This window comes from Pyrus communis, chromosome 2, assembly GCF_963583255.1.
Source record: "Pyrus communis chromosome 2, drPyrComm1.1, whole genome shotgun sequence".
NCBI classification, from domain to species: Eukaryota; Viridiplantae; Streptophyta; class Magnoliopsida; order Rosales; family Rosaceae; genus Pyrus; species Pyrus communis.
The window spans coordinates 32,566,298-32,637,259 of NC_084804.1; the positions used below are offsets into that span (position 1 = coordinate 32,566,298).

At 37.2% G+C, this 70,962-nt stretch overlaps 5 protein-coding genes across 13 annotated transcripts in view; 3 read left to right on the forward strand and 2 right to left on the reverse strand.

Moving 5' to 3' along the window:
• Positions 1-9,517: 9,517 nt before the first annotated feature.
• LOC137725951 (probable S-adenosylmethionine carrier 2, chloroplastic) lies at positions 9,518-15,533 on the forward strand. Of its 2 annotated transcripts, XM_068464797.1 has the most exons (12): positions 9,518-9,662; positions 10,065-10,163; positions 10,628-10,710; positions 11,372-11,448; positions 12,388-12,478; positions 12,590-12,643; positions 12,724-12,819; positions 13,075-13,164; positions 13,596-13,647; positions 14,216-14,277; positions 14,366-14,446; positions 15,067-15,533. In XM_068464797.1, the coding sequence occupies exons 1-12, from the start codon at positions 9,629-9,631 to the stop codon at positions 15,178-15,180; spliced, it is 933 nt and encodes a 310-aa protein (XP_068320898.1). In that variant the 5' UTR covers positions 9,518-9,628; the 3' UTR covers positions 15,181-15,533. The 2 variants fall into 2 exon arrangements, with proteins under 2 accessions (XP_068320898.1, XP_068320899.1); XM_068464798.1 differs by lacking the exon at positions 9,518-9,662 and having other exon boundaries at positions 10,077-10,163; positions 10,599-10,710.
• Positions 15,534-16,875: 1,342 nt separating this feature from the next.
• Positions 16,876-20,169, forward strand: LOC137726357 (tryptophan aminotransferase-related protein 4-like). The gene is made up of 5 exons (XM_068465275.1): positions 16,876-17,173; positions 17,354-17,648; positions 18,092-18,381; positions 19,071-19,351; positions 19,600-20,169. Exons 1-5 carry the CDS (start codon positions 16,884-16,886, stop codon positions 19,872-19,874), a joined length of 1,431 nt encoding a protein of 476 aa, XP_068321376.1. The 5' UTR covers positions 16,876-16,883; the 3' UTR covers positions 19,875-20,169.
• A 3,516-nt stretch (positions 20,170-23,685) lies between these two features.
• On the reverse strand, positions 23,686-32,430 carry LOC137726997 (carboxypeptidase SOL1). 2 transcript variants are annotated; one of them, XM_068465950.1, is made up of 15 exons: positions 32,197-32,430; positions 31,800-31,866; positions 31,602-31,697; positions 31,357-31,387; positions 31,182-31,238; positions 29,964-30,059; positions 29,002-29,124; positions 28,463-28,567; positions 27,793-27,839; positions 27,310-27,435; positions 27,126-27,228; positions 25,946-26,008; positions 25,672-25,755; positions 25,194-25,257; positions 23,687-24,650 (listed from the first exon to the last, which is right to left on the reverse strand). In XM_068465950.1, exons 1-15 carry the CDS (start codon positions 32,294-32,296, stop codon positions 24,358-24,360), a joined length of 1,455 nt encoding a protein of 484 aa, XP_068322051.1. In that variant the 5' UTR covers positions 32,297-32,430; the 3' UTR covers positions 23,687-24,357. The 2 variants fall into 2 exon arrangements, with proteins under 2 accessions (XP_068322052.1, XP_068322051.1); XM_068465951.1 differs by lacking the exon at positions 31,800-31,866 and having other exon boundaries at positions 23,686-24,650.
• A 24,666-nt stretch (positions 32,431-57,096) lies between these two features.
• Positions 57,097-68,747, forward strand: LOC137725828 (protein GIGANTEA-like). 2 transcript variants are annotated; one of them, XM_068464625.1, is made up of 16 exons: positions 57,097-57,326; positions 57,705-57,799; positions 57,930-58,121; positions 60,314-60,385; positions 60,466-60,520; positions 60,632-60,774; positions 60,932-61,203; positions 62,292-62,347; positions 62,626-62,866; positions 62,982-63,132; positions 64,628-64,837; positions 65,003-66,544; positions 66,753-66,821; positions 67,145-67,363; positions 68,119-68,211; positions 68,334-68,747. In XM_068464625.1, the coding sequence occupies exons 3-16, from the start codon at positions 58,035-58,037 to the stop codon at positions 68,631-68,633; spliced, it is 3,510 nt and encodes a 1,169-aa protein (XP_068320726.1). In that variant the 5' UTR covers positions 57,097-57,326; positions 57,705-57,799; positions 57,930-58,034; the 3' UTR covers positions 68,634-68,747. The 2 variants fall into 2 exon arrangements, with proteins under 2 accessions (XP_068320726.1, XP_068320725.1); XM_068464624.1 differs by having other exon boundaries at positions 57,098-57,326; positions 57,705-58,121.
• Positions 68,748-69,380: 633 nt separating this feature from the next.
• Positions 69,381-70,962, reverse strand: part of LOC137725829 (UDP-rhamnose/UDP-galactose transporter 6-like) — a 3,692-nt gene continuing 2,110 nt past the window's right edge. For all 6 annotated transcript variants that reach the window (XM_068464629.1, XM_068464626.1, XM_068464630.1 and 3 more), the window contains exons 3-6: positions 70,701-70,885; positions 70,412-70,612; positions 70,154-70,315; positions 69,381-69,757 (exon numbers count right to left, since the gene is read on the reverse strand). In XM_068464629.1, coding sequence (XP_068320730.1) covers positions 69,428-69,757; positions 70,154-70,315; positions 70,412-70,612; positions 70,701-70,885 — 878 coding nt within the window. In that variant the 3' untranslated portion in view covers positions 69,381-69,427. The remainder of the gene's footprint in view (positions 69,758-70,153; positions 70,316-70,411; positions 70,613-70,700; positions 70,886-70,962) is intronic.

The following is a 70,962-nucleotide window of genomic DNA, read 5'->3' on the forward strand; positions in this document are numbered from 1 at the left end:
TGTAAGTACTTCTTCCTTTCTGGAGTGTATTTGTTGAGGTCCTCCATATCAAATTTATTTAAAACCTCTCTTGCTCCTTATCCCCTTCTTTCTTCATTTGCAAACGCATTCGGGCCACTTCTTCTTGGCAAGCGATATGGGTTTTGCTCAAATTTTCAATTCCGGTAGCAATGTGTCAACTCATCGGATTTTGGAACTTCCCTTTTCTCTTTGCTGCCTTTTGCTTATCTCTTCCCGAAGGCCTTGTAAAGGAAGAAGTTGGGGTCATTTGTTCGACACCTTCATTGACACCTTCATCCGCACCTTCATTGAAATCATTTGGGGCCGGGGCTTCACTATGAAATAATCTTCCCCATTATTAGTCCACATCGGTTCCCCACCTCGGACAATCCTTGAGGATGTTCCAAGCATGATGCAACTTAAAAGCTTGATTTTTGGTGTAGTTCTTGTCTTGTAAATTGCCAACAATTAGTTGAAAAATACTATTATGTCCATGAACAATAAAATATCAACAAAAAAAAAACTCACAATTTCTGAGAAGCTCATTCCACTAAGCATGTCAACTGTGGCTCTTTCCAAGCTTTCCTTCCACAAAGTGCACACTTTTTTTATTATCTTCCACCGATCATAAACACCACCAGCTTTGTAACACCCTGAAAAATTTAAAGATATGAATTAGATAATATAATTATGAATATGTGGAGAAAATCGAAAATAAATCGATTTACGGTTATGAAGATAGAATTGGGAAATTATTATAATTCACGTAATTGTATTATTGAGATTTTATATTAATTTTCAAGAAATTATATTAATTTATTTGAGATCAGTTTTAAATTAAACTGGTTACGAAGTTGAGGTTTGGAAGTTAATCATTTAAAATTCGTAGACCATTCGAGGTCACAATTTATATATTTGAATTAAGCTCGATCGCACGAACGCATGGGTGCAAACTGTTCGTGAAATAGAGTTATAACAAAGAAGTTATTTACGATTGAAGTTAGGGATAAAATGGTCATTTAATCAATTTCTGGAAGGCTCCAGATTTGCTGGAGCAAGGATCTGAGAAGCCACGTGTGTGGCTGTGATGGAAAGGGAATGAGAGAAAGGGAGAGTCACGGGCCAATCAGAATGGGGGAAAAATGAGGGAAATGAGGGAGAGAAGAGGGAAGAGGGTGCGGGTGCGGGTGTTTTCCCGACCAGACCCGACGAGAAGGATCGACGTCCTTCGTGGTGTTTCATGGCGAAATTGCCACCACCCATTACTTGGAAACACTTACCCTACTTCCCCTCTCTCAATTCTACTAAAAAACATAAAGGTTTTGGAGGTGGTTTGGGGACGAAACACCAGTGGGTGTTGTGGCCACCCTTGTCTGAATTCCACCAATTGTGAAATGTTTCCCTAATTACCACCATTACTAGACTTCCCTGGAGGCCTAGAACAAAGCCCAGACAACTGTAGGGGCGGCAGAGCACCGAAGGTGATGATTCGAGGTCACACATGTATAAGGTTTCCGGCGGGTTTGGGCCAAATTGAACTTGTCCTCAGGTATAAAGTTTGCTGTACTCTTTGAGATCTTCATTTTTGTAATTTTTGAGAATTTTTAGAAATAGTTAAATTTTCCAGTGAGCCGAGGCGGTCGACCACCACTCGCGGTAGCGGGTGTGGCGGCACACGGCGAGGGAGCCGACATTGTTTTTTTATACAAATTTCGTTATTCTAATTATACTTTTGAGACCTAACTGCTGTGGTTTGAATATTAATACGATTGGGGTATATGTTGGATTAAATGAATATATTTGATTTTGGTTTAATTTTTGGAATTGTGAACTACGAATGGCTTGATCCCTGTTTAGAGTATGTAGACAGTCTAACAAGACGTTAGATGCAGCCATACAATAAGTGAGATTCAATAAACAAGACAAAGCTTTGCTTGAGAAATTGAACTAAGGAGTTTAGAATTTTATTATAAAAGGAAATCTTATGTTTTGTATATATAAATTCTAGTTACAATTTGGAAATAAATCAAACAGGAAAATTGATTTGGTCCTATCATTGGAATTATTTCCCGAAAATAAATATTTCGGGGCCCGGGGCGTGACAAAATGGTATCAAAGCAAATGATCCTATTCTACGAGATGCATTATTCTTGAGTCTTGTTGGTGTGAATTATGACATGCATTGTGGTTGCATTAATTCATAGTTTTAGGAATAAAGTGGCATTCATGTTTTATATGTGAAATGCATATATAAATTGTATGATGTTTGTGGTGCAATTTCCTTGGTAAATATGAAGGTTTCGTTAATAGGAATTGTGATTTGCGGTTATAATGCATTATTTCTAAGTTCTTTGAGTAATGAGAAAGTTATGTGAAATATATATGTGTTGAGAATTATCATGAAGTGAAATGAATTGGATTGACATTATGTTATGTAGTATGAGATATTATTGAATTGTGGGTGTGAATTATGACTTGTATTGACATTGCATGATTTCATAAGTTCTATGAGTATGACGGAAATTACGTGAAATGCATATATTGTGAATTATGATGCTTTGAATTGAATTGAATGGGAGTAGGAAAATTTTAAAATATCATATTCATGTTATAGTTTTGAAGATGAGCATTTGATTAAAGTTTTGGATTAATCTTGAGCTGAATCAATATTAGGCTATGCATTATGAAAATGTTGAATGTTAAGGTGATTGTAAGATGGTGATAAGTAGATGGAGAATTTGTATTATACCTGGCACTTGAGAAATTGAATTGGGTAAAAAGGCCCATGGATATGAAGGTGGATATGTGAGATTGGGCGAGAAAGGCCCGTGAATGTGAAGTGGGGTGAAAAAAAAAAGGCCTGTGAATGTGAACTTGGGTGAGAAAGGCCTGTGAATGTGAAGTTGGGCGGAAAAAACCCTTAGATATGAAAAAAAAAAAAAAAAAAAAAAGAAGAAAAGAAAAAGGAAGTGTGATGTGTTTTGGCCAGGTATAATACAATATTTTCCAGCCTACTAGTCACTGATTGAAATAAAAGAAAAGAAAATGATGGCGAAATCATTGTTCTGTCAATGTTAAGTGTGAATAGAAATTTGAAAACCTTATGACCAACGATAATTATGATTGGAAATTTTAAATATTTATGGAAGATATGGTGATTTACTGAATGGGAATAAACTGTGGTTGTGTGTTATCTACTATAATTAGAGTGGTGGGTAGACATGAATGAAACTATGAAATGAAATTTTGAGTTTGTTTAATATAAATGATTTCTCAGTTGAGTTTTTTTTCGTTTAATGACAAGAATTGGCGAGAAAAGTTTATAATTGTAATTTTGATTGGTTTGGGTTGCCATTAATGAATTATGGCGCGTAATTTTGATATTTTGTTAGCCACGATAGTCATGACTCGGAATTTGACATTTGATTTGTCAATGTGAGAGAAAACAATTGGACCACCAGTAGTTTAAAAGAGATTCATTGATGCTTCATTTTCTGCACAATTTGTTGTCTCTTGACATACCAAAGTGTGTTTGGTGGTGTCATGACAAACTTGGGTGTGTTATGTGGTTTCATGACAAATTTGGGTGTATGGAAACCCATAAGCCTTATGTTCATTTACTTCTTTTTATTTTCTTACCAATATAAGAGAAAAGAAAGAAAAGAAAAGATAAGGTTTTTAAAATTTTGCCTTGAGTAATTGAGTAAATTGCTGAAACGAAGGAAATCAAGGAATGAGATTTTGATTTCATACCATGGTAATGAAAATTGCGGATCTTTATTTTAGTGGCAAGTAATCATGGTTGGAATTCCAAAGATTTTGGTTGGAACCTTGCTAATTGATTTGTCAATTTTAGTGGTTTGGTTTGACATTTTGATATTTACTTAGCCACTGACGATCACAGCTAGAATTGATGGGGAAGTCTGTAATTATAATCTCGAAGGGTTTTGTGATAGCCTGTCCTGAACTTTTCGTATCGTAGGGGTGAAATGACGGTTTTGCCCCTAGTATGGTTTTTTTCGTTGTGTGATTGTTTTTGAGTTTTGATTGGTGGAGTTTGGACCACACACACACCCCCACACTCACCCTCATCCTTATCCTTGTCCCGAGTCCCTCTCTCTCTCCCTTTCCTATTTTCTTGTACGGACAACACCCAAAACCCTTGAAATCTTCACAGATCGAGGAAACAAACTACATATTCGTGCTCGTGAGGTCCTTAGAAGTTCAACCATACCCATTTTAGGTAAGGATACCTTCGTTTTCACGTCGAACTCGGGATCCCCCGATTTGGTCAATGTTCATGCACACGTTAATTCTTGTGTTTTTGGGAATTTCAAGCTTGTAGGAAGCTTGGTGAGGTCCTTAGGAGGCTCGGGGTGGTTCGTTTGAAGGTTTTGGACGTCGGGATCATGAGTTGCAGGTTTGGCCGGAGTTGGTGGTGTTTTCCCAGCGAGATTCGGTTGGTTTTGGTGCTTGAAAGTGGTATGGATTTGTTCCTCTTGTTGTAAGCTTTATTTTGGTACCAATTTTGTGAAATTTGGTTGAAAAACGAGTGAGATACAAAGTTTTGAAAATTTCTCGGTTTTCCGACGCCGCCGGAGAAGACGACAGAATATTCCGTCAATTTGGACAGAATATTCCTAACGACGTTAACGGAATATTCGTGACGGCGTTAACTGACGCCGTCAGTGTGCCAGGCACGCGTCTGCGCGTGGGCGACGGGTGGGGGCGCATGCGGCGTCGAAAAATTATTCTAAAAATATGGAGATGTTCGTGAGGTTGAGTAGATCACGTTGGTGTATCCATACACCCCATTTGAGCATTGTATGAGAAGTTATTTCGTATTGTTGGTTATGTGCTTTAAAATTTACGTATTTATAGTTGATTCGCATATAGGTGAGACCTATCCCGAGGACGAGCGCGATCACTCGAGGCAAGGGGCTTACGACCCTTCTACATACCAGTGAGTGGGCTTTTGGTTTTCCATATATACCTATATACTTATGTTTTTCCCAGAAAGTGAAATGAAATGTTTATACGTTTATATGCCATGCTTTATGTTTGCATATTTAATTATGCATTATTAGTTTCATATATATGTGTGTGTTGGTGTTGCGGACGCACAGGTAAGTGTCAGGTAAGTTATGGTTTATGTTTGTGTTCAGTAGTGATTTGAGATGCATAGAGACTCATAACTTGCACCTCCAATGTTAGTGCTCCCGCCCAGAGTTGGGCACAGTCCTTCACGTGATGTTCACCTCCCGCACCACACGCTCATCTTAGATCCAAGTTAGGTGCACAATCCTGTCGTACAGACCACTTTAGGTGGTTCCGACTCGTAGGTGACCCGCAATTATTCGCCCAGCCTTCACGTGATCGTAGCACTTGAGCGTACTTATTATACACCCAGTCCTGTCGTACAGACCACTTTAGGTGGTTCCGACTCGTGTGCAGGTATAGTTAGTGAGTTGGAGATTTGAGCTCTAGATTCAGCCGTACAGGTCACATTAGGTGACTCCGGTTGACCGATTACATGGCATTGTTTGACATTACCTGAGCACTTGCATTCTATTTATAGGCATTTGACATGGCATATTTCTGAGCATGACTTATATATATATATATATATATATATATATATATGTATGTATGTATTCTATTTTCTGGGAAGTATACAGGTTTTATGGCGAGGGGTTAGAACTTTGTTTATGAAATGGTTTTTGAAAAGCTTTGTTTTTGCCCACTCATGCTTTCTGTTTTGCGCCCCTCCAGGTTCTAGTTTGGCTAGCGCTTTTGGTGGCTCCCCAGAGGATTTTCCCGGCTTATCTGACAAATTATCACCAGTGTAGGACCACCTTTGGGTGTGTTTATTTAGTGTTGTTTCTCCCAGACTGCACTAGGTCTTCCGTGCTCTGAACTTTGTTTCTCGCACTTACGCTTGCACATGTATGTTATTTACCTTGTGTAGAGCTAGGTTTTTATTTATTCGTACTTTTATTATTATTTATTAGCTTCTGCATGCACTGTGCACATGATTACGTCACTTCCACGTGACGCCCAACATGCCCTGACCTCAGTCGGGGTGTGTCAGGTTTGGTTACCACAGTTTTGAATTTTCATTGTTGAATTGGTTATTGCGAACCAATTTAATAACGAGCACTTATCCTAGTGGCTATGTGATAAATAAAGTTTAGTATGTTTGGCCAATAGAGTGTAACCTATTTAAAATTTCTCTTTTAATTGATGAAATGTGAATGGTATTTTGAAGGTGCGAGTCACTTATTTATTATATCTGTGGTTGTACTTTGAGAAAAAAAAAAACAATTGAAAGAAAGATTTAAAGGGCTTAAATTTTTACTATGAGCAATTTAGTTAATCATAGAAATGGAAGGAACTATAGAATGAGAATTTATATTAGTGGTGTTGCAAATTTGGTTTTAATCTTCTTTCCATTAACCAGTGAGTGTGATTGGAAATTTCCAATGAATTTGGTTGAAATTTTTGATGTTTGGTTTGCCAATTATAAAGCTTTGGCTTGAAATTTTGAGATTTTACTAGGTTACTAATGGATGATTTAGAATTTTGATATTTAATTGGCCGAGAATAGTTATGGCTGTAAATTTAGAATAATTATGCTACCAATATCGAGTATTTTCTGATGTTGGTATCGTCAGTGATGGTAGCTAAAAATTTAGAAGAAGGATTGGGGTAACGGCTGTGTATAGCCAATGAAGGCCATGAAAAATTTTGGGTTAATGTGGATATTTATTTTGCCAATGGGTGTGGTTAGGATTTTTTATATGTATTTTGCCAATGAATGTGTTTGGGAATATGAGAATGTGAGTAATAATCACGATTATAATTCGATGTTTCACCTATATTTGTAACTTGAATAAAATTGGAGATGCATGTTATAAGTTTATTTCACTATAAAAGAAATGGTGGAAGTAGTGTTAGTTCCTTCTCGTAACTTGACGGTTGAAATCTCGAAGACGAGATTTATTTTAACAGGGGGTGAATGTAACACCCTGAAAATTTTAAAGATATGAATTAGATAATATAATTATGAATATGTGGAGAAAATCGAAAATAAATCGATTTACAGTTATGAAGATAGAATTGGGAAATTATTATAATTCACGTAATTGTATTATTGAGATTTTATATTAATTTTCAAGAAATTATATTAATTTATTTGAGATCAGTTTTAAATTAAACTGGTTACAAAATTGAGGTTTGGAAGTTAATTATTTAAAATTCGTAGACCATTCGAGGTCACAATTTATATTTTTGAATTGAGCTCGATCTCACGAACGCGTGGGCGCAAACCGTTCGTGAAACGGAGTTATAACAAAGAAGTTATTAACGATTAAAGTTAGGGATAAAATGGTCATTTAATCAATTTCTGGAAGGCTCCAGATTTGCTGGAGCAAGGATCTGAGAAGCCACATGTGTGGCTGTGATGGAAAGGGAAGGAGAGAAAAGGAGAGTCATGGGCCAATCAGAATGGGGGAAAAAAAGAAGGGAAAGAAGGGAGAGAATGGGGAAAGAGGGTGCGAGTGTTTTCCCTACCCGACCCAACGAGAAGAACCGACATCCTTCGTGGTGTTTCACGGCGAAATTGCCACACCCATTACTTGGAAACACACCCTACCTCCCCTCTCTCAATTCTACTAAAAAACATAAAGGTTTTGGAGGTGGTTTGGGGATGAAACACCAGTGGGTGTTGTGGCCACCCTTGTCCGAATTCCACCAATTGTGAAATGTTTCCCTCCAATTACCACCATTACTAGACTTCCTGAAGGCCTAGAACAAAGCCCAAACAACTGTAGGGGCGGCAGAGCATCGAAGGTGATGATTCGAGGTCACACATGTATAGGGTTTTCGGCGGGTTTGGGCCAAATTGGACTTGTCCTTAGGTATAAAGTTTGTTTTACTCTTTGAGATCTTCATTTATGTAATTTTTGAGAATTTTTAGAAATAGTTGAATTTTTCAGCGTGCCTGGGCGGCCGACCGCCACCCGCAGCAGCGGGTACGGCGGCGCACGGCCAAGGAGCCGACATTGTGTTTTTATGCGAATTTCGTTATTCTAATTATGCTTTTGAGACCTAACTAATGTGGTTTGAATATTAATACGATTGTGGTATATGTTGGATTAAATGAATATATTTGGTTTTGGTTTAATTTTTGGAATTGTAAACTACGAATGGCTTGATCCCTGTTTAGAGTACGTAGGCAGTCTAACAAGACGTTAGATGCAGCCATAAAATAAATGAGATTCAATAAACGAGACAAAGCTTTACTTGAGAAATCGAACTAAGTAAGGAGTTTAGAATTTTATTATAAAAGGAAATCTCATGTTTTGTATATATAAATTCTAGTTACAATTTGGAAATAAATCAAACAGAAAAATTGATTTGGGCCTATCATTGGAACTATTTCCCGAAAATAAATATTTCGGGGCCCAAGGCGTGACAAACTTCCCTTCGACCGGTGTTGGAGTTTTCATGGAACTTATCAACAATTTTACCCCACAAAACCTTTCTATTTTGATTTATGCCGACAGCACCACCTTCGTTAATAGAAATTCATGCTAAACATAAAGCAATATCTTCGTCAAAGGTTCAATTATGACCTCTAACATGCTCTTTTGCCATCTTGAAAAATTTGGAAATGAGAAGAAATGGTAGAAAAAAAATTGGAAGAATTGTAGGAGAAATGTGAGTTTTGTGTAGATGTTTAAACAAATATATAGGTATTTATAGAGTTTTTGGGTGAATTTTGAGTTAAATAATTTTTTAAAATTATTTTAGCCGTTGGATTTAAATTTGGACTATAAGATCTTTTTTTTTTTTACCGTTAGATTTGATTATATTCTATCTAAGCCGTTGAATTCAATAATTATATAAATAAATAAAAAATTGAACGTGGACTGTTGGATTAACCAACAACCCTTTTAAAATCAGCCTTTGGATCGAAAACAGTAGCCCAACGGCTACCGACATGATGTGACAGCCAGGGAACACACCCACGTGGGTGGGGTCTCGTTGGGCTGGTGTCTGGCGCGTTGGGGCGAGTTGGGTTGGTGTCTAGGCTTCACAGCCCATGGTGCACTCGCAGCGGTTGGGGTCCACTCCAATTTGTGGGCTAAACTTGGGCTGGTATTTGGGCGTGGGATGAGTTTTAGATTTGAGGTTAGTTTTAGGCCACGGGTTGGGTTTTTTTTTTTTTTTCGTGTTTTTTGGGGGATGGACAAGGATTGTCTGCCCTTTCACTTCCGGTGCCCTCCTATTTTGTGTGGTCACTGTTAAGCCACGTTAATATTTTATATTATTTTTTTATAAAGATAATAAGACAAAAATGAATAGTAATATAAAATGTTAATGTGGGCTTAACCGTGACCACACAAACAGAAGAGCATCAAAAATGGGAGGCAAACAATCCTTGTCCATAGGTTATAGCCGAGGATTGAAGTGAGTCTAGCAGTGACATAGTTTGTAAATTTAGTTTAAAAATTTGATGCTCTAAATTACCCTTTCCAAAATTTCTCTGCTCAGTCGGAATACAAACTGAAAGCCCCGCACAGTTTTGGATTTGGACCTTGCGAAAAATCTTCGAACGGCGACGATGCAAGCCAAAACTTCTCAATCACATTCACCCGGTACTTCTCTTTTGATTGTCTTCTCTCTCGATCTCAATTTCGTTCCATTTACTCTTTTTCCCAGGTCCCCTGTTTGATCGCAGGCACTGAGAATTCTGTACCAAAATATACATGGATGATCTCTTTCCTTTCCCTTTTTTCCCAACTCTATTTTCTCGGCAGCCAAACCGGGGTTAACTTAGTTTTGTAGTTCTGTTTAATTACCCAAAGCTATTGATAATCTTATTAAACATCGTAAATTAACTTTGTAATTTCACTTATGAGTGAGAAAAACTTTGTTTTGGATTTTAATTTTCTAGGGCTTCTTTTAGCTGTAATATGATTTCCATCTTTCTTCCAGTGCAATGTATGTCATATTAGTATGTATTTAATGCTTATAATTGTTCTTTACGAGTGTGGTAGCCGTCAGGATGGGTAGCTCTGAGAAGGTGCCAAATGGCTGCTTGACAACAGCCAGTGCTGGAGATGATACGCCATTCGATCTTTTACGCGATTTTTACGGTAAGCATTACAACTTATTGATTGCTCTTGTGCTAATTTAGATGCATATAGTGAATATTGTTTTTTCGAACTTTCAGTCATGTGTTGGTTATGTGTGAAATGTGGTTCCAATTATTAGTTAATGGTTCTGAGAGGCATTATATCAATCCATCGTTTTCGAAAACAAGTGCCAAGTGGAGTGAACTTTTATGAAATGCGAAAGCAGATGCCTTGCAATGTTGAACCTTGTAAAAAAAACCAACCTCCCTGAAGCTATTGATCAAGTGAAAATGGAAAAGGCGAGCATAAACTGTGGTCTCCTTCGATTTCATCTAACAGAGTTTCTTTATATATTTTTTAACTAATGCTGCACTGGAAAATGATTATTTCTTCCAATTGTGTACCATACTATTGTGAGCAATTATTTGTATGAATATTTACAAGGAGAGAAGTTAGTTTCTTTGGCTTTGTTATGAGCATTGCAGATGGTGTCATAGCTGGCGGTGCTGCTGGTGTTTTTGTAGAAGCAGCTTTATACCCTATTGACACAATAAAAACTCGATTACAGGCATGTAAGCTATACTGAATATCTTTCTTAATTATCTTCTGGGTTCTGTTTGGAATGTCTTGTAGGCGAAAGGAAATATTTATTCATATTATATATTTAGGTTGCTTGTCTTGACAAGTGGAAGAATCATCGCCTTCATTTATGTATTAATAGGGAGTCACTGTTAGGTGCTACCATGCTCATTTTGGCTAAATTGTCTGACATTTAAGTGACTAATTCCCACTACATGATGCCTTCATTTATATATTTATAGGGAGTCACTTCTAGGTGCTACTATGCTGATCTTTATTCGCTAAGTTATCTAACACGGGAGTGACTAATTCCCAACATATGTGGTTACAAAGTCTTGGTCCATGTTCAATGACCTTCACGAGTATTACTTTGTATATGTTCTTAATCAACTGGTTCAGTATTTTTTGGGTCATAGTTATACTTTGCGCAACAAACTCTATATTATTACATATGGTTTCACAAATTTCCATTTGTAGAATGAATAGTGATTTTCTAGAATTGCGTAGTTCGTTATCAAAAAGTGAACTATTGTGGCTTTTCATTAATGTAACTATCTGTGTATTTTTGGTTATGGAATGGTCTTCATTCCTACATAATACTTGCCTATTCTCTAAATCGTTATTTTTTCTTTCCTTGCATTCACTTTTAGGTTGCCCATGCTGGAGGGCAAATTATGTTGAAGGGTCTATATTCAGGATTGGCTGGAAACCTTGCTGGTGTCTTACCGTAAGTACATATTTTTCTTAAAAAGAAGAAAAAAAAACTTGGGTAGGAAGTACAGTTCAATATCAGATAGATAGGCGTTTGCTGAAAATTTACATGCTGATTGCTTACTTTGGTGTTTTTCCTGTTCCATATGCCTTTGTGATCATTTATGTCAAACCTGACTTTTGGGCCTAAGCTGTCTGAAACGTTAACCAAGATATATTACGAAACCTTACATGCATTAGTATAGTGCATCCAATTTTCCCCATTTGAGGATGCATTTGAATTTGGAGACCAGCTGTTTTCGTTTTCTTTTGATACATAATTTATCTGACTTTAAAACCTATTGAAAAGTGTTTTTTTTTTTTTTTTTTTTTTTTTAACAAACGATATTATCACCTATTGAAAAGTGTTAAAACCATTCTTTCCTAACTTTAGTGAACAGTTATGATATTGTTTCCCTCTTTGCAGGGTACGTACTTGTATTTTTTATTTTATTTTTGTTTATTTCTCATTTTCAAGCATTTCCCTTTGAGAACTGTCTGTGTCCGGCAAATAGGTAATAAAGGGTTAGTCTAGTTTACATGTTTATGTAGTCCTATACTATAGCATTGCGTTTGGAACACGACTTCTGTCAAGTTTTTCTCAATCGGCACTACATAGGAATAGCATTGTAATTGGAAATGATTAGACATGAGGAGTTGGTGCAACTTCTGTCAAGATACATGATATCATTCTTGTAGTTTGAACAAGATCTCGTAGTTTTATCTGCAAACAAACAAGTATATTCTCCTTATGGGGAAAAGTGCATATGATGAAAGTACAAATATGTAGTTGTCTCTTGTTCCTTTGGAGTAACATGCAGATTTGGTCAATCTGTCATACATTCATAGTTATTTCCATTTCTCAGATTTGTTGAATTGCTTCAAAATTTCTTACTAAGTGTGTGAATCTTCACAGGGCTTCTGCCATATTTGTTGGTGTTTATGAACCTACAAAGCAGAAACTTCTGAACGCATTGCCAGAAAACCTTAGTGCTTTAGCTCATTTGGTATGTTACCCAATTTTGAATGCACATTAACTAACAATCCTTAATGCTAGGAAACATAAATTACTTCACAAAGGCCATTGTTATTTAAATAGGTATTAAGACTTCAATCAGACTGCAGGTGCCATTGCAGGTGCTGCTTCTTCTGTTGTACGAGTTCCAACAGAGGTAGTTAAGTTGTTTTGTTTCTGATTTCCATCAATTAGTTATTTGTTTCTTCCCCTTGTTACCATTTTGACTATTCCTAGGTTGTCAAGCAAAGGATGCAAACCGCACAATTTTCCTCAGCCCCAGATGCTGTCCATCTTATTCTTGCTAAGGAGGGTTTCAAAGGTCTTTACGCGGTATGTCACCCGTAGTGCTCTCCACTCTAAATTTCTCTGAGCCAAGTTTGAGTCTGAGGTTTCTCTTATTTAGTTTAAACTTTAACCTATAACAAATGTCCCATCTTAGTTAACAACAAATCACTTATCTTGAAACAAAGGTCGTATGTTGTGTATACAACTTTTACAATCAACGGATTCGCTCATTATAGTATTTGCTTTTAGCTTGTGAAAAGGCTTTGGTTCTTATGCCTTGATGTCTTTGTGTGATTGCAGGGGTATGGATCATTCCTACTGCGAGATTTACCATTTGATGCTGTTCAGTTTTGCATCTATGAGCAGCTTCGAATAGGATTTAAACTAGCGGTAGGATAAGAGTATATTTATAATTGTTAATGGAGATGTTCAAGGAATTCTTGAACCGAGTTCAAATATGCTATTAGTTAAAAGCTAAACACATTTTCTATACAAAAAATAGTAAGCTTTAGCTATGTTAACTCACCACTAGAAATCATTTGATTGCTACCCATAAAGTTTTTTGCAGCTTCATTTTTTTCCCTCAAAACATTTTGGTAGCTGATCTGCATTGCAATACATGGGTTGTGTCTATGAGTGTGTGATTGAAAAACATGATTCAAGTCTAATTGCATTGTTTGGCCATGTAGTTTGGACTTGATTCCATTCTCGTCCCTAAAGTTTCAGTCTTTGCCATTTTATTTATTTCTTCTGCATTGGAATATACATGGATCTGTCACTGTGTGTCCTGGAAAAATGATTAGAATCTGGCTTCCCTGTAGGCACGAAGAGATCTGAAAGACCCTGAGGTTGCTTTAATTGGTGCTTTTGCTGGTAACATAACATCATACATTTTCTGACTTTAGATTGGGTTCTTTGGACTTTCTGCCCGCTATTCTCTACTCTTCACCATGTAATTCCTATGGGATTTATACTTCTGTGTGTATGCATGAATGTTTGTATGCATTACTTTATACACATATCTATAATGTAGGCCTCACTCACCTTATCTGTTTTCTAGGAAGTCATTTTGGGTAGCTGTAGAGTCGTCCTTCAACTTACATAAAGACTATCTCACACAAACTCCTACCCTGAATGCCATTGTAATGATATGTTCGTCCTCTTAAATTCTGATGTATCATTTAATAAATTTAGTTATATAAACAAGCTTTTGAAGATAGAAAGAACAAGAAAATTCTTAGTTAAGATGATATTTTGCATGCCAACTTGTACTCTGTATTAAGTACACCATAACCAGTCCACTCATGCTTATTGGTACTTATGTAACTTGCATGTGTTTCAACAAATAGAAAAAGTAACTTGCATGTGCTAGGTTAATCATCTCATAATAATGCAGTGTTCAATGAAAAGCCTTTCAGTTTACTCTCTCTCTAACTTGCAGGTGCAATAACTGGAGCTATAACTACTCCCCTTGACGTGATAAAAACGAGATTAATGGTTCAGGTATTAATGTGCATTTCTGTTTTTAGATTGAATTAACTCTGTTTTAACTTTCCTTTCCACCGTGCCCTTTGCTTCTTAACTTTTGCAGGGATCAGGAAACCAGTACCAAGGAATTTGTGATTGTGTTGGGACCATAATGAGAGAAGAAGGAAGTCGTGCTTTTTGGAAGGTATAACAACTGACCATTCCTTGCTACTGAAATTTAACTTGATAATTGTCTTATTTTTTACTTTATTTTAATGAAGAACATCTCCAATTGAGATGTCAAAGTCAAATGTCTAGTTTTTGTTTAAAGGCTTATGTGGCAAATTGACATAGATGCCAAATCAAGCTGGGAATCGGCGTCATTGCTGGAATGCAAGAAACATCTTTTGTGTCTGTTGGGAGTCTCCGCTGTAGAATTGGCTCCTCGGATTGAGAGGCTCTAAGAAATCTAATTTTCTAAGGGCTTTATATTGAAGACTTTTAACCAATGTCTCTCCTTTCAGTTCAGCATCCCCATAGATTTCCTATCTTTAATTCTAGGGTTATATTTGGAGTTTACTCTCCCTTCCCTCTTCTCATTATGCTTTCATTGCTTGTCGGATACATTATGTTTGTTTATTCGTTTCATAATAATTGGAAGACTAATTGATTTCGGACTTCTTGATATTTTCTATGATCTTTGCGCGTTGACAAGTAGACGGTTGGGATCATTGAACTGCGTTGATTGTTGGGCCGGCAAGCAATTCCTTTCGATGAGAAACAAAAGGAACCCGTATTAAGCTTCTCTTGTGGTATTTGATGCAGGGTGTTGGACCACGAGTTTTGTGGATAGGTATTGGGGGTTCAATATTTTTCGGTGTTCTTGAAAGGACAAAGCAAATACTTGAGGGAAGGCGCCCCAGGCATCACAAGTCTTGACTCTTCCGAGCGGAACTGACTGTAGCAGATTCCATACAGAGTAGGGACTGAGTTGAGAAGTAAGTCGCAGTTTGATGCCAACATTGGTGCTTGATGAGGGTCCGCATATCAACCATTCCACCACTATCAACCATTCAACTACCACTATCAAGCTTATCTACCCTATCAACCATTCCACCACCACCGTCACAGTTTTTTAATCTTCATTACTTTTTTATTGTTGTGTTAAGCTTGTTTTTTTAGGGATAGTTTGGTATTGTTGCGCTCTTTTAAAAAATGGAACTGTAAAATAAAGTTGTTAAATGTTTGGTTAACTTTTCTTCTTGTAAAAGTGCATTTAACCAAAAATAAAATGTCTTAAGTGTTTGGTAAACTATTATAAAAAATCGTTGTGAATATGCTAAATGACTAAAAATAATATAGTATTGAATGTGATATAATAATTGCCAAAGAGAATAATGCAAGAGCAAAGATTTGAGTTTTGTAAAATATGCTGGGTGTATATTGTTATTTGAAAATTTCATTAAATGTGCACTATTCACTATGCTTTGAAAAAAAAAAACTTTTTGGAGAAGCATGGTAGACTTTGTTTTTGCTTTTTACTATTATTGGCAGCAGTTTTAAAAATAAAATAAAAAAATTTACCAAACACATATGATGTTCCAAAACTTTTTAATAGCTGTTTTTTTTTTAAGCACAATCCCATACTAGCCCTCGATGTTTACACTAAAGGCCGTTGGGCGAAAAAAAACTTTTTAATAGCTGTTTTTTTTTTTAAGCACAATCCCATAATAGCCCTCGATGTTTACACTAAAGGCCGTTGGGCGAAAAAATTGCCATCAATCTCACCATCTACGACATTTGAACTTGAAACTTTTTATTTATATGTGAAAATGAACACCACTAAATCGTAATACTAAGTGACAAAGATAGCGGGTTAGATATAGAAGAAATGTACCCAAAAAAAAAAAGATGCATAAAAAGAAAACAAAAAACTATTTTATGTTGTGCAAGTACTTTTTTCACATCTCAAGCATAAAATATATAAAAATTAAAAATTAAAAACTGAAAACAAAATAATTATAGTAAAAAGGCTCAAAAAGTCTAATCAGGGAATTGAATCCTTGACCTAAAGCTAAGAGCACGACTAGTGGTTAAGAGTTTAATATTTAAATCCTGGAAAATACCAGCTTCAGAGGTAGGTGTACGATTTGATGTGAGATTTAAGAATTGATTACAATATTTATTTGTCATTTGTCAGCACCAGGGAAATACTTTACTCAACAAGATGATGCCATGAATGTTATTTTATTCTTGTTTTTATTTTCCGTGTCGGATTTAACAACCAAATGCGAGGAATATTTTCTGAAGACTTTTCTACTCCTAACTTTCGCTTAAGAAAAGTAGTTTGCGTGTAAAACAGAGGCATCGAAATTTTCTTGGTTCTAGTCAATTACCAACTTGTATCAGACTTTCCAAAATAGTAAAAATACTCAAACCTCAAATCAGTATACATAGGGTTGGTGCTATCCACACGTCAATTTTTACTTTTTACAAACTTCTCTTAATTTTCAATCATCAGATTGAATAAATTAAAAAAAATTAATGAATAAAAACTGACAGAAGTGCGTTAAAGGTAAAATGAACAATATATAAGGCTGCTATGCATGTAATTTAGTAGAGAGCTAGGTGAGTAAGCATATATGGGTAAGGCACAATGCTCCTATGTTGTTATCCTAGCGTGTTCTTTACTTGTTAATCTATTGGTGGTTTTTAAATCAATCTATACGGATGGAGAGTGGGCGCTGAGTTGGACCAAAAGAGCAGCAGAACAAGCTGAGCAGGTGGCAGCCATCTGTTGCTCAGGCCATGGAAGAGCCTACTTGGACGGCTTGGTTCTTGATGGAAAGGAACCTGTTTGTGAGTGCAATTCCTGCTACGGAGGCCCTGACTGCTCTGAGTTTACAACTGATTGTGCAGCAAATGCTGAAAGGTTCTCTCTCTCTCTCTCTCTCTCTCTCTCTCTCTCTCTTCCCCCCCCCCCCCCCCAACCCCCCAAAAAAATATGGAGCGTGAACTTGAGCTCTGTGATTGTTTTTGTATAAAACATATATTTTCGGGTGTGCCTTTTCTGATTTACCATTATGTTTGATATGTAATGTTGTTTTTGCAGTGGGAATCCATATTTCTTGGAGCCATTTTGGATGCAGCATGCAGCTAAAAGCGCAATTCTAGTAGCTGGGTGGCATAGAATGGGGTATTCCTATCCTGATGACTCTTACATATCAACACAGCTCGAGGCGAGCATCCGTAAATTACATGCCGTTGTTGGAAATGCGGTCACTGAAGGAAAATATTTTGTTTTCGGAGCTGGCTCAACGCAACTTCTCAACGCTGCAGTTCATGCACTCGCTCCTGAGAATTCCTCCTCACCTGCAAGTGTTGTTGCTTCAATTCCTTACTACAAGGTTCGATCTCAATTACTTCTGAATTTGATGCAAGTCTTTAAAATTTTTCATTTCTATGGTACATGGAGGAGAAATATATATAAGAGAAATGAAGAAAACCGAATAGTGGGGAGGAAACATATCCTTTTATTAACGATAAGTTGGACTCGTAGTTTGATCTCGGTTTCAATCTGGTCGCTGTAGCTTTAGTGGTTTCAATCAAACTCTCCTAGTTTCATGTTGGTTAAAAATTTTAAACTTCAGTTATGTTTAGTAACGGTGTAGTCATCTGAAAATCATATGTACAGTTTTACCGTCAAGAAAATTGAACGAACGGGTTGTAACTTTGAACTGAGTTGAAGCTAATAGTAAACTACAAGAACGAACGGGTTGTAAAAGTACAAGAGGATGAAGTTACTGCTAATTAACTTGTATTGTGACAAGTTTGAATTTGATGCATACAGCTTTACGAGACCCAAACGGAACTTTTCAGATCACTGGACTATCTGTTTGAAGGAGATGTATCATCATTGAAGAACATTTCAGATGCCGATCACGTTATTGAGTTTGTAACCTCACCAAACAATCCTGATGGGAAGCTGAATAAGGCAGTTCTTCATGGCCCCAATTTCTCTGCAATCTATGATCGTGTCTATTACTGGCCGCATTTTACAGCGATTCCAACTTCAGTAGATGATGATCTCATGATTTTTTCACTTTCCAAGCTCACTGGCCATGCTGGCTCTCGATTTGGGTACGTACCTAAATTCATATGACATCATAAAATTACTAACAATTTTGTCGACAACTAGGAAGGGGAATATAAAGCCAAATTATCTGGAGACTACTCAATGCTACCGAGTGTTTTAAAAATTGCAAAAAGTTTGGGGACAAAGTGATACATTTTAAAACACAATCATTTTATCGTTAGATTTTTTTTGGGTAAAATACAAAAAGCTACCTCAAATATTGATCTCACGACACTTTCATACCTCATCTTTTTAAAATGACAATGTCATACTTCATCTTACGAATTTGTGCCAATGTCATACCTCCATCAGTTTTTCTGTTAGTTTCTTTGTTAAGTGCTGATGTGGCTTGGTTTAAATAGTGACATGGCTTAAATAAAACCAAATTATCTGGAGACAAACTCAATGCTAGGAGTGTTTTAAAAATTGCAAAAAGTTTGGGGACAATATGACACATTTTAAAACACAATCATTTTATCGTTATATTTTTTTAGTAACACTATTTGCTCAAGGCTGAGAAATTTTCGTATTTCCTGTTTTTCGCTGATCGGAATTTTGACTGAGAAGCCAGATCCACACCAAAGAACCCGTTATTCAAATTTCAGGCTTAGTTAAAAGTTGATGAACCAATTAATTAAAGAAGCTCATTTCAGTAACGACATATTGCTTGGCATGTTTGCACTTGCGCATGCAGATGGGCAGTGATAAAGAATGAGTCTGTGTATCAAAGAATGGCGGAGTATATGAGTACAAGCAGCATGGGTGTTTCTCGGGATGCTCAGCTAAGAGCTTTGAAGCTTATCGATGTAGCTCTTGAAACTGGAGGCAGGGAAATCTTCGAATTCGGATACACCACCATGAAGGACCGCTGGGAAAAATTGACCAACACCCTATCTGTTTCCAACCGATTTTCTCTACAGAAAATTGCACCCCAATATTGCACTTATTTTCAGAAAATTAGAGGACCCTCACCAGGTAACATCTTCACTATTTATTCAGTTTTATACCGTGATTTAACAACAAAGAGTAGAAACTGTCAAGAACTAATGACGCCAGGCAGAAATCTGCAAGCACAAAAACTCCAGGCAGAAATCTGCAAGCACCATAGAATTTTTGTTAGACATATATGAGATATGTACTGTGCAAATGGTGAAAATAAGAGCGCACTAACAAATTGAAAAGGTAGGTTCAAAACTTATACGATTTTCATGTTACATTGGCAGCTTATGCGTGGGTGAAGTGCGAGAGGGAAGAAGATGAAGATTGCTGCAAAGTCCTGGAAGAAGCAAAAGTTAATGGGCGTAGCGGTAGCGAGTTTGCAGCTGAAAACCGCTATGTCCGTCTCAGCCTAATAAGGACCCAAGATGACTTTGATGTATTAATTCAGCGACTAAGCGAGTTGGTCTTGGAAGAAAGACAACAACCGAGCTATGCAAACAATGTGTTAGACCACAATAAGCCATTGGTGAACTCCATAAGGAGGGGTCTTCTCAGTTGATCACTTTTACGTTCCTTCACATTCTCTATGGATCACTTTTGTGCCTCACATTTCACTGCTAATGACACTCAGGTCATTTATTTAAGACACTGATATTATTCGAACTTAATCACATATATAGTTCAACAGGTGTCAAATTTTATCAGAAAAGACCTCAATGTCGTTAGCATTAAAACCATTCATTGAGTTATTCTTTAACGTAATGACTAAGAACAAAACTCAAATAATTTTTAGGGTTTAGGACATTTCCACTGATAGAGAAGTAGACAGATTAGTGGGCAATCTATACAAGTAAACCGATGACGACCTATCACCTCACATGCAGTGGCGGATTTAGAATTTTAACTTAGGATGGTCCCAATATAAAAGCTCCAAAAAAAAAAATAGACGAAACATCATTGAACAAATAAATGGCAAACTACAATTTTCATTCATAATTTTTGTGCTAAACAAGATAGAAATACTAAATTTGTCCACGACGGGATATAATACACGTGTCATGATAGTTTCATTGTCAATACAAGAAAAAAAACATCTTTATAAACAACTAAGCTATCTTTCTCAATGTAAACAAATATGTATGTACTAAAAACCCCTGACTGTAAGTAACGAATCAACAATAAATATGTATGAACACTAAAATAAATATGAAAACATCATTTGCAAGATTCACTGTTCGGCCCCTTTGTTTTTAATTAGTGTTCTTTAAAGCAAAAAAAAAAACCTAATTCTAACAATAAATCTGTATCAACTAATACTAAAAATAAGTAAGAACTTAACACTAAATTAGAAAACTTAAATAAATGTGGGAGCAGAGACAGAAGTTGAACTATTCTATAAAAGATGGTGATTGGCGAGTGAGTCTGACTATTCTATAAAAGATGGTGATTGGTGAATCTGACTATTCTATAAAGAATAAAAGATGGTGACTGGTCAGGCTCTATTACGGGAAGGTGAGGAGTTTTTAAATTTTTTAATAACTTGGCTCAAAACGACATTGTTTTGGCCAAGTTATTTATAAAAAAAAAAATATATATATATATATATATATATATTTTTTTTTTTCCTTCTTTCTCCTTCTGTTTTGCACAGCGTGCAGCAGCCATTGCTGTTATTCTCCAGCACTGCCCAATTTTGGGTGGTCCTTGAAGATTCTCATAATCATTTATTCATGCCTGCGGGTGATTCTAGGACCATCCTGATTCCTTAATGGATCCGACCCTGCTCACATTCATCTTTTTCAAACTAAATCAATGTGCCGCCGGTCATCCTTAATGGATCCGACCTTGCTCACATGTATCTTTTTCAAACTAAATCAATGTGCCGCCGGTCATCATCACATCAAGGAGGAATCTTTCTTTCGTTTGGTACAAATGAAATCAATTATTGCTGTTCATTCTGTGAGGTATTACGTCAGTTTACAAAAATATTAAGGAGACTTTTTTTTTTAACCATATCAGTGTCACCTTATCGAATATAAACTTGTACAGAAGTCCCTCTTAAACTTGAGAGAGGATTTCGAGGATCCTCCAATCACAACCGTTTATCATATATTATGCGGTCAAAAATTATAGTAAATTTTTTTATTTAAAATTTATAAACAGTAGTACCTGACGAAAACTGACCACACAATGTACGTTAAATGAATATGATTAAAGGATTCTCGAATCCTCACAAAGAGGATTCTCATATTCGTTAAACTTAACAACACCTAAAACAACATCTAATCATCTCTTAGACTATGTCCAATCCTTAGTTTAAACTCACCAAAGTCATTTGCAATCATTGGGCCAAAATGACCCATGCGAAAAATAAATGGTTGGGACCGAGCTTTGCAGCTTTGTACGCCACTCATCATGAGCCAAAGACTCTTTCAGTCATCCAACAACTACAATTAATGGGCAATTGGTTCATCTAAGGTTATCCCCAACCGAAGAGTCCAGATGGCCAGAAGGTCGAAAATAGTTCGAAAATCGTCTACAACAGAGAGCTAGGTCAGAGGGCTCGTGAGCCCCATGGAATCTGAATTGGCCAAAGGGCCAACCGGCTGGCCCAATCCAACCAGCCAGTCAATCCTGGGCTGGTCCATAAATTCTAGCGTTTCTGTCGGATATAACCAACAGGAATATATTTATTAAATATATTCATGTCGGTTATATTCGACAGGAATTCTAGGCCAAATTTCAAATGCAACGGCTAGCTGATGTCAGCTAGCCATTATTTTTGAATTTTTTTTTTTTACACAATTTTTTTTCTATTACTTCTATTTTTTTTTCTATAACTTCCTATAACTTCTAATTTACAAAATTTGTTTTATATTTTTTTTCCTATAACTTCTATTTTACAAAATTTGTTTCATATATTTTTTAAATTCTATTTTTTTCCTATAACTTCCTAAGCCATTATACAACATTAAATTAAATTCAGTAACACGAAACAACATTAAACAATATGAAACAACATTAAATAACATTAACCAACATAAAAATTATACACTATAAAAAAAAAGTATTTAACAACATGAAACTTAAACAGTATTTTTAAAAATTCAAATCCAACGGCTAGCTAACATCACTTAGCCGTTGGATTTGAATTTAAGTTGTAGTTTTTAAATAATAAATTATGTTTGGCCCTTGGTTGGAGACGGTTTTTGTGACAGGAACGAGCCCTATGGCCCTTTAGCCCTCGATTGGAGATGGAGGCAAATATGGTCATGTACTGTTCATTAAAATATTAATATCTTGGAGGGCCAGAGTGCTAAGATGAGCCCTCTAGCCAGCCTTTGGTGTTGGAGATAGCCTAACTGTCCAACTTATAAAAAAAAATATTTATAATGTATTAAATCGAGCTGTTGTGATTGAATATGAGCATATTTGACGGTAAAAAAAAAAAATTGATGACCTGAATTTAAATCTAAAGGCTAGAACAATTAAAAAAATATTTAACTCAAATTTCACCCCAAAAACTCTATAGTATATATGTATTTATTTTCAAACATCCACACAAAATCTAACGGCTAAATGATCATGTTAGAGGACCTAATCGGTCAAGTGATGATGATATTGCTTTGTGCTTGGCATGAACATTCTTAGATTAAAATGTTGATAAAATTAAATTAGGATAGGTCAATTTTCTTTTGTAATCCTCATGGTTAGATCTCACTTTTAATGTGTCACACAAATCATGCAGAAGATCTCCAGTAACACAAATCAAGATAAATTACAAGAAGAAAGACAATCATGTTAATGGGATTTCAGTTATTCGATGACCGTGTCTACTGCATTGGGGCTGATGTATCCAAAGTGGTAATCGGACATAGCCACGGCGGAATCGCCATTAAAACTAGAGTTTACGGCTTGAGAAGGTTTTGAAAACCCTAGCAATAATCAGTGACTTGAAATAAGTTTATTTTTCGTGAATACCGGCCTATTCGTATCATTAGTTTGTGGTTTCTCATTCTCAATGTTGATAAATAAGCTTTGTTCACTGCAACTTCAGCTCACCGAGCTAGTCAATGTCTTGCTGATATCATCTCAATCTCACCAAAATCATATACAAAGACTAACATGGCCACAGAGCTCGGTTAGATTTGAATCAAGGGGTATGAATCTGTGATTTGAATGCACCAACAGCTGCAGTGGAAGACATTGCTTGGGAGTTGGGAGTGGCACAGAAAACTTGGTCACTTGAACTTCCGGAGTCTACAAATGTTGGTGGACAACGAAATGGTAATTGGATTACCAAAGCTGAAACAAGCACATGGAGTATGTGAAGGATGTGCGGTTGAAATCCATCACAGAAAAGCCTTCAGTAGAGAGATGATTCGGAAAGCACGCCATCCATCGGAGTTGATACACTCAAATGTGTGTGGTCCTATGCAGGTCACAACACCAAGTGGAAATAGGCACTTCTTGTCGTTATGAATGATTGTATAAGAATGTGTTGGTTGTTTTTCTTGAAGCATAAGTCAAAGGTGTTTGCTGTCTTCAAAAGATTTAAAGCAATAGTTGAGCTTCGGAGAGGGTACCAGATTTACAAGTTTAAGTAGTGACAGAGTTATAGCCGGTGACCACAACGGCACTTTCTTGAGTGGTGCTTCCCGGTGCTCACCCACCTTTGATGACAAGCACAGCCGGTGCTAACGTGCCTGAAATTTGCTCGAGCCAAGAGCTTCAACTGGACAATAAAAAACACATTGAAAGGAAAAGATGCACAAATTTGATCTGGACCTAAATGATTAAGAAGTTAACTAGTCTTTTTGCTACACGAGGAAATGGAAAATACATCCAAACAATACAAAGTTATCATCCACAGATATCAGTTGATCTGGACCTTGATGTTGCTCAAGTGCTGTACACGTATTCTTTTCCGTCTTCACTGTTGCATTGTTCGTTATCATCCCCGTTCCTTTCTACGTAGGGAATGAGGCTTAATTTTGACTCTCACAGAAAGAAAAAATCCGTATGACAAGTTAAGTCGATCCTTACGCCACAATTGGCCTTTTTGGTCCTACTAACTGCCTTTGTTTTAATCGGCTAAATGTCCTCTTGTATAAAAACAAAAGGAACCCTACAATAACAATCAAAAGCAGGTAGACTTCGAAAGGGGTTCCCCAAATGATGCCCATACTGCCCCAGCTGCAATCACAGGCACTTCGAACTTGAATTCCTCTGGTATTGACTACAGGATCGAGAACAAAATCTACATTCGTCGCGCCTGCTTCTTCCAACCAGATACATGTCGTCTTTGATTTATACCCAGGCGCAGTAGCTGTAACTGCACGTAACCAGTAAATCCAACAAAATATTCAGGCATCAAAAGCCATCTAAAGATGAGAAATTGGTAGCATAATAGAATTAGAACTATGAGCATACATCCATAAAGCATTCGTTTCCAAAATTCTTCGACGGATCTATTGTCAAGGACTCAAGATACAGATTGTATCGCATGTTCCCCCTTCATAAGAAACTAAGTTCAATTACCATAAAATCCGGTAGCTGCAATTACACCAGGAATAAGAAGAGCAGAAAAAGAGAACCTTCACGTCACATCCTCTCATTTCATGTCCTCAATAAACAATCCACTACTCTCTAGATCTAGGCCAAGTTTGTTGGAAAGAGAAAGTATTTCATGTTCAATGCCATGATAGATATAACGATTTCCATATGACATACATGAAAAAGTGTACAACCATGGAAATGTGGTCTATATTCTATAAAATGATACCAGTAGTTTTAATTCTCAAATTGCATCATAATTTCTCTTTTTAATATTTAAAGCATCCAGCTCGGTATGAAAACGGATGTAATCTGTAAATACCTTCATATCTTCCAGCGGGGGAAAGCAAGCGATGGTAATCCGCAATTGCTCTGCTAGCTTGAATCTGTCGGTCAAAATAGATGAGCCATTGGTTTACATGTAGTCCCCTTCAGCTTATCAAGTAATGTACAAAAGCTAACTGACCAAAAAAGTATAACAAACTATGACGTAAACCAAAAGGCGTAGCAAAAATAAGCGACATTCCAATGCTTATCCAATTTTCTTTTATTTTGAAATGTACTGATCAAACAGATCATTTTGTTATGTATTTCTATCATTTACTCTACTAATCATATGGCTAGAAAATATCCCAACAACACTTTAGGCTACTCAACAGCTGTTTTGATCTACTACTCAATTCGATTCTAAAACTTCAGTCCAATTTCACATCTCAAATTGAAGCCATATTGTACAATCATAATATGAAAAACAAATTATCCCTCAATTTGAAGAATAAAATGAAAGTTCATCAATATACCGTGGAATTTATCCCTTTGATTGCAATAAATCCAGGCAACGGCCTCCCACCATCTGATGAAAAGATCCTTCCACGTACTCCTATCTAAAGAGTACAAGAGTGTAGTTAACGATATCACACCCATCTAAAATTAAAATTTTGAAAAATCTGAAATGGCTTCATGGGAGAATTTTCGCTCTTATTCTCAAATGTTCCACATAGAGAAAAGCACCATGGAATCAAACAACAGACCACAAGCTAAAATAATAAAAATTCTGTTCCTGTTGTAACATACCTTGACTACGGTTGCAACGAGATTAAGCATGCTCATTTTGTTGTATTCCCAAAGAGTGAGAAGCTGCATGTTTTTATGCATAAAAGACAACACATCAAATGGTTAAATGATAGTAAGTTAAAACGAACGGGAAATAATTTTCCTGGGCAAATAAAAGTCACTTGTGCCAATTAATCATTAAAAAATGAACCCAACATAGAACAGGCTGGCAACAACATCCGTGAATCTTCCTAACTAAATAGATATAAACTACCAAAATTTCGATATAACAAATCAACTAAAACATGTAAACAAGCAAGAAGGCAATAAAACCTACTGTGGACAAGCTTATGTTAATAGGAAAAAAGAAACAAACAGAATATAATGATTAACTAACATTGTGCCTCGTGTATAGGTCAGGAACAAAGAACATAACATGATATTAGAATAGTATCAAAACTTGAAGCAAGGACAAAATCAAAATAATCAGCCATGTTAGGATACTGAGTAACCCAACGTTCTTAACCAATAGAAAAAAGGGCACAACAATCAATTTGGAGATTAGCATGCTTACACTCCAGTAGAGTATTTTTCCTAGGATATTCACAAAGGAGACACTGACACAGTTGATGAAGCTTCTCTTTAAACAGACATCAAAATATATCCCCTGCCTAAAACCCTTCAATGAGGTGAAATTTAGATTGTGAATAGACACTCTCGTGTTTTGAAGGGAGTGATGTGAGGCTATTAACTCTGAAAATGTAAACCCACACTGATAAGATTGCTAGATCCCCTCCAATGATATTTTAAGTCACTTTGAAGTGTCCAGTTCATCAGATATCATGCCTAAGACAAATAAACAAAAAATAAAGGCTCCTGCTCAAGTAATCTGAGCTATGTTTGAGGAGGAGCGTTTCTGTTAATGCATGCTTAATAGATTTGCATTCTATTTTTAATGGAGCATGAACAAGGTTAAAGAATTTGTTCTTACTTATCTTCGACCTCTTGCCCCACGGAAACTTATCTTTTCAGTTCTTAACAAGAACAGCCAGTACCATGCAAAGTTCCATCCCCGCTGCCCTAAGATCCATTGGACCTATGGCTACACCAAGGGTGTAACCATATCCCCATACATGATAAACTTTGCTAAAATAGTATTTTATATCAAGGTTGCAAACACACGCCCTAACTGATGCCTAACCTCATTAGCAGTAGGCCATTTGTTATCACTAATCTCCAACGTTATTTCGAAACAGCCACCATTTATGTAGTTCCAGTCTTGCATGCCTCCATATATGGGGTACCTACAACAGGTGCAAGAAGCAATTGATGAATATCAAACAAAAAGAAAATACATAAAATTGTAATGTTTCAAACCATCATACCAGAATGCTCCATTTGTAATCCCTCCCTCGAATTCCTTGCTCAATGACATATTGTAGTGAGAGCGACTATACACACTTGCTAAGAACCGGAATGTCTCGTCGTCCGGACATGCAAAATAATCTCTCCTGTAGTTTAATTTAGATCAAAAGACAAGGGCATGTGCAAAATAAAAAGTAAGGCGCTTTAGCATAAATTCTGGGAGAATGCTATTCTAAGTTGCACATTTGTTAGGCATCATTTGAAAATTCATAAATTATATTAGTAGTCGGCAATGTTCATAACATTATAGTAACACTTTAAGATGTTCCAAGAGAGCTAAAGGTTGACAGGTTTTCCCATTAAGAGGACAAGATTTCAAGCTTTTAAAAGACAAAAGGAAAACAAAGAACAGCAAATACACAACAGCATATTAAGAAAGCAAGACCATACTATCAAGATAACAATCAGCAAATGCAGAATTTTAATGCTAGTAAAATGATTACCTTTTATCCTGAGTGCCATCCCATGGATAATTTGCAACAAGGGCACCCTGTGAACAACAAAAGAATTGGTAATGACTAATTGCGCCACATCTGGATCAAAGAATCCATTAGCTAAGATAGAGAACCACCTGTTGGAATTAAACCCTATGAACATTATGTATTTTTTGAATTAACTGATTTGGATGAGCGAAAAAAATGAATGTGGATGAAGGATAAGGAGCTATATTAGATCTGTTAACAAATTTTGGATGGATCAATATACAAATTCCTTTCTTCCTAGAAGTCTTCCAATAACCAAATTTAAAACAAACATTTCATAGGTAGCATGCTCCAAAGTACAAGCTGACAAGCACTAATGCAGCGGCTTTGTGTTTGGTAAATACTATATGTCATATTGATTAAGCTAATGTCTTCCTTGTCTCAGAAGAGAGAAGTAGTTCAGGCATTCTCTGTATCCTTAAATATTCTCCATAAGTTTGACACCAAATGTATTTACCAGCATGCAGATCTCAATTATGGCAAAGAGTTATAACTGATTATTTTTGCAAGCTACTGACAGTAAGCAGGAAATTTTGGTTGGCTGCTCAAACAACTTCATGATAAGGGCACAGCTGTACTTATGGAATAAACTAAAAGAACGGATCATAGCAGGAAAAACACAATGTATTACCCCATGCAAGCTGGCAGATGCAGTAAATTGTATCTCTCTCAACCACTTCATTATTGCTATTGTTTCAGGTTGTCTCCAATCCTCATCATCATTGACCGGAAAGAACTGTCATTCATGTCAATGTCTCTTATTGTTGAAAATTGACCAATGACTTTACTGATCATTGTTAAGGCCATAATATAAACAAATACTAAACAAAAGATGCTTCAGACATCCCACTATATAGAGGTTGTAATTTGGAATCTACAGTGAATATCAATCTCGAGGTTTAAATCCTATTCAACTAACAGGAAGTGGAATCTCATAATAATAATGATAGTACAGCCCATTTGCAAGCATTTATTCAACAAAGATATCCATGAAATTCATATGGCATAAAATTATACCCAAATTAATTATTTCTATTGGCATTTAAGATTTTAACCTTAGGTCTCGCTAACAATATTTTACTTCCATTGCATCTTATTTCTTTCCTTGGCCACAAGTCATTGACTCTTCCTATTGATGATGGAAACTAAATCTTGTCACTCAGAAAGTACCTGGTCTGGAAAATCTCGATTTAGGTCAACATTATTTGCATTACCCCGCCTCCTTAATGAAAACCCATCGGGATTCATAGACGGCAGCAAATGAAGATGCACATTGTCCACAATCGATGTTGCCTGCAGTGACCAGTGGATGTTTGAGAGTACGTTAAATGTTGTACAACTGCAACCATGCAGAACTAATATTTGTGACACGAATAACAAATAACTACTTTAAAATAGGTTTATATGATATTATGATGCAAAAATTGAGTTAACACTGATCACTTTAGTTTTATACTCAAATGAAACTTGGAGAATCAAAAGGGTTCAATAACAAGGACTAGGAAAATATAGAAAGAAAACAAACGACATATATATGCTCCGCAGCATAAAAGATGCAACGTTAATCCAGAAGGTCAGAGGAAGAGATGGATGCACATGTCTCGCAAAAAGGATTTCTTTCTTCCACCTGATTAAGATTTACGCTAATTTGGCATGATATCAATTATTTTTTCATAAGATACTTAGTTAAATGATGGTTGTTCTAAGGGGTTCAACAGATAAAAGTTTAAAACCCCAATGTTGTAAGCTCTAAAGCACAAAAGTGAAGGCAACGTTCATCTTTCCATTTTCTACAGTCCACTAAAAAACACACATCACAATTGAAGTGTAAAAAATTCAGAAATGACCTGCGAATAGAGGAATATAGAAACTTGCAGAAGTTGTCAGAAAATATTTTTTCTTTTTTTCTGTTAGCAAGTCTGAAAATACTTTATTCACGAAGCAGATATGTCAAAACAGGAACATATAGATGAAAATAAGAGCAATGTGGGATAACACTCAACACAGGAAAAGACAAAACGAAAGAATGAAGTAATTTGCCGTAAATTACAAAGACATGTAGGGTATATAACATGAAAGAGTTACAGAACAATAATTAGACAAACACTTGCAATAAAAGGAAGGAAAAATACCAAAGGATCTTTCAAATAGTTGTCACATATCCAATTTGCAAGTAGAATTAGAAGCTCCCGGCCTACAGGTTCATCTCCGTGCACATTTCCAATGTACTGCAGCACCCAGCATATTTATCAAAAAATGTTAAAAAAGCACTTGAAATTGCATAAATGAGTAACAAGCGATTTACATTAAAGAACAAACGAAAGCTTTCAAGTAGCACACCAAATACAAAAATACTACACAGTCACTGTACGAAAACACTCAAAAAACTGAAAACCGGGTATGAGTAAAACTTTTTCTACAAAAATTGAATTCAAGATTTCAGTTTTCAACAGTAAACACGAAATGTGGCAGGTGGAAAATGAAAGGGTAACAACAAAAAAATATTAATAATGTATTATTAGTTGCAGTTGAATTCAGAAACATTGAACTTTAAGGAAGAGAAGAGGGAAAACAAATTATCCAATTGCATGTGATCTTTTGGCATGTACTTATAAATTATAATCTGTCCTATTACCGCTTCTCAGATTCATTATAAGTTTCTTGTGGTCGTAAGTGGCTCATAACAGCTTCCTTCATTTGTTTCCATGGAAGATCAGAGAAAAAGTAACAAAAAGTGTGACTAAAACTGCCCTCAAAACACATTCAATTGATAGTCTCTCCTTCCTCGGGGACAAGTAACATAATTCAACTAGTGGAATGAATTTATAAAGAGCTCAGATGGATACCAGAATCAACTCAATTCGGTGGTAAACAGGTACCTAAACCTTCTGGATTCAAAGGTGCAATACCAGAGAGTCAGAGACATAAATATATCGCACTATTTTAACTTCCACCGCTAAGCAATCAATTTAAACTTCCTATTACTGAAGTTTCTGACCCTTATTCAGCATTATTGTTGCAAAAAGATTTCAGGTACTGGTGTCTGCATCCTTATTACACAGCTTTATGGTTAAATTCAGTTCCAAACAGCTGCAAGGACTAATTTTTGCTAATCTTGACAGCATCACAACAAGTTCCTGTTCTTTTGAATGGTAACTTTTTCTGGGTTATGGATAAACACACTATCAACGAGCATTGTTCCAAAAAAAATTGATTGTATGTAGGAAAGAATAAAACTTCAGGATTCAAAAGTTTTTACCAAATAGCACAGCTTGGATAATTTGGATAAATTAATATTCAAAAATAAAAAATTGTTTTGTTTGAGCTTTTGAATGTAACAGAACATTCACCTTAAATGCAGGTTCAGGCTCTTCCTTCCCAGGCTTATCAGAAATTTCTATTGCCCACTACAAGCAATAATAAATCAAACATTACAAACTTCATAAGATGTGAGTCAAGATGTTATTCTAATAAATAAAACCAAAGCGATCGAAAGCAAAGAGGAAACTTCAGTGAAACGATTACCAGAGGAACCCCATTCACACTCTTCCCAATACTGATAATCCATTCGAAAAATCCCTCAACAGGAGAATAGAAAGATAAATCAGCATAATCATCGTGAGCTGCCTAAACAAAAATTCTACAATAAAATCTAGCATTTATCCAACTAAAACTACTACTAACAAATATCATTGTTTTATTCATATACCAAGAAGTGGTAAAATTTTAATCTGGTACATGTTAAAAAATGCACAAGTCCAAGTAATCACCTGTAAACCCTAGAAATGTTACTGCATCTTTGGCCGAACACCTTAATGGCCCGTTCCAGGTCAGAGTTAGTCATGTACCCTTGAGCTACGTCAACACTGTCGCAAATTTTTTTACATTTTCAATAAACACATACGTATATCAAATTAGATTACATAATTCATGTCAAGCTACTAAACTTCAACTTTAGAGATAAATACCGCTTCTGAGACTCCTTATCTTCAAACAATTGCCTTCCAGAACCACCGCGAGGATCAAATTCGATAACTATCAACATTTAACTTACAATTAGCTAAATTCTTAATGCTAAGCTAGTTTCCTTTTTAAGTAACGCCAATCCACCAAAACAGAAAGAAAAAAAATGTATAAAAGCAATAGGCATGATAATCTGTCTTACATAATTAACTACCGTTTGGTTCCTGGGAAATCAAAGGAAAATTTTCCAATTTACTTCTTGTTCTTGTAATCTCAGTTTTTCAACTTCCAAAAACAACCAAAAAATTAAATGTACACAGATGCATATACACATAGACATAAAAATGCATACAGATATATATATATATATATATATAACACAGATGAGGAGATGGGAGGGACCTGGGGGGTAGGAACTGTGAAGGCCGCCTCTAGCAGTGGCAGTACGAAGAAAAGAGGAGAAGCTGAGAGAGAGGAAGAGGATGGAAAGAGCAAGCTTCATTATGTGATCTTTGGGGTTGACGATGGTGGCGATGGAGCTCCAGCATCGGATTCAGGAAGCGGTTGTTGGAACTCGGAAGGAGTTGAAGAAGAAGAAAATCGTAAAGACGAAGATCGGAGATGCTGGATCTCGCGGGAAAATGGGCTACAAATTCCAATGGAAGCAAAGTAACGGGGACTTCGAGGTATGGGTTGCAAATGGATCTCGGCCCATTTGTCAAACAACTTGTCTTTGGGCCTAAATTAGCCATACAAACCTAGCCAGATCAAACCAAATTTAATAGTTTAATCTTGTTGATATAGTTTGAGTTAAAGTGTAGAGAATGTCACCAAACTATATTACAAAATGACAAAGTTGATATTGGAAATGGTTATCTATTACCTAGGGAATTTACTAGTTGTCGAATGTAATATCTAAATTTTCTCATATGTTTACTAAGACATAAGAAATCCGAAAAAGTGTTAGTTTTTTCTTAAAATTCGTTATCAAATACCTAAAAAACAGGAACCATATCAATTAGGGGGGCTAGTTGATCCGATTTTCTTTCTTTATTTTCCATATTACTATGTTCTCTCAATCCTTCATTTTTCTCATTCTTAATTTAAGTAAACATGAATTAAGAGTTATATGGATCCAATGCTGCATATCATGTTTGTGAATGAACCGTGGTAGGCATCACCAGGGACAGATGTACATTGGAACCAAGGTGGTCCTAGGATCACCCAATCCAAAACATATACATGTGAAGTACTTCCGAAAACTCTCTGAATGCTTGGAATGGATTTTTTTTTTTTTTGTGCCTACCAAGGGTTTGATATAATGCATGTTAAGCATATCTCGACAGGTTACGTCACAGCACTTGAAAAAATTTTTCGATATCACTCATCGAATTGCTTTGACATATGACGATATCTGTTAACATATGTGCAACATGGATTGGCTGACGACAACAAGCCTATCAAATGTTTGAAGAAAAGGCTCAGTGAATAAATTGAACTTTGTTCTGCGCGTTTCATACTCTATTTTTATCTGAAAAACTTAAACATTAACACTAAACTCCCCTAAAGTTTGAATCTTGAATTCACCATTAAAAGTTACAATCTAATCTTTAACGGAATCGACATGTGGATACTTTGCGATTTGAAAATCTTTAGGTTCAATTTCAACAATTCTAAAAGTTTTGACAAATGTTAAAGTGAATCTAAAGAGTCGATGTGATGAAATATTCGAACACTGAAATATTGTAGCCTCCCCCATAACCTTACCCCAAGCAATGTGTGTATCCATCAGATTTAGTTATTCAAACAATTGGCGTTGGTGGTAAGGAATGAAGTTTATTCGTCAGCAACTGCATCATGCACCTACTTATCTTCAACCGTCCAAACTTTTTAAAATCGCCTCTGATTGGCTGAGCTTGACGTCATCAATATCATGGTCTCAACGCGGACCCCCAAGATGGCCGACCAAGAAATGTCAAAACTTTGGACACGTGTACGACTGTTGTATCAACACCTAATGCATTGCATATCAATAACCATGATCTGGATCGATCTTAATGGTTATTATTCTTTTATTGCATTGTTACAAATAATATTAAATTGTTAGTGCTATGGTGACATATGTCGTAATTAATATATTCCTTACATTAATGGAGCCTCTTTCGTCTTTGTCCTATCGTTCGAAAGTGTTCCCAAGGGCTGGATCAATTCTTTAGGATACACTTGATTATCTTGAATTTAATTAATTTTATGGACTATATTAGATTAGTTTGACTTGAATTAAGCTGAATAAGAATTAAATGAAATAATTATCAAAATAGTTTTCCAATAAAATCAATAGTAATTACTTTGTTAAAAGATATTTATCTGTTATGAAAAATTATGTAAACAGTTCGTACATTGAACTATCATACTACCAATTACGACTTCCTTTTTTTGCTTTTTAGTTGAGAGAATCTCTATTAATTAATGAAATCCTATTTGTCAATTAAAAGATGGTAAAAATACTATTTAGTTTTCTATCACACTAAAAAAATGATGAAAAATAGTGTAATTTCACAGTTCCAAATTTTATTGTTTTTTATCGAAGCCTCATCTAAAGATGATGTTCAAATACCTCCAATATAAAAATAAATAAATAAACCTCCCACTCCCCCACATTCTCTCTCTCCCTCTCTCATTCTCATTTTCTAAAAAAATGTGTTCATACAAACAAAATGTGTAGACAAATGCTAGTATTTATTAAGCCCCCGTCTCTTGAACACGAAAGCCAAAAAAGCCCGTTTCTTGAAGTGATATGGACAAAGAAAATTGGGTAGAGACAACTAGACCTCGTCATTTAACTATTGGAGGGGCATTGGAAATGAATGGTTTCTTCAATGGAAACGTTTTCAATAACTATCTTTTTTTTTTTTGTATGCATGTATATTCATGAAGAAATGCATAACAAATTTCATATTTTGTCCAATTCGAGGGTTATTCATGAAGAAAATATATCCATACTAATCCTCACACAAAGAATAGGATTAAAGACTATTCTTCTTCATGAATAACTTTTAACTTCTACATAAGGAAGTTATCATCCGTTTATTCCTTCAAATTGCTTTCGATATAGTAAATAGTTATACCCAAGTCAATACTCTTTAACAAACAAACGAGATCATAGCATGTGTAGATATAATTATAATATCTTAGTGGATAGGGTGTTGAGTTTTCACTCATGCGTCTCAGTTCAAAACTCTAAATTTCCTAAATTATTGTAATGTTTTGAATTCCTCCCTCTCTTTTTAATAATAATAAGAAAATTTGAAAATCCAATTACAGTATAATCATATTATTATTCATAAGAGAAATTTCCATGAAATGGGCATGCACCTAGGTATGGAGTAAATGATATGCAGATGGAATTGGTGGCCTTGCCCTCACTACAAAATAGAAATTTGGGTCATATATACTGCATTAACGTAACCAAAGTTAAGATACTATTTTTCTGGTATATGTTATGGACACATAAAAAATTTAGGTTTAGTCTAACAAGATACCTCCATTGTCGGTTACTCGGTTGGACATATTTATCACTAAAAAAACACAAAGGTAGTCTTTCAAAAATGAAATTCCACATAAATTCTCTGTTATTTCACATTTTAACGTTAATTATTATATTAATATTATAAAATATTGTGTTAGTAATATGTAGGAAAAGAGATCATCTCCGGATCCCTTTCTTTAAATTCACCCAATCAATCAATTCAGACTCTTAAAATTTGATCAAACGACTACAAACAGAAGACCCTTTAAAAGTTATAATAACTTTAACTGTTAAATCAAATTTCAAGTATCCAAATTTGATGATTGGGTTGATTTAGTGGAAGGGATTCACAACATTTCTCTTGTCCAAACGAGAATTTCGGTCAACGTAGACGTCCACACATCTCCTTTTAACACTGCCAATAGAAGCCCACCACGTATGATGGTACGATGGGATAGCATGCATCATCTGCATTCACCATTATCATATGATTCATTCTTCAATCAGCAGCCCAAAGGGGTAAGGACAAATGGGCCCGGAGGTTGCAACCAATAGCGAGAGGCCGTGCATAAATTACATGTCAGATGGGACCCACAGGGATCACGAGCCAAGTTGGGAGAAGATGGATGGGCATATCTCACCAGTCGAAGAAGGAAGATATATTGCTGGCACACCATTACGCCACGTCGCTTAAACACGATATTCGAGATCCTTATGTACCATTAACTTATGTATAATATCTAGAGCTGGTCGCTTATTGGCTGGCGGCACAAGAAAATATCTTAGAGCACGTGTAACGGCAAGACCATGATCTAAAGACAAAATGCCTTCCAAACTAACATAATTCTGAAATTTCTTTTTTCTTTTTTTGTTCAAGTGATAAGAGAGGCTAAAGGTTAAAAAGTGTTAAATGACTTGATCTCATTGACCACCGACATTGTTCTAAGTTGGTCTAATAAAAGTTCTTAAGCAAGGCCTGAGGCTAATTTGGGCTCACAAAGAGCCTTAAGCTCTAACTAGCCTAGGCTAATTGGGTACGTTAGAAAGCTTTTGTTTGCAATTTGAGCTAAAAAACATTCGTCAGATATGCTCTTAGTGCAATGCTCAGTCACACCCACGATCACAAGATATATTTGTGTGCCTAATAGACCGTCATGCCCTGCTGCCCGCTCGCTCCCACCCACGCATCCCTCCGCATGTCACTTCCTTAAGGACTTGTGGATTCTCCGACGTTTTCCTGTGCAAGTTACAAGGTTTTGGGAGTTTCGGAAGCACCTACGCAACTCCCCGTGGCCACTAGACTAGGGTTGAAGTGGAGCCGATGTGAAAACACATGATTTTGAGATGATAAGTTTGGGTCCGGGATATCAAGTCTATTTTGATCCATTTTCATCCACCTTTTGGACTTTTAAGAGGTATAATCTTGTTCTCCTCTTCCCCAACTTCAGTTATATATAAAGTTTGTCAAAAATGGTTGTGAAATGAAGAAGATATGAAGGTTTGAAATTTTTTCCAGAAATTGGTGAATTTTTCCAGATTCTGACGAACTAGACGGCGGCAGATGGCAGAGGTCAACCGGAAAGAAGGAGAATATTTCGTTAAAGTTAACTGAATATTTTGACGCCGTTAGACTTAATGGAATATTCCGTCAAATCTAATGGAATATTCCTTAGGGATCTGTCAGTTCTACCAGCGTGTGCAGGCGCGTGGCCTGCGCATGGACGTGCGTGTGGTCGCAACCTGGCGGCGCGTGAGGGCGGGTTCGGCCAGTGGCCAGCGTGTGCTTGATGTGTATAGGTCCATGACGTCGTGTAGAATATTTTCGTATATTTAAACCCTCAGTTTGAGCAAACTATGGGGGATTTTCCTAGCCTTTTAGTATATGTCCTATTTAATTAATTAGTTTAGTTATTTCGCATATAGGTGAGAATTACCCCGAGGACAAACAAGGCTAGGAGACTAGGATCCATTGACATATCAGTGAGTAGGCATTTGTTTTCGTGTGTGTGTGTGTGTGTGTGTGTAGAAACTTTATAGTTTCCACATATGCTTTTGGATTGATTTTACGCCTAACATGGCTTGTTTTATTTAATCTTAAAAATGCCATTATTTAGTGAGATTTATATATATTCATGGCATGCTCATATACATTATACTTGCTCATCATCATACATGCTTGCACCGGTGCAGTACTCGCCCCGGCCAGGGCCAGACTTCACTTTTATGTTCACATCGCACCGCACGCTTACCTTGGATCCATTGTAGGTGCCAGTCATGTCATACAGGTTGCCCTAGGCAACTCCGACTCATATGTGATGCACTGATAGGAGCATTTTTATGTGACTTAATTGGCTTGTTCTCATGCATTTATGTTGTTTTTCCTTAGTTAGTTTAGTGTTTAAAGTCATTTTCGTGCAATTTCAGGTTTTAGTGTCAAAGTATGCAAAAAGAAGCAATTTGGAGCATTCTAGAGCATTTTTGGGCCAAGATTGGATAGTGCAAGCATGGAGGCATGAGGATGGACAAATTTGAAGGCTTGAATTCAGTTAGGGAGCTGCAAGGGGGCCTAAAAACCTTATTTCTAGAAGGCTTTATCTATTCACACATGGTGCCTAATTTCTGTATTGGAAGAACAAGCCGTCCTAGCTTGTCACTAGCCGTCCTAGCTTGTCTCCTAGCCGTCCTAGCTTGTCACTAGCCGTCCTAGCTTGTCACTAGCCGTCCTAGCTTGTCTCCTAGCCGTCCTAGCTTGTCTCCTAGCCGTCCTAGCTTGTCACTAGCCGTCCTAGCTTGTCTCCTAGCCGTCCTAGCTTGTCTCCTAGCCATCCTAGCTTGTCACTAGCCGTCCTAGCTTGTCTCCTAGCCGTCCTACCTTGTCTCCTAGCCGTCCTACCTTGTCTCCTAGTCGTCCTAGCTTGTCACTAGCCGTCCTAGCTTGTCACTAGCCGTCCTAGCTTGTCTCCTAGTCTTCCTAGCTTGTCACTAGCCGTCCTACCTTGTCCAAGCTACACACATATATCCTTTAAGTGTTTCAAAACCTTTCCTAGCCCTATAAATAAGGGTTTGCAGCAAGGCACTAGGGGAATCACTCATTCACCCAATTTTCGTCCATTCATCTAGCCACACCACTCTCCACATCCTAAAATCCTAGAAACACAATTCCAACCAAACACTACACCTTGCCGTGCCTATCCTCCATCCAATTCCATAATCCCTGATCCTAAAACACATCCCAACCATCCCATCCACCTTTGTGCCGTAGCAAGGAGAAAGAAGGAAGGACTCTTGGATGCTCAAGCTTCGTCGTTGGTGCATTCTAGGTGTAATTCGTTTTATGATTTCAATGTTTAATTTATTTTCCTTTCATTTTGCTATGAACATGAGTGGCTAAACCCCTATTGGTTAGGGGTGATTTCGAAGCCATAACTATGTGTGCAAGTTGATTTGATAAATTCCAGTTATGAGTTCTTGAATCGTGAATGCAATTGGCTTAACTGTGCGAGTAATAACGTATTTGTGTTTGTTAATTAGGGGTCGACACTTAATTGGCTTGCATGAATATGATGCTAGAATATAAGTTTGTTTCACATAATTGTCACACACTTATATGCACAAGTAGTGAAGATTGCTAGTCACAATCGCGTTAAGTTCAATTCCTAGCATAAGTGTCATGATGTCATAGTCACAAGTGCTTTGTTAATGCTTATAGTTTTCATTGAACGTAATGATCTTTGATTGTATCTTTATTATGATATCATGTAAGGAACTTTTGAAGAATGCTTTGGGTTGTCGTATGATGTCATCCAATTCAATAACACAAGGAAAACTTGAGAATTAACTAGTGATGTCACGGTTAATTTGGGGCATTGTCATTCATAATTCTATGAAGGAATAACTGGAAATCGAGTCATTTGCATACTTGTCATGTGTGGAGAAAGAACCCCTAACTAGTCCATCATCCATTAAAAACCCCAAAAACGTTTCAAGATCAGTTTTACTTTGCAATCTGTTTTCTCAACTTTAATTTCGTCCAAATCAAATCCCCCTTTACTTTGAAGTCTCAATTTAGTTAGAAATTGTTTTGGTTCATGTTTTTAAGTGTTTTGAGTCATGTTTTCAACCAATTTCGTCCAAGTTAGTGTAGGTGCTCAAAACTGCCCAGAAAGTGGTTTTTAGGCAGTTTTGAGTCTTCTAGTTGCTGTTTTGAGTTTTTGTTTTGTTTTAGTGTTTTAACTTTGGTTTTTCATTCTTTGAGTCCAAATTAGTGTTTTTAACTTTGTTTTGGACTTCTTAGGTCAGTTTTCAAGAGTTTAGCAATCCCTCCTAATCCCCGGTTTTGAACGATCCCTACTTACATACTTTGCTACAATTGTCAGAAGAGGGTTTAATTTGTGTGCTTAATATATTTTGCATCAAATTTTTGGCGCCGTTGCCGGGGATTAGCAACTTTGCTAAATCCCTTGGATTTTTTTTGTTTCATTTATTTCACTTTGTTTCTAATTTTGTTTTAGTTTCTGACCTATTTTTGTTTCTTGTTTTTTTTAGGTACTAGTGCATGACGCGGAGTTCTCAAACTGTGCATGCACATATCTTAGACTTTAACGACGATTTTGAACGTGATTTGAGAAGAAAGAGGAGGCATCCCAAACATAGTGAACCTAGTTCAAGTTCAGAGGCCGAATCTGAGTTTGAAGAAGTGGAAGAAGAAGTTATGGCAGCGGACAATCGGACCATTAAAGAGCTTTCGGCCTCAGGGTTGGCCAATGCCGCACCATTATGCATTCAATACCCCGCGGCTGCCCAAGGCAAGACCGATGAATTCGAGTTGAAGTCAAGCTTGTTGCACCACATTCCTAAATACCATGGGCTTTCCATGGAAGATCCAAACAAGCATCTTAAAGAGTTTGAAGTAGTTTGTTCAAGCATGACTCCCGTCAATGTTGACGGAAGTATTTTGAAGATGAAAGCTTTTCCGTTCTCTTTAATGGATAAAGCTAAGGATTGGTTATACGAGTTGGCTCCTGGCACTGTCACTTCATGGGAGAGTATGAAAAGAGCGTTTTTGGAGAAGTTTTTCCCAACTTCTCGCATCATTCTTCTTCGTAAAAAAATAAGTGGAATTCAACAAGATGAAGGTGAGTCTTTTCCTGCATACTATGAACGTTTTAAATCACTTGTTGCTTCTTGTCCACAACATCAGATGAAGGAGGAGCTACTTTTGCAATACTTCTACGAGGGCCTCCTACCATTAGAACGTCAAATGCTCGATGCCTCGGCAGGTGGAGCATTAGTGGACAAAACACCTATGGCTGCCAAGACCTTGATTTCTAATCGAGCGTTGAACGATCAACAATACGAAGGAGTAGGCCAAAGAGGACCCCCACGGCAACATGTTCATGAGGTAAGTTCTACTTCTGACATTAATTCACAATTGGCTAATCTTACTTCTATTGTGTCTCAGTTGGCCGAGGGCATGAAGATGCAAGGACCAATTGTATGTGGCGTATGTTCTATGCATGGACATGCCTCTGAAAAATGTCCACAGTTGATTGAAAATGGTGGATGGGAAAGCGCCAATGCAATTGGGTTTCAAGGCCAAAACCAACCAAGGAACGATCCTTATTCCAACACATATAATCCCGGTTGGAGAGACCACCCAAATTTCAAATGGAGGGAGCCCCAACAATCTCAAAACCAAGGAGGCTTTAGGCAACAACCCCCTGGGTTCTTTCCCAAAACCTACGGCCCACCCCAAAATCAAGCCCAATCCGGCCCAAGTGCCTCAGGTACGTCCCTTGACAATGATGCACTTCTTAAGATACTAACTAAGTTGTCTAATGGGCAGGACGATCAAGCTAAGGCTATGCAAAACCAAGACAAAAGGGTGGATCAATTGGAGAAACAAATGGGGCAAATTACCGAGTTTATGGGGCAGTTTCGTGAACAAGGAAAGCTCCCTAGTTCCACCGTTCCAAATCCAAAGGGAAGCTTCGAAAGTGCAAAGGCCATAACCTTGAGAAGTGGAGAAGAGATTGGGGCAGATCCTACACCATCACAATTAGGTCCCAAAGGTGATGAAAACTTGCAAATTGAAGAGGAAGAATCAAGCAAACCCACGGCAAAGGTGGGAGAGTCTTTGCCGCAAGTTCCTAGTGCCCCAAAACTGTCTAATTCGGCCAAAAAGGGTAAGAATGTGTCAAATTCAGTTTCTACTAATGCTTTTCCTTCGAATGCTCCTTTTCCTAGTAGGTTTATGCAAACAAGGAAGGAAGAAGCTGAAAAGGACATCCTTGAGACATTTAGGAAAGTTCAAGTGAACATACCCTTGTTGGATGCAATCAAGCAAGTCCCTAGATACGCCAAGTTTTTGAAGGAGTTGCGCACCACTAGGAAGAGGATGTCGACCAAGGAAGTGGTAAAAGTAGGTGAGAATGTGTCCGCCATCTTGCAACGCAAACTACCTCCCAAATGCAAAGATCCGGGTAGTTTCACCATTCCTTGTGTCATAGGTAACACTAGATTTGAATCTGCTATGCTTGACTTAGGTGCTTCTATAAATGTTATGCCATATTCCATATATGCATCTATGAACCTAGGAGCATTGAAAAAGGATGGTGTTATCATACAATTGGCCGATAGATCTAATGCCTATCTAAAGGGAGTTTTGGAAGATGTTTTGGTGCAGGTTAATCATTTGATCTTTCCGGCGGATTTCTATGTCCTTGAGATGGATGAATCGGATCATGCAACCTCGCTGCCCATTCTACTTGGAAGGCCATTCATGAAAACGGCCCGGACTAAGATTGACGTGTTTAATGGAACTTTGTCCATGGAATTTGATGGGGAAGTTGTTAATTTCAATCTTTCCGATTCTATTAAGTATCCTAGTGAAGATCATTCATGTTTCTCTATTGATACTGTTGACTCTTTGGCGCAGGGATACCTTGAAGATTTGAATGATGATATGCTTGAAAAAGTCATTACAAGTGGTGTAGAAGTCAAAACCAAGGGAGCAACATCCATGCAACCCCACGGCACAAATACACTATCCTATGCCGTGCCTCCTAGTGAGGATTTTCTTGAAGTAGTTGCTGCCCTTGAGTCATCACCAATACATGATGGTAAGTTTCCTAACAAAGAGTCCATTCCCATTTCGACTAACAAGTTGCTTCCATCCATAATTCAGGCACCTATCCTTGAACTCAAACCTTTGCCAAGCCATTTGAAGTACATTTTCTTGGGAAAAAATGAGACATTGCCTGCCATCATATCATCATCCCTCACGGCACAAGAGGAGGAAAAACTCATGCATGTGTTGAAGGAGTACAAATCTGCCCTAGGATGGACATTGGCCGATATCAAAGGTATAAGCCCCACAACTTGTATGCATCACATATTTCTTGAGGAGGGGACCAAACCAACTAGAGAGGCTCAACGCCGTCTTAACCCTCCAATGATGGAAGTTGTGAAAAAAGAGATAATCAAACTTCTTGATTGTGGAGTCATTTATCCTATCTCCGATAGTCGTTGGGTTTCACCTATCCAATGTGTGCCTAAGAAATCCGGAGTGACGGTTGTGGAGAATGCCGAGAATGAGCTTGTACCCATGAGAATCCAAACCGGTTGGCGTGTATGCATCGATTATAGGAAGATAAATGCCACCACAAGGAAGGACCACTTCCCATTGCCGTTCCTAGATCAAATGTTGGAAAGGTTAGCGGGTCATTCTTTTTATTGCTTTCTTGATGGATATTCAGGTTATAATCAAATTGTCATTGCCCCGGATGATCAAGAAAAGACCACTTTTACTTGTCCCTTTGGAACATTTGCATATCGACGCATGCCATTTGGTTTGTGCAATGCCCCTGCCACGTTTCAAAGGTGTATGGTAAGCATATTTTCTGATTATGTTGAAAGGATTATTGAAATATTCATGGATGACTTTAGTGTTTTTGGTGATTCTTTTGATAAATGCTTGGATAATCTCACGTTAATCTTGAAACGTTGTGTTGAAACAAACCTTGTTTTAAATTGGGAAAAATGCCATTTTATGGTTAAACAAGGTATTGTTTTGGGTCATATAATCTCTGAAAAAGGAATTGAAGTTGATAAGTCTAAAGTAGATCTTGTACGCTACTTACCCTCTCCTACTTCGGTTAGAGAGGTTCGTTCTTTTCTTGGTCATGCAGGATTCTATAGACGATTTATCAAGGACTTTTCCAAGATTGCACAACCCCTATGCCGCCTCCTCCAAAAAGATGTGTCTTTTGAGTTCAACGAGGCATGCGAGAAGTCATTCAAGCATCTCAAAGAGCTCCTAACCACGGCACCCATCATAACTCCCCCGGATTGGTCCATTCCATTTGAATTGATGTGTGATGCCTCGGATTATGCACTTGGGGCTGTTTTGGGTCAAAGGAAAAATAAACAGTCACATGTTATTTATTATGCTTCCCGCACTTTAAATGATGCTCAATTGAATTATTCTACAACCGAAAAAGAACTCTTGGCGGTTGTATTTGCTTTAGATAAGTTTAGATCATATCTTATTGGCACTAAAGTAATTGTTTTCACTGACCATGCAGCCTTGAAGTATCTTTTCACCAAAAAGGAGGCCAAACCAAGGCTCATTCGTTGGATGCTCCTACTTCAAGAGTTCGATATTGAAATTAGGGACAAGAAAGGTTGTGAAAACGTGGTGGCTGACCACTTGAGTAGATTGGTGCGTGAAGAAGAGTCCCTCCCCATTTCTGAGATGTTTCCGGATGAACAACTTCTGTCCATTGAGGTAAGTACCCCTTGGTATGCCGATTTGGTCAATTTCTTGGTGACTAAGCAAGTTCCTAACACCCTAAGCAAGGTCCAACGTGATAAATTGATACATGATGCAAGATTTTATGTGTGGGATGATCCATATCTATGGAAATATTGCCCAGATCAGATTATTAGAAGATGTGTGCCAACTTCTGATTTTAACTCAATTCTAGCATTTTGTCATTCTTATGCATGTGGAGGCCATTTTGGTACCCAAAGGACAGCTCGTAAAGTGTTAGAATCTGGTTTTTATTGGCCTACATTGTTCAAAGATGCTAGAATGTTTTGCTTAACATGTGATAGATGTCAAAGAACAGGTTCTATTGGTGCAAAAGACCAAATGCCGCAAACACCCATCTTCAATGTTGAAATCTTTGATGTTTGGGGTATTGATTTCATGGGTCCTTTTCCTTCTTCATTTGGTTTCACTTATATTTTGCTTGCGGTTGATTATGTTTCTAAATGGGTAGAAGCAAAAGCTACCCGTACTAACGATTCTAGAGTGGTTTCAGATTTCATCAAGACTAACATTTTCTCTAGATTTGGGATGCCGCGGGTATTTATAAGTGATGGAGGTTCACATTTCTGCAATAGGACCATTGAGGCACTCTTCAAGAAGTACAATGTCAAGCATAAGGTTTCAACACCTTATCACCCACAAACAAGTGGCCAAGCCGAAGTATCAAATAAAGAGGTCAAGCAAATCTTGGAGAAGACCGTGGGGCCTAACCGGAAGGATTGGAGCATGCGTTTAGACGATGCACTATGGGCATATCGCACTGCCTACAAAACACCCCTAGGGATGTCTCCATTTCGGCTAGTTTATGGAAAACCTTGTCACTTACCCGTGGAGCTAGAGCATAAGGCACATTGGGCCATCAAAACGTTCAATTTGGACTTAGATGCTGCTGGAATGCATCGGAAGCTCCAATTGAATGAGCTTGAGGAACTAAGGAATGAAGCCTACGAGAATGCCCGCATTTATAAGGAAAAGACGAAGGCGTTTCATGACAAGATGATTAGGGGCAAAACCTTCACAATTGGGCAGAAAGTTTTACTTTTTAATTCTCGTTTACGTTTATTTCCCGGAAAGTTACGTTCTAAATGGATTGGACCTTTTGTTGTTACTAATGTTTTCCCACATGGTGCAGTTCAAGTCCAAAGCTTAAGGAATGGGGTGGAATTCAAGGTCAACGGACATAGATTGAAGCCATACTATGAGAATGCCATGGGGCAGGTTGTGGAGGAGATCTCACTCCATGCCGTGGGCACCAATGGTGCCTGAACGTGTTCTTCGTCCGGCTGCAAGACGTTAAAGAAAGCGCTACTTGGGAGGCAACCCATGCCATTCAACAAAGGAAGACCTAGAAAGCACTCCAATTCCAGATTTGCGTTCCTAAACCCTTCTCTTTGTTGATTCCTTCTAATCTGCCTATTTAGTTGTTTTACTTGCTGTTTGTGTGTTTCTTTGTGTGATTCTATGCTTAAAACATTGAGGACAATGTTTGATTTAAGTGTGGGGGGGTAACTAAGTGTTTTTCATTCAAATTCGTGGGATTTTATCACCCATTATTTCAAAACTTGTTCCTTGCTGTTTTTAAGTGTTTTTAAGCAGTTTTGGTGTGTTTTAGTATGTTTTGAAGTAAAAATCCGTAAATCAAAGAAAAATTTGAAAAATTTGTTTTAAAAAACCCAAAAAAGAGTTGTTTTTGTGTGTTTGTTTGTGTCTTAGGGTACCTTCCAACACAATGATGAGGATTTGGTTTTTAAATACATGGCTGTTAAAGAGAGTGATTAACATGGATGAAAGTTTGATTTACTCTATGTTTATGCTTGGTTGTGGTTATAACTTATGAATTCACATGCAATCATAAAAAATAAAAATAAAAATAAAAATAAAAAATCAGTTTTTGTAACATGCTTGAAGGAAGGAACTCAAATTAACGCTACAACCTTGTGAGACTTGAACCTAAACGTTTATTTGGAGAGTTCAAATCTGTGCATTCTTTGTTTTCTAAAATCGTTGCATGATCTCATTATTCTTTGCTTGGTTGCTACTTAGAAGGCGTTTCATCATTTAGTTCCAAACACTAGAAGTCATGCCCATTTCATTCAAAGCATGGTATTGATTAGCATAACACATATTCAAGATGAAGTTGTGTAGTGACCACCACTTTAGCCAAAAAGCCGTGTGCCCTACTCCATTATATGTTTAGGTGTTAACCCCATTGAGCCTTGTTTAGCCTTTTCTTTGTTAACCCACATTACCCTCACCTAGCCTAGATTAGGACTATCCATACCCTCGTTCTTAAAGTATAGTAAGCATGATTCAAATGGAATTCCTTTATGACAGAAACCAAGTGTGGGGGAAGTTTTTATTTTGAGAATTATGTGCCATAAGCACGGGTAGAAAGAAAAGAAAAGAAAAATTCGTGAAAAAAAAAAAAATAAATAAAGTATGAAAAGAGTTGAACAATATGAGAAAAAAAGTTCCAAGGTGTTGTTTGTTGAAGAAAGGGTCCAAAAAGTTGAATTCGGCCCCAAGAAGTTGTTTAAAGTCTTCCCCTTGTATTTTTAAGTTAATTTCTGCAAACTAAGTGAATTCTAAGTCTTAACTTCATTACTTTGCTTACTAATGCTTGAAGAACGTTTGTTTTCCCTATCCTTTCTTTGTTAACCAATACCCCAAGCCCCGTTGCAACCCTTAAACTTCTATCTTGAGTGTTATGTGTTTCAATTTGTTGAGTTTGAATTTGGTATGAGCATATGGTGTCACTGGTTCTCGCATCTAAGTAGTAGCATTCCATTCATGAGATCATATCTAAACATGCCTATTAAGTCCGGAAATTGCGTTCTTTGTGATACATATATGTGAGCATTCGTTTTTATATCTACATCAATTCTCTCACATATAACTAGTATAGGGTGTGTAGTTAGAAAATCTGAGTGAAAATAGAGTGCAAATCTATTAAGGATTGAGGGAATTCTCTAAGGCATGTTACTACATTCAAAACATTGTTTTAATTGGTTAATTGTGAACTAGTAAGTAGTGACTATGATTAAGCATGTGCTTAAGTGTTAAATTGACTCAAATCTGTGGGAATGATAATCTTTAACATGTCATGTGCATTGGAAATCCCTGAGGCAAACGTTGGAAGGTTTAGATTATGTTTGTTTGTTTTGTCTTGTTTTATTTCTTTGTTTTGCTCGAGGACTAGCAAAAGCTAAGTGTGGGGGAATTTGATAGGAGCATTTTTATGTGACTTAATTGGCTTGTTCTCATGCATTTATGTTGTTTTTCCTTAGTTAGTTTAGTGTTTAAAGTCATTTTCGTGCAATTTCAGGTTTTAGTGTCAAAGTATGCAAAAAGAAGCAATTTGGAGCATTCTAGAGCATTTTTGGGCCAAGATTGGATAGTGCAAGCATGGAGGCATGAGGATGGACGAATTTGAAGGCTTGAATTCAGTTAGGGAGCTGCAAGGGGGCCTAAAAACCTTATTTCTAGAAGGCTTTATCTATTCACACATGGTGCCTAATTTCTGTATTGGAAGAACAAGCCGTCCTAGCTTGTCACTAGCCGTCCTAGCTTGTCTCCTAGCCGTCCTAGCTTGTCTCCTAGCCGTCCTAGCTTGTCACTAGCCGTCCTAGCTTGTCACTAGCCGTCCTAGCTTGTCTCCTAGCCGTCCTAGCTTGTCTCCTAGCCGTCCTAGCTTGTCACTAGCCGTCCTAGCTTGTCTCCTAGCCGTCCTAGCTTGTCTCCTAGCCATCCTAGCTTGTCACTAGCCGTCCTACCTTGTCTCCTAGCCGTCCTACCTTGTCTCCTAGCCGTCCTACCTTGTCTCCTAGTCGTCCTAGCTTGTCACTAGCCGTCCTAGCTTGTCACTAGCCGTCCTAGCTTGTCTCCTAGCCGTCCTACCTTGTCTCCTAGCCTTCCTAGCTTGTCACTAGCCGTCCTACCTTGTCCAAGCTACACACATATATCCTTTAAGTGTTTCAAAACCTTTCCTAGCCCTATAAATAAGGGTTTGCAGCAAGGCACTAGGGGAATCACTCATTCACCCAATTTTCGTCCATTCATCTAGCCACACCACTCTCCACATCCTAAAATCCTAGAAACACAATTCCAACCAAACACTACACCTTGCCGTGCCTATCCTCCATCCAATTCCATAATCCCTGATCCTAAAACACATCCCAACCATCCCATCCACCTTTGTGCCGTAGCAAGGAGAAAGAAGGAAGGACTCTTGGATGCTCAAGCTTCGTCGTTGGTGCATTCTAGGTGTAATTCGTTTTATGATTTCAATGTTTAATTTATTTTCCTTTCATTTTGCTATGAACATGAGTGGCTAAACCCCTATTGGTTAGGGGTGATTTCGAAGCCATAACTATGTGTGCAAGTTGATTTGATAAATTCCAGTTATGAGTTCTTGAATCGTGAATGCAATTGGCTTAACTGTGCGAGTAATAACGTATTTGTGTTTGTTAATTAGGGGTCGACACTTAATTGGCTTGCATGAATATGATGCTAGAATATAAGTTTGTTTCACATAATTGTCACACACTTATATGCACAAGTAGTGAAGATTGCTAGTCACAATCGCGTTAAGTTCAATTCCTAGCATAAGTGTCATGATGTCATAGTCACAAGTGCTTTGTTAATGCTTATAGTTTTCATTGAACGTAATGATCTTTGATTGTATCTTTATTATGATGTCATGTAAGGAACTTTTGAAGAATGCTTTGGGTTGTCGTATGATGTCATCCAATTCAATAACACAAGGAAAACTTGAGAATTAACTAGTGATGTCACGGTTAATTTGGGGCATTGTCATTCATAATTCTATGAAGGAATAACTGGAAATCGAGTCATTTGCATACTTGTCATGTGTGGAGAAAGAACCCCTAACTAGTCCATCATCCATTAAAAACCCCAAAAACGTTTCAAGATCAGTTTTACTTTGCAATCTGTTTTCTCAACTTTAATTTCGTCCAAATCAAATCCCCCTTTACTTTGAAGTCTCAATTTAGTTAGAAATTGTTTTGGTTCATGTTTTTAAGTGTTTTGAGTCATGTTTTCAACCAATTTCGTCCAAGTTAGTGTAGGTGCTCAAAACTGCCCAGAAAGTGGTTTTTAGGCAGTTTTGAGTCTTCTAGTTGCTGTTTTGAGTTTTTGTTTTGTTTTAGTGTTTTAACTTTGGTTTTTCATTCTTTGAGTCCAAATTAGTGTTTTTAACTTTGTTTTGGACTTCTTAGGTCAGTTTTCAAGAGTTTAGCAATCCCTCCTAATCCCCGGTTTTGAACGATCCCTACTTACATACTTTGCTACAATTGTCAGAAGAGGGTTTAATTTGTGTGCTTAATATATTTTGCATCATGCACCTAGCGCCAGTCTTCATATGATTGTAGTACTAGAGCGTATATTATGATTACACTCAGTCCTATTCATGTCATATTGGCTCTGTATAAACTCGTGTGTTAACATAGATTGATGAGCAGCTGATTTTATTATGCTACTGTTGAGATATTGTGATTTGGCGTATTTCTGGATTTATTGTTGATTTACATTTGATCTCATACTTATATGTAGTATGATTTTCTAGAAACTATACATGTTTTACGGTTAGGGGTTAGTATATTTAGAAAATAAATGTGTTTTATAAACCTTTGTTTTTGCCCACTCACCCTTCTGTTTTTCACCCCTCCAGGACCTAGATAGCTGAATTCTCTGTGGCATTACGAGGATTCTGTGACGGTTCTGACATATCCATAAATAATGTAAAAGCTTTTTCTTGCTGTGTATTAAGTATTTTGATTAGATTCGACTGCACTACTTATGTCATATATTCTCCAAACATTTGTGTTTATGGGTTCTTCCTGCTATTGCGCACTCTCTACTTTAGATTAAATAAATATTAGCTTTGGTTTAAATTTATCCTTATTTTTATGCTTCACTTTCCTTTTTGGTTACGTGTAACAGCCCATCCCTAAAAATGATGATTTATAACTTTAATACGTGATTTTACAAAAATACCCTTTGAGGCGAGGGTGTTTGACTTCCATTGACCGTTCGAAGTCACAATTAATGTTTCCAATTAGATTTTGAAGCTATGGACAGATAGGCAAAATAAGTTTGCGAGTCCGGATTATAACGGTATAACTACGGACAATAGAAATTGTTTCACTAAACTTTAGATTTAAAGGAAAATTAAATCCCACCATGTGGGAATTGTAGCCAAGTAGAAAATTAGGGAGGAAGGAGTGGACCAATCAGACAAAAATGGGAAATGACCAATTAGGAGAAAGGGGTGGACATCCAATCAGGAGAGGGGATTTCCCTCTTCCCGTCAGCCACACCCACGCCCACAACCAAACCGGTTTCGACTTGGTTCTAATTCCGGGTGATTTCCACCAATAATCTGACAAAATTCACCCATTCTCCACCTGGAAATCATCCCTTGACCTCCATTCTTCCATTTTCACCCAAGATTAGGAGGAATTTGGTGGTAAATTGTTCTAAAAACCGACGGTGGGTGCCGTGAGACATTACTCGGGATTCACTAATTGTGAATCAATCTCCTTCATTTACCACTACCAAAACACTTCCCTGGAACCCAGGAACAAAGCCCAGATAGTGGTGGAGGTGTCGGAGCAAGTTTGGAGGTCGAATCGAACACACCTAAGTATAGGGTTTCCAACGGGTTTTAACAAAATTGAAGCTCTTCCTGGCCTAATTGGCCTTGGCCACAAGTATGAAAGTTACTCTACTCATTGACATCTTCATTCCTGTAAATTTTGGTAATTTTTAGAAATAGTTGAATTTTTCGGCGAGTCGGGCGGCCACGCATGGTCAGTGGGCCGCCAATGCCATTTTTGGGCTATATTAAATATCTTGAATTCAATTTTGATATTTGAATGACGTAGGTTGATCATTGGAACCTAAATTCTCTATAATATGTTAATAGGTATTTATGTGAATCGACAATCCAACCGTTGGATTACATTGTAGTACGTAATATTTGAAGAATGTAGGAACTTACGGATTAGGAATCCGACGTACGGATCTTCGCAAATTGGATTTATAAGTTCATAAAATAAAATGTTGACCGTCACTTGGTTGTGGCAATTGGCGGAGATCCGACCGTTGGATCATAATGAAACATTAAGACGTGGTTCTAGGAACATAATGTGAATCTTTGGAAGTAACGGATCGGGAATCCGTGATGCTGATCTTCTGAAGTGAATTACGTAGAGATGTGTTTTATGTAAATTATGTATTCTATCGGTAAGAACTCTGAGACGTGATTTGATAATTGTTCTAGGCGACATTGGTTCGTGATGTCTCGATATGCGTGCTAGGGAGTCGTAGTGCGGACCTCAGGTGAGTGGGTCTTTTCCTGTCTATCGTGTGTGTGTGTATATATATATATGATTGATAATTCCACAAACGTTTATAAAACGATTATTGCTTATGATTACTGTGAATGCTTTGAAGTAATTATTGTGAACTACGAATGGCTTGATCCCTGTTTAGGGTACGTAGGTAGTCTAACAAGACGTTAGATGCATCCATACAATAAGTGAGATTAAATAATTGAGACAAAAGCTTTGTTTGGGAAAATGAGCAATGCGAAGGAATCTGCTGAAAAACATGAGATTTAACCCTATGTCTTGGTTGTTAAATGTTGGTTATAAATCAATGAATGAAGAATTGAGAAGTTGAAGTAAGGAAACGTAAATAGTGATAGTTAATTAAACTAGTGTCTAGTTGAGCTTATCACCGATAATTATTCCCAAAACTAAGTAGTTTGGAAGTGGGGCGTTACAGATTATGCATTTCATGCTATGTTATATTATTTATATTTGGAAACACTATGAAATGTTTGAGTTTAGATTGTATCATGACATATTCATATGTATATTACCTGAATCTAATTATTGTGAATGCTTTGAAGTGCCAAATGACGCTGCGGACGCTCAGGTGAGATTCAGGTAAGTACACTTTGATGATAATGATGGTAGTGAGTACGATTGTGTTGAGATATATTAGAGCTTATAAACCTGCACCTCGATGTTAGTGCTCCTGCCCGTGGCCAGGGCTTAGCTTTCACGTGATCGTTCACTTCCCGTACCACACGCTCACCTTGAATCCAAGGTAGGTGCCAGCCTGTCGTACAGACCATATTAGGTGGTTCCGATTCGTAGATGATTTGCGATACTTCGCACAACCTTCACGTGATCGTAGCATTTGAGCGTATTTATTTACACCAACCTGTTGTACAGACCACTATAGGTGGTTCTGACTCGTGTGCAGGGATATGTGATGAGCTATGAGTTCAGCTGTACAGGCCATAAGAGGTGAATATAGCTGACTTATTACTGAGATATGAATAAGTCGTACAGGTCGCTATAGGTGACTCCGACGTATTTGCTAGTCATGATTGATGAGATATGAATAAGTCGTACATGTCATTATAGGTGACTTCGACTTATATGCTAGCCATGATTGATGAGATATTTGATGAGATATGAATAAGTTGTACATGTCACTATAGGTGACTCTGACTTATACGCTAGCCATGATTGATGAGATATATGATGAGATATGAATAAGTCGTACAGGTCACTATAGGTGACTCCAGCTTGCGTGCTAATATGGTTTTATTAAGCACATGTTTATTTATATTGCTAATGAGATGCTGAGTAGTATTATACTTCTGAGTTTACTGTTAGTATACTTTTGATGTCATACTTCTACGTAGTATGATTTGCTGGAAACTATTTGAGTTTTACTGCAAGGGGTTACTACCTTTGATAATGGAAATAATTTTGAAAATCTTTGTTTTGACCACTCACACTTTCTATTTTTACACCCTTCTAGGTTCTAGTAGCATGGTTCCGTATCGACAAGGACATGTGGCACTCCCAGTTCTGGTGGCATATATTGATGGTATAATTATTATCTTTGTTCACTGTACTTGTTTTATGCTCTGTATCACGTGTGAAATGGGTTCATACCTACTCAGCGCCTAATTGTGTATATAGGCACTTTTAATTTTAAATTTATTCACACTTTACACATCATCACATTCTATGGATTCGTCACCTTCCGGGTGTCGGCTAGCATAACTCAATTCGAAGTCCTAGTGAACTTTTTGGGTCAAGGTGTATTATTACGTCACCTTCAGGTGACGGCCAACATGCCTTGACTCCGGTTGGAGTGTGTCAAGTAGCACTAAGATTAAAAAACTAGAAGTTGGATTTATCAATTGCTTGCTTTATTCACTTGAGATGCAAATTGCAAAGTGGTTTTCTCCTGTTTATGCTATTTAAACGACAATTGCATGAGTAAAGGATAAAAGGCAAACAACGAGCACCATTTGAGGAGCTTTTTTGGTGTTTCGAGAATATAATCCAGTACACAAAGTGTAATAAAACAATTGATTAGAAACTTAAAAAAAAAAAAAATCAAACCAATTGTATTATGATACTTGATATACAAAACCCAGTTTTCAATACACTGAAAAATTGCTCCACCATTTGATGAGGCATTACTATATAAATATGTAATGAATCGGGTATTGGTCCTACAGGAATTTTGGAACCAAAAAAATGTTGAAGTGGCGCACTAATTTGATAACTGGTTTGCACTTTTCATAAGTCAATCCAAATACTTAGAATCTTATATGTTCTCTCTCACCCCACTACCAAATTTTATGCATTAATATTGACCAAAATTTTCTTTTATGCATACCTAGTCAACTAAATAGTCAGTTGATTTGATTTTACTAACACTCTTTAATCTTCATTGAGTAAAGTTGGAAACATGAAACTTTAAATTTGGTCAACCAAATATTTGTTGAAGGTAATAACAGTGTGAGAAAGAACAAATTAACATAAGTAATCAACATGAAACCATTATTTATTTTCTTGCTAAACAAGTTGAACATGAAGTCATTGAATATTTCTTCCCACTACTATAATAGGGTATTCGACGATGCTAGGGTATTCGAAAGACTTGACCCTCTCTCGTACCTTAATGAATTTAACAATCTAGAATATGGACAACAACCAATAGACGCACTCTAGGAGTCAGTACCTTGAGTCTAAGGAAAAGACACATATCCCCGACCAAGCCTCACAATAGGCTAACAATAATGTGGTTCAAATTCGCCTTTGGCGAGAATTGAACCTAAGACCTCTCACTTACAAATGAAGAGAAATACCACTAGACCGTAATACTAAGTTGCTCAATGACATAGTTAGATTCAACATCTTTTACCTCAATATTTGCATCATTCGTGCACTCATTTTGTTGGGGGGTTTGAGTTATGAATATGTGTTTCTCTTTTGCAGGTTGTTTGGTTAAAATTTTGCTATAGTATAGGTTTATTTACTCATTTTTATTCTACTAATGCTATTTTATTAACCTTTTGGCAATGTTCTAAAAATTGGCCTAGGCGCTAAGCGGTGGAGGACCGATGCAATTTAGGCCGGAATGTGGAGAAAAGTCAGGAAGGGACTAGGTGAGCTAGGCGGGTTAGGCGAGGGTTAGGCGAAGGCTAGAAGATTCCATTGTTTTAATTTCTTTTAATTAAGTTAATGGGTTTTCTAAATAACCTCCTTAATTAGTGAATTTTCAAATTTGGTTTTTGGTTTTTGGTTTTTTTTTTTTCCTACATTTCTCAGTGATGATGGCAATATGGCTTTAGTTTTAAGTTTTAAATTTCCTAAATTCTCAATACAAGTATATTTTTATTTTTTAGAGTGTACTTATTTATATGTTATATAATAAATTTAATTAAATCCTCCTAATCCGCTTAGGCCCTCGCCTAGGCGCTAGGCCCCAACCCGCTGTTCTACTAGCGTCTAATGTTTTTTAGAATCTTATTTTTTAGTGAATGACTCTTCATTGTATTCAGATTCTCAGGTTTCATAATATTGGGATGAGTGATTTAGTTTTTTAGCAAGTGAGATTGGGAATATTTGAGTTACATTTTTTAGCACCAATATCATTTAAATGTGAACTCGTTTAAATGTCTTTGCTAATCAACCATTTTTAAGTCATTTCCTAACAATTACTAAATATTTCCATTACTAACTTGTTACAAACTAAAGGTCCACAGATTTGTCCAGTGAAATAAATTAGAGATCTAATTTTTAGAAACTGAATCCGCACATTACTCTATACTAAATGCACACAAAAATTTCCTGTAGCATTCTGTATCGATACCAATTTTTTACTTCGTCTTGTCCCTTGTATTCAGGCCAAACAAAAAATTCTCCATGTTCATTTTGTTGGAAAATATCAACAATCAATGATAAATTTATATATGCTAATAAATGATAAATGCGAAGCTCGTGTACCGCAATGTTTCGCCCCTACTCAGTACTTGTAGTTCTACAAACGTCTGCTTCACCAGAATTCAACGATTAAGTCAGAATTCCAGCATCTGAAAACTTAACTTCTGGAGAATTTCTTTGTGGTTCTCTCAGTAAGAATGCTTTTTGGATTGTAGAAGAAGATTTTTTTATTTTTTTTGTTCTAAATGTCATGCAGATTGATGTATATATAATATGATTATGCCTGTTCGCAGCAAGTATGAAAAAGGGATGCATCTGTTGGGAGACATCTTTTTAAAGGGGTGTTTGCTCTCTGTGTTCTTTCACCACACTTTAGACTTCATTTGAAAAGATGAGTCTGTTGGTAAAAAATAATTTATTAATTAAATCCAAAATTAATTAAAGAATTTAATTATTAGAGCCCCAAGGCTCAAGACCCATCTTTTGATAATTAATTATATATTAATTATCAGTTAATTAGTACACCCAAAAGCCCAAACTCAATGTTAACCCCAATTTTATTCTTCATGGTCCATCACTCCAATCACTTTCTATAAGGGACAAAACTTTATAAAGTAAGGGAACTTTTTGGTAGTGACCAATGTGGGACAATGAAATTATACTCAAAATTTCCAACACATTCAAATAACAGTAATTCTAATTCAAAAGGGTTGGTCTAGTGCAAAGTGAGCACATATTTGAAACCCTCAACCTGAGTAGGAACTCCCATAGATACACTCTTTAGGGCCACTGGCCAAGAGCAAATTTAGAAATAATGTTCAGGGGGGAGGGTCACAACTAAGTAATGGCAGACGCAAGTTCTTATGAATTTCCAAAAATGGTATGCGCATCACCAAATTTTTATTCAATTTTAAGTGAGCAATGTCGTCGAGCACTTGACCAACCCATACCCATTTGTGCTTAGTGAACATCCACACCCTTTGTGCCATTTCGATTATATCTTTAGAGAATATTGTTTTCATGAACAAATAGATAATTATATGTGCATAGGGCTAGGATGTCAAATTTGTTAGACGTATTGGAGGAGGGATCCTTCTTACAACTAAACTTTATGTTAATCTGCCTCATTGTGATTTGAATGAGGAGGGAATGATAGAGTTAGTGGTGGTGAGTTGATTATTATTTACCGTAGTCCGATTCGATATCCTATTAAGCAACTAAATGTAACTACAATTTAAGCAGGATCCTAATTCATGCTCAGGCCACTATTTTTCCAAGACCAAAAACTTGAGGGGGCGCGTGCCCCCTCTGGCCATTTGATTTGGACATGAAAAATATATTGTAGCCTCATGCAGTACCGAGACAATTATTTGTAGGTGAGATTTTTCGTATATTTTAAAAAATATTTCTATATTATTAATTTTGGAAGTATATTTCTATATTTATATTGACAATAAAGTAAAGTTGGCAAGCCTCAGTGCTTGTCCGAGTTTGGAGTTTCTCATATTTCTTCTCTTTCCTCGTCATTTGACATATATTTAATAAGTATGTGTGTATATGTCATGTGTGCATGATGGGCATCCATGCATGTGACATGACGTGCCATTCGGCCCTAGGCGAGAGATAAATATCATTGCCACGTACGCACAAACCTCGGAGAGCAAGCCTAAGGCCTTGTAAAGATCTCCTCTTTCTCTCTCCTCTCTCTGTCTCTATCTCTCTCTGTAGCTCTCTTACCAAAACTACAGCACCTTACAATTATTCCAACTACAAAGAAAGATAAAAGGAAAATAAATAACGAAGCTGATTTTTACAGTGAATATTTTCCTGCATACAGATCCGAAGCCGAAACCTTTCAACAGAATAGCTCTCAGAGAAACCCCAGGTATTTATTTTATTTCAGTTATTTTATGGGAAGTTTCGGATTTTTGCAGTTGTGGCATGTAATTAGTTTTGATTTTCTGTATTCTGTGATGTGTTTTTGCATTTTAATTAAAAAGGATATGATTTTGAAGCCAACCCAATTTCTAGAACTTGGTATTTTTCATTCATGTGCCAGATTTTGAGAAGGAAATTAGTTCAGTTGAATGTTTAGGTGCTAGTTCATAACTACCCACATGGGTTTGTTTATTGATTTCCATTAATTTTTCTTATTTTTTTAATTTGATGTTCATGTGAATGATTGGACGGTTGGCAATCTTTTGGAAGTTGTGTTTTTTTCCTATAAGTTTCTAAATTTATGTGCTGTATCTTGCTTTCACAGCAATCAGATTGCAGTAATGTGGCATTAAGTTATCAAGATTTGAAAGTTTTGAAGATTTTGTGAGAGGCAGAGTCTTGGATTGTGAAGAACAGAGGGTTGGATTACCCACTTTTTTTCAGATTAATTATTTGGGTAGCACCAGCTTTATTGTTTAATTGTGGGAGATTGGTGAAGTAATTTTATGCTGGGATGTTAAACTACAAAATTTTGATTCTTGATTGGTAGCGGGTGGAAGGGAAAGCGTTGTGGGCTCTCTTATGTGTTGTTTTGTTTTCGTTGCAAAGTTGGCGTTGACACTGGATTAAAGGTTATCTGGGAGATTAAGCTTCTATGGCTGCTACATCTGAAAGATGGTTTGATCGGCTTCAGTTCTCCTCATTGTTTGGGCCGCCCCCGCAGGACACCCTACCACGGAAGGTGAATACAAATTTTATTCCTAATCTTGTACATAATTATATTATATTTTTCAGTGTCTATATTTGTATTGCTAGCTTGACATGTCTCATGAAATTTAAGGGTCATCCACTATGGTACTGGTTCCTAGAGGTCTTGGGTTTGAAACCTCTCATGCTCTGTTGCTATGTGAGCGTCCATGTTGACTACTACTCTGAATTGTCTTCTTAATATATGTCCAGTTTGGTGGCTTTATTTTTGGTGCTAAGGAGGGCCGAAACCCAACAATTGCATAACTCTGGGTATTTAGTGCTTGTTTGGGACTGGTTTTGTAGAAAGAATGCTTTGGCTTGAAGTGCCTTTATTCGAAATATGTTGAAGTTTTTACCAAAAAAAGAAAATGAAGCGCTCCGAAGTGTATCTTCAGAAAGTCCTTGACACTGACACAAACACTTTAAATTTTTCTGCCAAATGCAGAAGTGCTTTTATCCACTCCAAAAGCAATCCCAAACAGGCCCTTAAAACCCACCAGTGTCTTCCAACAAGAGCTTTCCAACCCTTCTTGGTACAGTATCAAAATAATGACAACCTAACTCCAACTTTAAACCAGAGGCAGCAAGACAGTCTGCCACATAGTTCTTCTCCCTATAGATGTGAATAAGCTTGCAGTCATTCATCCCTTGATGTGAAGAAGTTTGGTTTAGTTTGAATTACAAGTTAGTGGGACGGTAGACTTTGAATAAACAGATTTTTCTCCTTGTTCTTTATATCGATCTATTCTAGTTTTCATGCTTTGTGCGGACTTATTCTGTATACATGGGATTTGAGGGAATGAATCTTTATGTTAATTGCAGCTATACGACACAAAAGTTGACATGCTGCTAAAACCAAATTATGTGAAATGCCACAGTAGGTATCCAGCTTCCACTATTAAGTGTGCCAGTTATTTCATTAATTGGACAAAAATCTCGAATACAAGTACAACCAACCATGCCCTAAGGTTGATTTGAGTGAGGAACTTCCAAATTTCAAGGGATTTAGGCATAGTGATGAAGAAATGGATCACAAAAAGTTAGATAGGAGGGATTAGAAATGCACACATGAGCATTACAAAAGGTACGTGAGAGGGATTTGCAAATGACTACTCTGAAGGAGTCAATTACAAATTCCTTTTACACACCTTTGAAATGCTCACGTGGTGCATTTTCTGATTCCTCCTATGTCCTGTCTAACTTTTTGTGATCCATTTCTTATTCATTTTGCCTAAATTCCCTCGAATTTGGAAGTCCATCACTCAAACGTACCCTAAAGGAATTTTAAGTTTAGTGTGATTTCATAGGTAACCTCTGATGCACTTATGATATATATTGCTCAGAACAGTTCTTAAATAGGGGTGAATATTTGAGCTAGGTATTTCAGTTGAAGCCAGAGTTGGGACTACTAGTTTTTGAAGGCTCATATTTGAGTTGATTTAGATAGGAGACCTAGAATCTAAGACCACAGGTGAACCTTTATAATCAGCATCTATTAATTGTACTCCACCCAAAGAGACAATCTGTCTTCTCCCTTACCCTGAAATAATGTCGCTAAGAGTTTAGTTTAGTAATTCATAAACCATTGTCATGATGTATTATCTGGAGGGTCTTAGCAATCCAACTCCATTATTTCTTTGATTTATTCTGTAGTAAAAGGTGAAAATATTGTGGATCCGACCCAAACTTGTCATGTGACCTCCTTTTCATGTTGATTTCTGTTGTTGAGAAGCATGAGGTAAATAGCCCACACAATTTGTGTAATAAAAAGTACAATAGGAATGGCAAGTCCTTTTTTTTTTTTTTTTTTAAATGAAAATTTAAAGACAGTAATGGTTGCCAAAAATTGTACTGTCTCATCCTTTGGGTGACGAACTTTCTGATGAGGTATATATGTGGGAGAGGCAAAATGCCACCAAGTTTGTTAAAGGATGACTTTGCCTCATAATTATGCATAATCCCTTGGAGATGTTCTTAGAAAAACAGATATAGTCTATAACTTACTACAAAATATAAAAGTAATAAAGTCAGCCCTAGGTATAGACTCATGACAACTAATCAGCGATTGGAAAAGATCAATTTCTTTCTTTTTCCAGAGATTTTTTTTTTTTGGCTATATTCTGCCTCTAAACCTCTGACAAGAACTGAAAAAATGCTTTCCTTATCGCTTCTACCTTCCTGTAGGCACAAATTACTGCATATGTGGACTACTTTGGTCAGTTTACATCAGAACAGTTTCCTGAGGATATTGCCGAAGTAAGCTCTTTGTGTTTATGTCATGGTCATTGTCTTAGTGCAGTCCGCCTTGTTTGTACTAATACATTGTCTGCTGACAGCTGATCCGCAACCGTTATCCATCAGAGGTGAAGCGTCTCTTTGATGATGTTCTAGGTATTCATACTCTACCCTGTTAATTATTATATGATTGATTAGAACTTGCAGCTTATATTATGCCGTTTTGTGGTTGCATAATGAATGCTTTTCTACTTGGACATATTCCAGCTATGTTTGTTCTTCATCACCCTGAGCATGGACATGCTGTTATCCTTCCAATTATTTCATGCATCATTGATGGTACCCTGGCCTATAAGAGCAGTAGCCCTCCATTTGCTTCGTTCATATCATTGGTCTGCCCAAGCAGTGAGGTGATAACATATCAGATTAAGAGTTTTCATTTTTCAGTTCAATCTAATACCGACACTTTCTTTCTTGATGAAACAGGAATGTTTTCTATGTAGCAGAAAATTCAGAAGTATTTTTAATTTAATTATTTACTTATTTGTATCTTCCCGTTTTTCACAGGAGTATTCTGAGCAGTGGGCTTTGGCATGTGGGGAGATTTTGCGAATTTTAACTCATTACAATCGCCCCATATACAAGGCGGAACAACAGAATAATGAAACAGAAAGAAGCAGCAGTGGAAGCCATGCCACAACAAGTGACTCTGGAGATGGTGAATCCAGCCATTTACCTTTGGTACAACAAGAGAAGAAACCCATAAGGCCGTTGTCTCCTTGGATTACTGATATATTGCTTGCTGCACCTCTAGGTATCAGAAGTGATTACTTCCGCTGGTGAGTGCGTAGTTTGATTGAGTATTGTTATTTTTTGTTGAAAGTCAATGTCATAACCATTGTGGTGTTGATTTCGAGTCATGTGTATATGCACAAAGCGAAACCCACTCCAATCAAAGTAAAACAGTAAACAACAAAGGTTTGCTCGTACGTATTGCCTATTAAGCAGCACTTCATCCAAAAATGTTTTTTATTGTTCAAATGTTACATTGACCAATGACATAGTAAACACGTGAACTATTCAAAATCATTTTGTTGCCCCATGGGTTTGGTGGGTGTTTGTAGCAATTTTCATGGTAACGGGTTGTTTTCATCCCTCCAGGAATTTCTTAAATAGATAACTCCACTAAAGAAAAGCTAGGATTTTTAAGCTTCCAAAGTCTGTTAATTTTTTGATTTTCTAACTTAGGTAGACAACACTTATGACTGCCTGACAGTTAGCAATCTGTTTGTCAACAATTTGAAACAGTATCTTGTAGCTTAAATTTGAATGTTTTAGATTTAGCTGGAGGACTTTAATCTTCACACTGGTCTCATAAAGCTTTTTAGACGAGTACAATTTACGGAAAGGAAATGGGTTATTAGGGTTCGGTGCAATTATGAGATTTAATGTTTGTATTCAGTAAGTTCATCATGTGAACCTCTGTTATTATTGTCTTAGCATCGTATCTACTTTTTAAACCTGAACCATGCGCTTTTGTCACATTCACTAAGGATATATTTGGGTGAGGGACTTTTAAATTCCAAAGGGATTTAGGCAAAGTAAGGAAGACATGGATACCTTATATTTCTGTATTCCATTCTTAATTATTGTATTTCTTAATTCTATGTCCGTGCATGTAAATGATAGAAGGGTAGACCTGTAGAAGATTAAGCTCTGAAGGAGGTTGGAACATTCCTTGTGGCTATTTATGTTTTTATGTTGGAGATAAGTTCTTCATTAGTTCAATAGCAGTTTCGTACTACTCATTGTTCACAATTTCAAAAGAAAGTTTAAAAGCTATCAAATGTTAAATAAATCATTTCATCTTGCTGCTACTTTTCTTATTCAATCTCATGTAATTTAAAAACCTGTGTGTTCTTTACAGGTGCAGCGGGGTTATGGGAAAATATGCTGCTGGAGAACTCAAGCCACCATCAACTGGTTAGTTAAATCTTCCTTCACTAGTATAGAATGCAATGTTGCTGCTGTATTCATTAGATTGTTTTTGAGCGCCATACGTTAAATGAAATTTTTTTTTTCTGCAAGAATCAGTTAACATGTAACACAGAGTCTGACTGCATGCAGTTTATGCATAACATTCTGGTGGAATGTAAAGGAAAATAGCATTGAGATATCCTAAAAATCCTCTCTATTTATATTATATAGAGTCCACTATGAATGACTTTCATTTTCTTTTTCTATTTTCTCCTCTTTCTTAGCTTCTTCTCGCGGATCTGGAAAACATCCACAGCTCATGCCATCAACTCCAAGGTGGGCTGTTGCAAACGGTGCTGGAGTTATATTAAGTGTTTGCGACGAGGAAGTTGCTCGCTATGAGACTGCTACTTTGACAGCAGTCGCTGTCCCTGCACTTCTTCTTCCTCCTCCAACTACAGCTTTGGATGAACACCTAGTGGCAGGGCTACCAGCTCTTGAGCCTTATGCACGTTTATTTCATAGGTAAATCTTCAAAATTCCATCTCTCGAGCCACTACAAAAGGAAAAGAATCTGAGTTGCTCTGTGTACCTGACTGAGTTTTGCTAATATTTATTCATTTCTTACACCATGCAATAGGTATTATGCCATTGCTACTCCAAGTGCCACCCAAAGACTTCTTCTTGGACTTCTAGAAGCACCACCATCCTGGGCTCCTGATGCACTTGATGCAGCTGTACAGCTTGTGGAACTACTTCGTGCTGCTGAGGATTATGCATCTGGCATAAGGGTAAGCTGGACACTAGTGATTGCAAATATTTGAAGATTATCTGATGCTATGCTGGTGATCAATATCAAGCTTGATTTGAAGACATACTATCTTCATTTTTTCAGCAACAACTTTTTTGGCATCTCATGCATGGCATGCTTTATGATGGACAAATTTCTCTCAATCGGAAATAGCAATCAATTAGTAAATGTGAAATTGCCATTGATCAGCAAGAATATCTCTAAAATGGTTTTCTCCTCACATTTGTATCTAATTTCTGCTAGCATTAGATGGTGAGGAACAGAACTATTGATACTTCTGTTATATGAAAGGTCTTTCAGTGGTCTTTCAGCGATCAAGAAACAATCTTTCAGTGGTCTTACGCACATATAAAAAGGATACATTTTTTAAGCTCTGATAAAGAAACAACCTTTCAACCTTATTGACATTTAAGATACCTAGAATATCACCTTCAGAAACATTATGCGAAGTCACGATGTGAAAGGCATCCTTCCTGTTAACTGGTAGATGCTGCAGAAGCAGATCTAGTGAGTTCCCTCTGAGGTTATTTGTTGACTGTTAAAAACCTAATTAAGTGGGAGTATATTATTTTGATTGACACCACATGCATAACAACAAAAAATAGTGGGAAACCATTTACTACATTGTCTGATAGTACTCTATCAATTTTCATATCGGTTTTGTAGTGTCATGGGCTTTGCTTCTTTCACTCTTTTTATGTGCTTCCTAGCTGGCATGGAAGTTTCAGAAACATATATTCTTTGCGAGTTTGTGGGGTGGCAACTTTGTGCTTGTTTTGGAGTATCTATTTGGAGTGGGCGATTGGTCTTTTTACTGGTTTTAATCCATCCTTGAAATTTTCATAGTTATGCGTTCATTACATTTATTAAAAGCTGAAAGCTTCGTTTTTAATTTTGGGTGGTGATTTTCACACACCCCATGATTCTTTACTAATGGTGGGACATGGCTGTCACATTTGCAAAGGTGACATTGATCCTATGATTCACTTTCTTTCTGCTCTATTGCCCGGTTAGACAACTTTAGGATTTTATGCTTCCCTCATTTAGGGTAATTGATACTCTAATGGAATTAGTGGTGAGATACTGCTTTGCTGATAATAGGTGCATGACAAGGAAAAGTGCACCTTTGCATATCATTAGCCACTTCTAAACAGCTTAAGATTCTGGGACATGCCGTTTTCCAAATCTTGCACTTTCACATACTTCAAGAGATAGAGTGATGTACTTGTGTAACATGTACAGTTGAATAAAATAGAGTAATCAATTTTTAATCTTTTAATGCATGCCTTGTTGTGTAGACAAATGTAAATATATCCAAGCTTTTAGAACAGCAGTCCACTAATAAGCTGAAAATTCCATAAGCTGTCCCCCCTCTCTCGTCCTCTTTTAGTGGAAAGTATTTGATTTGTAGCAGCTCTGAAAACTGATGGATGCAGCACTTTTGGCTAATTGCATTTTTTCTTTTATTCATGCAGCTTCCTAGGAACTGGATGCATTTACATTTCTTGCGGGCAATTGGGACTGCAATGTCCATGAGAGCAGGTATAGCAGCTGATGCTGCGGCAGCTTTACTTTTCCGAATACTCTCACAGCCTGCATTGCTTTTCCCTCCACTAAGACAAGTTGATGGAGTTGAAGTTCAGCATGAGCCTTTGGGTGGTTATATCTCAAGCTACAAGAAACAGGTACCAGTTAATAACTTTTTGTATTCAGGTTTTTATCCTTCAGCTGCTAAAATGCACTTTGATCTAGTTTCTTTTTTGTTGGCGCTCTTTTTAATCATATATTTTTTGTTCAACGAATAAGTACTAATTGAACCTAAATGCTACCTCAAAAATACGATTGATCAGATCGAACTTCCTGCCGCGGAAGCTACAATTGAAGCTACTGCCCAAGGGATTGCTTCTATGCTCTGTGCCCATGGGCCTGAGGTTGAATGGAGAATTTGTACCATATGGGAAGCTGCCTATGGCCTCATTCCTTTAAGTTCCTCTGCAGTTGACCTTCCTGAGATTATTGTTGCCACTCCATTACAACCTCCGATTTTATCGTGGAATCTGTATATACCCCTCCTCAAGGTCTTGGAGTATCTTCCTCGCGGAAGTCCTTCTGAGGCATGTCTTATGAAGATATTTGTTGCCACTGTTGAAGCGATTCTTCAGAGAACATTTCCGTCTGAGTCCTCTAGAGAGCAAAACCGGAAAACAAGGTACCTTTTTGGTATGGGGCCGGCCTCAAAAAACCTGGCTGTTGCAGAGCTGCGTACAATGGTTCATTCACTATTCTTAGAATCATGTGCCTCAGTAGAGCTTGCTTCACGTCTACTTTTTGTTGTGTTAACTGTATGTGTCAGTCATGAAGCGCAGTCTAATGGTAGCAAGAAAGCAAGAGTTGATGAAAGCTTCCCACCAAATCAGAGCATTGAAGAATCAGATAAGATGTCTGATATGCAGAGAGACAGAACTAAAACGACCAAAAAACAAGGGCCAGTAGCAGCATTTGATTCTTATGTTCTGGCTGCTGTTTGTGCTCTTGCATGTGAGCTTCAGTTGTTCCCTTTGATTTCAAAGGGGATTAATCATAGTCACTCTAAAAATGCAAAAAATGTAGCAAAGCCTGCGAAAGTAAATGTATGCACTACTGAGTTTCGAAGTAGTGTAGACTCGGCAGTTTGTCACACACGCAGAATATTATCAATCTTGGAAGCACTTTTTTTGCTGAAGCCATCTACAATTGGCACTTCGTGGAGTTACAGTTCAAATGAGATAGTTGCAGCAGCTATGGTTGCCGCTCATGTTTCTGAGTTATTTAGATGGTCGAAAGCTTGCATGCATGCGCTGTCTGTCTTGATGCGCTGTAAGTGGGACACTGAAATTTGCTCCAGGGCATCATCACTATACAACCTTATTGATTTCCACAGCAAGGCTGTTGCATCTATTGTTAACAAGGCTGAACCATTGGAAGCACGCTTAATGCAAGTTCCAATTTGGAGGGATTCCTTTGTGTGTTTTGAAGGCAGAAAACTCAGTCAAGGTGGAAACAGTAGATGCTCCATTGTTGGGCAGCCATCTGCCTTGCATTGTGAGGATTCTTCACATTCAGAATCTAAACGAAAATCTGTTGGTGCATCACGTTCAAATGAGGGGTCCGGAAATACCTTTGGTAAAGGTGTTGCAAGTTTCCCATTAGATGCTTCGGATTTGGCCAACTTTCTTACCATGGACAGGCATATAGGATTTAATTGCAGTGCTCAGGTTCTTCTAAGATCAGTACTCGCAGAGAAACAAGAGCTCTGTTTCTCCGTTGTCTCGCTGTTGTGGTACAAGTTAATTGCAGCTCCTGAAACCCAACCTTCTGCAGAAAGCACTTCTGCTCAACAAGGATGGCGGCAGGTAATATTATATTTCTTGTGTCACTTTGCATCACCGTTATGATAATCTTCTCCAATATTATTAGCAGGTTCCGCATTTCTATATTCTGCTCTGAATCAGTAATTTCATTAGATACATTTGTACTACACTTTATTTGATATATTGTTGCCATTTTTCCGTTATGTATAATGTTTGACATGTAATTTTTATTTCATTTTTCTAACTTTAGGTCGTTGATGCATTATGCAATGTTGTGTCAGCAACACCCAAAAAAGCAGCCACAGCAATCGTTCTTCAGGTGTGAACTTTGTCTCACTTGTAAACTACATGATTTTCTATTTATTTTTTCAGGTGAGACCATGTACGAGTTCATTGATATATACTGAAAACTAGATCTTTTATTGCAAAGTAACGAAGTCCAAAAACATTATTTTCTTGTTAATTCGTTTTCAACACCTGATTTTGGAAGAGTTGTTCTTGGCTGGTGTCAAAACAGTGGCTTTGTTATTTGGCATTATTTTCCTGGTATAGTCGTAAATCAGTTGGATTACCATTCTCCATTATTAGTTCTGGGGTGGCTTCATTGGTTTAGTTGGTTTCATGACCTTGTACTCTTTTCAGGCGGAGAGGGAACTGCAGCCTTGGATTGCCAAAGATGATGATCAAGGTCAGAAGATGTGGCGAATCAACCAGCGGATTGTGAAATTGATTGTGGAGTTGATGAGAATTCATGATAGCCCAGAGTCATTGGTAATTTTGTCAAGTGCCTCAGATCTACTCTTGCGTGCCACCGATGGGATGCTTGTTGATGGAGAAGCTTGCACCTTACCTCAACTGGAGGTAAACATGCGACTACATTGATGTTTGTGGCCTATGACTTGTGTTAACTAATCTGAGACATGAATTCTAGTATCTTTTTATCTTTTCTTTTTGGAAACTGTATGAACACTGCATATCCGAACTGAAGGTGGATTTCAGCACCCGGCAGTCACGTGATCTCCCATCCTTACATTTCAAAACATAAACCATCCTCAACTAGTGACCTTATCTCAGATAAAGCTTTTTTGAGTTGTATATTCGTTATAAGTACACATAAGATTGCCGAAGGCTCAAAACATTAAAAGAGAAACAAACAAATTGATAATCTAAACTTGGTGAAGCTAGACCCAAGATTCCAAAGAAATCGGGTTTGGCAAGTGAATTTCTTTCACCATTTTCTCCCATATAATCTCATTTTCTTCTTTGATAATCATATCTTCTGTCAGTTTCAACTCTGGGCAGCCCTCAAGTTTTTGGGTTCATAAACTAGAATCAAATCTCGTTCTTGTACCATGAAAAGCTGACATATTACTGTCATCTTTTGCAACTCTCGTACATTCATGAAAAGCTGACATATTACTGTCATCTTTTGCAACTCTCGTACATTTTAGCTTCATTTGGATCCTCATTTACAACTATATGTGTCTGATACTATCTTCATCAGTTATCTCGTGCTCTTTACCTGTTTTCCACATAGCCTAGAGTGAGTCCGTATAAATTTTCAATTTCATTAACCTTCAATGTCTTAAAGCATCAATCTGTTTATAAATGGGCAGCTACTGGAAGCAACAGCTAGAGCAATTCAGCCTATGCTAGAGTGGGGAGAATCTGGGCTGGCGGTCGCTGATGGCCTTTCAAACCTGTTAAAGGTAAGTACCCACCCCTAGTTGATACAATCACTGTTATGTTCCTAGGACATTTGAGAATTATTTCATTCTAATGTTTAAGAGAAACGATTAGTTATGTGATCTATCTGCTTCGATAAATGCAGTGTCGTCTGCCAGCTACCATCCGCTGCCTTTCTCATCCTAGTGCACATGTTCGTGCTCTGAGCACATCAGTTCTCCGTGATATCTTGCAAGCCAGTTCAATAAGACCTAACCCTAATCCGGTGGAGATAAATGGTATCCATGGTCCGTCGTATAAGTATTTTAACTTAGATGTCATTGACTGGCAAGCTGATATTGAAAAGTGCTTGACATGGGAAGCACATAGCAGACTTGCGACTGGAATGCATATTAAATTTCTTGATACCGCCGCAAAAGAACTGGGTTGTAGTATTTCCATATGATATCGATTAGCTTCTTCCAGTGTATAATTTTTTTCATGTGAGACATATACGCAACGGATACTTGCATCTTTGTTCCCTTTAAAGAGATTATGAGTTTGCAGGTAAGTGGATATACATTTTGTTCTTGTGGATATAAAGGTGTCTATATTGTCAAAATTTTCTTTTCCAACGAGACGTTACAGTCCCTAATGGAAAGAGATTTGTGTAAATGAGAGTTCAGACAAGCTGACTGAGCTCTATCTTGTGTTTTTACTGTTATCCAAGTCTTCAATCTTGTTTTTGAACTGTTATCCAAGTCTTCATGTCAGATTTTTAAATCTCATCTAGGCTTTTAACACGGGACCTCGGATGCAAGGGCGAATGTTTTAACTTTGAGTTTGAAAAAGCCTTTCGCTCGACACAACCATTTTTGTTGAGGGGTGTAGGGGCAACCGCTGATAATCCGAAAAGTTACAGTTCAGTATCTTATGCACGCTTACTGACATGGTTAAGAATGAACAATAATCCGACAAGCACTCAAGGTACCTTCTGATTCAAAAGAAAGCCGAAAATATAGAGAGCCAGAAAAATAATCACTATGATTATGATCATGTAAACAAAAAAAAAAAAAAAATTAAAATTTGGTAGAGTTTTCCCCTATCTTGATGTATCCATTTCATTCCCCCAATGGGAGTGAATAGGAGGGCAAGAAATAGAAATTACGAGGATAAATAATTAGAAGAAATTTTGGTTTCTAGCCTCAAATCATTTAAGAATTTCCTGAAATCTTCCATTTCTACTTAAACTGAATGAATTTAAACTTTTCCATCATGTTCAGTAGATTCAGGAAAACCACCGTGTTTTTGTTGCCTGCTCGTAGGGAGAGAGTGGCTCCAACGCTCTTTTCCACCGGGCTTAGACGAGGCATTTCCATACCAAATCATCCCAACCACAGCTATGATCATTCCCAATACAACATGCAGATTCAGACCCTCCTTCCCAAAGAAAAAGAACCCCATGATCAAAACAAGAATTGTCTTCATATGCCCCAGTACTTGGAAGGACACAGCGGTAAATCTTCCAATGCAGATGAACTGGCTGAGATTGGTGCCTACTGCGATTGTGCATGAGAGAATTATAAACATCTGCGGACACAAGGGTTCAGAAAAAACTGTGAACGACCTTTCTGTAAAATCGAAACATCTTAAAACTCGAAGACAAATGAATAAGTTAATCACTTTGAAATTGTACAGATTAAAGTAAGCAAAGCTCTATATTAACAATATCATATGCTAAAAGTTTTTCAAGCTCATGTTACTAATTCAAATATTCCCATCATGACTGAGGTGCAGAAGAAAACATGGAAATGCTACCAATGTCTGTGTAGCTCGATGCTGGATTTCAGCTGTAAAATGCATATTAATGCACTATAAATTATGGTGCTTGTAATGATGCTTGTAATGCTAAGGTTGAGTCTGGGTACAGTCAGCTTAAGATGATTATGGTAATCACAAAACAATAATAAATTGGATTACACTTACCATAGATCCAAAGTTATAGTCATAGGCATCAACCCTCTTGTTTGTCAGCCAATAGTCAAGGAAGGGGCCGAGTAACAGAAGAGATCCAGCCTGGGCCGGAGCAGTATGTCCCAACAGACTGAAAGAACCGAGTGAATATTTCCGTTGAAGAAAGTGCACATACTGCAATTAAAAATTGATATAACTTTTAGATGAGCAAATATGAAAATTTAAGAGCTTGACAAAATTGCAGCTTGTGCTGAGGAATGGAGAACTTACATACTGTTGTAGCGAAGTGCTCCATACAGCTATAAAGGCAGCAATGAAGCCTTTGGCATTGACACTCACATCAGTGACGGTGCAAACACCAACTCCCAAGAGAACAATTCCTATGCTCAACTTTGTATCTCTTGAGTAACGGATCTTGTCGAGAACAACTTCCAGTAAACATGACACGGGGATCATACTCAGCTTTGCTATCTGTCAATTATATTAGAGAAAGGTAACTCCCAAATATATTGCACTATTTAGTAGCTAAACCCAAGGTGCATCAAAACCCTAGCTATACCTGATAAAATCCCACCGAGTTCCACATTAGACTCACGTTCATTCCAACAATAGAGAAGTTAGCAAAGACCATAAATTTTAGAAGCTCAGAGACAGGTAGATGCGAGGGTTGAATGTATCCCAGCCACCTTAGAACAAGCGTCATCAAAGTTGTCGTAGCAAAATGCAAACCAGTTAATGTTGTAGCTGCAAATTGTTTCAATTTAGATTTGTATAAATACAAGTTATAAATAGCATGCTTATGGCTATACAAGTTTTCTAGA

Coding starts and splice junctions, on each gene's coding strand:
- LOC137725828 (XM_068464625.1), top strand. CDS start 58,035: ATGGCTGCTACATCTGAAAGATGGTTTGATCGGCTTCAGTTCTCCTCA. Junction 58,122..60,313: donor AGGACACCCTACCACGGAAG/GTGAATACAAAT, acceptor ACCTTCCTGTAG/GCACAAATTACTGCATATGT. Junction 62,348..62,625: donor ACTCAAGCCACCATCAACTG/GTTAGTTAAATC, acceptor CCTCTTTCTTAG/CTTCTTCTCGCGGATCTGGA.
- LOC137726997 (XM_068465950.1), bottom strand. CDS start 32,296: ATGAAGCTTGCTCTTTCCATCCTCTTCCTCTCTCTCAGCTTCTCCTCT. Junction 31,388..31,601: donor AACATTTCTAGGGTTTACAG/GTGATTACTTGG, acceptor ATGGATTATCAG/TATTGGGAAGAGTGTGAATG. Junction 29,125..29,963: donor ACTATTTGAAAGATCCTTTG/GTATTTTTCCTT, acceptor TGGTCACTGCAG/GCAACATCGATTGTGGACAA.
- LOC137726357 (XM_068465275.1), top strand. CDS start 16,884: ATGGGTAAGGCACAATGCTCCTATGTTGTTATCCTAGCGTGTTCTTTA. Junction 17,174..17,353: donor TGTGCAGCAAATGCTGAAAG/GTTCTCTCTCTC, acceptor TTGTTTTTGCAG/TGGGAATCCATATTTCTTGG. Junction 19,352..19,599: donor AATTAGAGGACCCTCACCAG/GTAACATCTTCA, acceptor TTACATTGGCAG/CTTATGCGTGGGTGAAGTGC.
- LOC137725951 (XM_068464797.1), top strand. CDS start 9,629: ATGCAAGCCAAAACTTCTCAATCACATTCACCCG. Junction 11,449..12,387: donor AACCTTGCTGGTGTCTTACC/GTAAGTACATAT, acceptor GAATCTTCACAG/GGCTTCTGCCATATTTGTTG. Junction 13,648..14,215: donor TTTAATTGGTGCTTTTGCTG/GTAACATAACAT, acceptor TCTAACTTGCAG/GTGCAATAACTGGAGCTATA.